This window comes from Leptonychotes weddellii, chromosome 1 (genome assembly GCF_054177405.1).
Source record: "Leptonychotes weddellii isolate Sample4059 chromosome 1, ASM5417740v2, whole genome shotgun sequence".
In the NCBI taxonomy this organism is placed as follows: Eukaryota; Metazoa; Chordata; class Mammalia; order Carnivora; family Phocidae; genus Leptonychotes; species Leptonychotes weddellii.
The window spans coordinates 18,131,565-18,193,957 of NC_138369.1; the positions used below are offsets into that span (position 1 = coordinate 18,131,565).

Genomic DNA, 62,393 nt, shown 5'->3' on the forward strand with positions numbered 1-62,393 from the left:
GGCTGATCTGGCTGGCTAGGCGGGTGTCCCCTTCCTCCCTCACCGCTCCATGTGCGTCCCTCCCGAAGCTGCGCGCTCGGTCGAAGAGGACGACCTTCCCCGATAGAGGAGGACCGTTCTTCGGTCAAGGGTATACGAGTAGCTGTGCTCCCCTGCTAGAACCTCCAAACAAGCTCTCTCTCTGTCAAATAAATAAATAAAATCTTTAAAAAAAAAAAAAGGGCATTAATCCCGTCCTGAGAGCCCCACCCTCATGACCTTATTGAGTTGTAATTACCTCTGAAATTCCCCACCTCCAAATACCGTCACCCTGGGGATTATCAGAGTTTCAACATACACATTTTGAGGGGACACAAACAACCGAATAATAAAAAGAAAAATGACCCACAAATGTTGGCGGTGAAGATGTAGACGAAGTGGGCCCCTCACGCGTTGCCAGCGGGAATGCAAAAGGGTGCAGCCACCAAACCGGTCCTCAAAAAGTTAAACAGAGGGTCACCGGCAATTCCACTCCTAAGTATATAGAATCTAGTTTATATATAAATCTACCGTTAGGGAAGTGAAAACCCCCCACCACAAATACTTACAGCAGCATTATTTATAACAGCCGGAAGGGGGAAGCAACTCACGCGTCCACTAACTGATGGATGGAGCAATAAAATCTGGCCTCGCCGACGACAGAGTAGTAGTTGGCAATAAAAACAAATGGAGCACCGACACACGGGGGGACGCCGGCGCGCACGCCAACCGAAAGAAGCCCGAGCAGAAGGCCACACGGCGTATTGTCGTGCTCACTGGCACATCCAGAACAGGCGGACGGATTAGCCACCGAGAGCCCACGACAGTGGCCGGGAATGGAGGAGGCCGGTGTGGAGCTGCCCGGTAAGGGCACGGAGTTTCTTTCGGGATGGACGTGTCCTGCAGTTCACCGTGGTGGTGGCCGCGCGACTCCGTCGATGTGCTGAGAGCCCCCGCACGGTGCCCGGAGGTGGGCGGCTTCTAGCCCGAGGCCCCAGCTCTGCAGGCAGAGCCTGTGCTCCCCGAGTCCGCGTCCGTGGCTTCGGAGCCCAGGGCCGACGGGGTTACTCCTGCGCTCCTTCCTGCGTCCTCGCGGCAGCCTTCCGAGGTGCCGCCGGCCCATTTCATAGATGAGGAAACTGAGGTTTGGGGAGATGAGCCCCGGGGGGGGCAGAACGCTGGCAGGGCTTCGGCCAGGCTTTGTCACCCTTGGTCAGGCTCTGCGAGTTGCAGCCTCCTTCGAGGTTGGGGACTGTGGAAAGGACCCCCCACGCCCCCTCCGGCCATGTCATGTGGTGACTGTGTGGTGTGAGGTAATGGGGTCCCCCGCCTCCGCCAGCTGGGTGGGGAGGACCTTTCACTGGGACCAGGAGTGTGTCCTGCGGCAGGTGTGGGGCCGGCTGACCTCAGCCGGTACCGGGCAGCGTCGTACCAGGCGGTGCGGTATCAGGCACGGCCACCAGGGGGCGCGCCCACCGCCGCTGTGCATTTCCTCATTCTATGGTTTTACTGCTCTCAGTTGGATTATACAAGAAGGGGTATTAGAATTGTGTCAGGACCCAGAGCTCTGGCTGTGAACCGTCCTCCCCTCTACCTCACTTTCCCACGCAAGAAGAGCGGGCTTGACAGCTGCCCCCCAGCCCCACGTGGGCCTTGTGCGGCGCCTGGCACCCTTGGCCCGCCTGGCGCTTGCCTCGACCTCCCCGCCTAGTGCTGGTCACCTCCAGCTAATGCTAGCAGGCTGGGGAGCCCTGGCCCCGAGGTGGACAACAGGCCAGCCCTGCTCTTGGCTCCTTCTGGAACTGGTGGTGGTGAAGGCGGGCACGGCCCCCAGTACAGCACACCAGGCTGAGGGGCTCTGTGAGGGGCTGTTCACCCTCTGTGGGTTTGACTGGTTCATACTGCTGGAGCGGATAGCTGGACGGGCAAGCGGACATGTCTACAAATGCGTCTCCTCCTCCCCAAGGGCGCTAATTTCCTGGGCCCCCCCCACCAGTGGCCGGGAGCATCCAGTCTTTCCCCAGCGTTGGTGTGTCCTGGGCCAGGTTCTGTGCGTCTGGCCGCAAGCGAGGCCTCCGGTGGCGGAGCGCGGCCAGCAGAGGGCGCTAGAATCCTGCGGTCACAGGAGTGAGACCCAGCGGCGTCCAGCCCCTCTCGGTGTGACAAGCTCCTGGGCCAGCTGTCAGGTGGGATCCCAGGCAGCAGAGGCAAGACCTGGGGACCTGCGCCTTAGCAAATCGAGGGGAGGCAGTTCTGCACACGGGATTGAGAACTTCTGGGTGGTGGTGCCGGGCGGGAGCCGGGCCTCCCGGTTCCCCTTGCCCCCCGCCGCTCTGCCACCCAACCTGAGGGTCCCCTTCCCCAGGACGGGGACTGCCGTTTCCCTCTGCTCCTCTGAGGTTACTGGTTCGGGAGGCTATGGGGAGGAGCTGGGCCTACAAGCAAATGCACTTCCCTTCCCCGGGGGGGGCCTCTGACCACAGGGCCGTGGGGCCTTGAGGAAGGGGAGGCGGGGGCCAGCTGGCTGAGGGTGAGGCCAGAGTGGGTTCCAGCCTCTGCAGCCGAAGGTCTCCCGGTGGTGCTTGGGGGGGAGCAGCAGGTCTGGTGGTTGAGGGCAGATGCTGGGCCCAGGGGAGGTGACCGCCCAAGACTCGGAAGTCTCACCTCCGCCTCTTCCAGCACCGGCTGCATTCTCCTCAAAGAAACACTTCCGGGCCAATTCATTTTTCTCAAAACATACATTTTATCACTCCTCTCCGTACATCTTTGAGCACCTTTGCCAGAATTTCAGGAATGTGGAGATTCCCCCCTCTCGATCCCCCTACCCTCCCTAGGCCTTGGCGACAAGGTCCCTCACAGCCTGTGCGATGGCGTCCCTGTCGATGCCAAACATCTTCAGCAGCTCGGCCGGCTTCCCGCTCCTCGGGACCTCGCCCACAGCGAGGCGGGAGACGGTGATGCCAGGCTCGCCCGCTAAGGCAGAGCACACCGCCTCCCCTATGCCGCCTGCGTAAAGGAAAGGAGACGAGTCAGGAGACGCGGCCTCAGGGTGGGCAGTGGGTGCGGCGTCCTCGGCCCTCTGCCAACCCGAGTTCCTTCCCTTGCCCAAGGAGGGCGGACACAGCACATCCACCACCCTCCGCCGTGCCCATAGCCAGAGCAGACATCATCAATCGATCGTGATACTTATGCGTCCTCCTAAGCCCAAATGTGGCCTCTGAATCATTCTGAACCCCAAGCTCTGGGAAGCTGTCCTGGATGAATGAGCATTTGTACCTGACCCCACGTCTGAGCCCATCTCTTTCCCCGGATCCTGCCCTGGAGGAGGGGCGGTGTGTGCTTGCGGAGGGCTGCTTTGCGAAGGACCCGTAGAAGACAGAAATTCTGCACAACGGACCGAACGCTCAACTATGTCAGGCACACAAGCGCCTTTCTCCTCTTAGCAGCAAAGTCACGATCCTTCTGGGCTCCCAGGGCAGCAGGGGCTCCAAGGAGCCATGCCAGCAGCCAAGTTTGCTGGGTCCCTGGCCAAGCCCGGGGCCAACAGGAGGCCAGGTGCCAGCTGCCGTCCTGGGGCAGGAGGGAGGAGGGACGTCCAGCCCTCTGCGGCCCTTTGCCTGTGGCCCTGTGCCCCCAGCCCTGCCCTGACCCGTCTGCCCCTGGCTCTCTGGCCCACGGCCTGTTACCTTCGTAGTAATGGTCCTCCACGGTGAGGATCTTGCCTTTGGTAGCATGGGCACTTTCAAGAATGAGATTCCTGTCCAGGGGCTTGATGGTGAAGGGGTCCAACACACGGATGCTGATCTTCTCTGTGAGAGGAGAAAACACAGGGGCGTGGCTGAGGGGGAGGCGCTGGGTGCCGTGGGGGTGTCCCAAGAGTTGTCACACAGTTAAAAGCCTGGGCCTATCCCTATCCTGGGGAGACCAGCTGTCGTTCTGTTCCCATCACCTGGCTGGTGGTGGGCGGCCCCCTCAGTGGCTTGCCCCCTCCCTCTGCTTATCCGTGATGCCCATGTCCTCTAGCATCCTGCACCCACTGATTCTGGAGCGTCTGGTCTCAAAGAGGAGAAATGCCCTTCTCTCTCCCCTCACATCCGGGGCCAGAGGATCTCAGCCTTTGGACCATCAAAGAACACTGCGTGGCCTGGCAGGGGCCCACACAGCTTCACTTCATCTTCCCAGACGCCTTTGAAGATGCAGGGGAAGCCGGAGGACAGTTCCCAGTGTCTGATGTGAGACAGGGCCAGGGGCTCGCCGGAGGAGGGGAGGGGAGCTGCGGCTGCAGGTACAGGGGCCAGGTCGGGCGAGGACCCAGCTGAACGGCCTCAGAAGGACGAGTCCGTCTCTGCCATGCCTCCTCAAGCCCTCCCCGGGGATCTCCGGCCCTGACAGGGCTGGGCCTCCCCTGGCTTCTCTCCAGCTCCCTGGAGCTCTGGACACATGGTTCCTTCTGCCCGGGCCTCTGCTTATCAGTTCCGACTCACATCTGAGGTCATTTTCCTAAGGACACCCCTGTCTGCCTTCTCCTTCCTGCTCAGCACGGCTACACCGTGGCGGCTGCTGTGACTCTCTGGAGCTCCTACATCCCCTACCGTGTCAGTAGCTGACATTTGTGAGCCTGCAATGCTGATGATAATAATAATAATGCTAGGTCACATGGATTAAATCCTCAGGACAGCCCTCCTGGGAAGGTGACATTATCTCCACTTTATGGATGGGGAAACTGAGGCATGGAGATGCTGAATAATCAGTTCAGGCCTACTGGCAGGCTCTAGGACCGCTGATCGGACCACCGTGCTGGGGCACCTCAACCCCAGGGCCATGGGGCAGGGGCAGGGGCAGGGGCAGGGCCTGTGGCCACCGCAGCCCCAGCTCTCCCCATCACACTGGCCGCACAGTCAAAAGTGCTCAAAAGGTGGCTTCAGTGGGGTGCCTGAGCGGCTCAGTCAGTTAAGCGTCCAACTCTTGATCTCAGAGTCGTGAGTTCAAGCCCTGTGTTGATACAAGGTGCCTTTTATTACGATCAGCATTTAATCGAATGAAATTCCTTCTCACTCCCAAGACCGTGTACGCCGTCGGCGCCTGATCTAAGACTGGCTGGGTTCCCCCTCACCTTTCTTCAGCAGGTCGGCAGCAGCCAAGGCCTCGTGCAGGGTCACTCCGGCCCCGATCACAGTCACCTGGTCATCCTTGCTCTTCAGGACCACCTGGGGAGGACACCGGGGCCAGTGAGGCTCAGGGACTGGTGGCCGGGGGCGGGCCCTGGCTTCAGACGTGCTTTGGGGTCTCACTGGGGCGTGCGCAGGACTGACCTTGGCTTGCTTGACTTGGAAGTCCTCGTTGTTGTTATAGATGATGGCGTTTTCTGGGCGGCTGGTCCGGATGAAGCAGATGCCCTAGAATGAAACACAGTGACAAAGGATGACAGGACGTGGCATGCACGGGCAGCCTTGGGGAGTGGATTCTTTCTAGAAAGGCCACTGCTTCTCACTCGCAAACGTCCACCACGCCAGCGTCCCCACCTCATGCCAGCTACCCCCCCACCCCCGGAAAAGGGACAGTCTTGTCCTCTGTAGCGTGCACCCCCTCCGGACACTCGTCCTGAGGGAGAGCAGCCCCGTGGCTTTGCCAGCCCCAAGCCCCACACGGAAAACGGCTTTTCTTTCAGGTAGGCTGGTCTCTCAGCGGGGCTCATAGTTCCCAGCTCATTCTCTGTCTTGGAGAACCCAACTCCGGGAGCAGATAGGCATCAACAGCCAGACAGACACGGGCTGCCAGGATCCTCATGGGCTCAGTGATCGGTCGGCAACGTCTGCCACGCAGCAGAAAGCGTGGCGTGTGTTTTGTGTTTCCTGGTCTAACTTCCACAAGCCACAGGCACCAGCGGCGAGGTCAGGAGACACCCTGTGGGGCAGTGAACGGCCAGTGCTGCGCCGGCAGGCTGACCCCCAGCCCCACGTCGCGTACGGCCACGTGACCAACCTTTGTATTGGCTGCTAATTCCACCGCCTTCTCTGTAGACACCCCGTCACTTGGGTAAAAGACCGTTGCAGTGGGGATTGACCGAAACATGGCCAGATCTTCCAGAGCCATCTGAGAGGGCCCATCTTCCCCTGGGGTACGGGACAGGACACAGCGGAAGTAAGCCCCTCACCCACGGAATGGAATCCGGCCCGCCCCCACCCACCCAACCTCCTGGTCCAGAAGCCTGGAGAAGTTACAGGTGCAAGCCTCCTGGCCCCGTTCAACTCACCGATGGACACACCGCAGTGCGAACCACAGAAGTTGACGTTGCTCCCAGAGATGGCCGCCATGCGAATCTGATCGAAGGTCCGTGTGAAGAAGGCCCCAAAAGTGCTGCAGAAGGGCACCGTCCTGTTGCGCGTGGCACAGCCCACCGCGACACTGACCTGGGGAGCAGACGGGGACGGCGTCAGCCCCAAAGAGGAGGGAGAGGGTGGCCGGGGAGCCCAGGAGCTCACGCCCCTCCTGAGGGTTGGGGGATTCAGTCATCCTAGGGACTAAATTCTCCTCTTCCCATGCAGGAGATTCCTGTGCATGCATGGATTCCACAGTCTGTCTGATATCAAACTCCTTTGATTTGAAATGACCACTTCAAAAATTCTTTAAAATTATATTCCTGGGGATCGTTTTTTTCCTAGCAAACAAGGAAGGCCTTTCAGAGAGTAGGCTAGGAGGCTCGGACATAGACGTTCCATCCTTCCCAGGCTTCTGCAAACCCTGTCCCCATCGTCCTCGCCAACCCCAGCCCTCTGTGGAGACCAGTCCTCCCTCTGCACTTCTATGCCTGAGGAAGCTCCAGACCCAAATCCCGGCAGGCCGTGGCTCCAAATCAGCTCTGGAACCTGCCACCTGACGTGAGCCACCTGCTGTGGCCTCCCCAGCCCACACACCGTGCCCATTTAGTCTGAACCCTCCAGCTGCCAAGACCAGAAGCCCCAGAGAGACAAGTTCAAGTACAGCTGGAGAAGGAACTCTGGATATGGTAGGGCCCGGCGGCCTTCAGAGAGAGGAAGCTCTAGGTGCTAGGGGCCTGCAGGCCAGGCTGGGCTCCTCGGCGAGACGACCATGGCTGCTGGGCCCATTATGTTCCAGCCTTGTGACTGGGGCTCCCCACCACCTGGAAGGCCTTTACCCCAAGAGACAGCCCACTGACCACCACACGTGGCCTACAGACAGCACTTCCGGTGTGCACCTGCAGCCCATTCAGCTCTCCTGTCTGTACACTCATCTAGTACGTCTGCTCCCGAGCATCACACATACATGCCTCTCCCTCGCCGCTGCAGTTACTTGAGGTCAGTGCCGGGTCCTAGCTGTTCCTGGGGTCTCCCCGGGCTCGCCTCCAGCACACACCTGGCATTGCCAACATAGCCCAGGGGAGCAGGAGGACTTCAGCCCTGCCCCACACCCATCGGACCTCAGCCCCAGGCTGTGGCTGGCCCTGTGCCCACCTGCCCACCCCTCGCACCCACCATGTTCTGTTCAGCAATGTAGCACTCAATGAAGCGGTCTGGGTGCTCCTTTCTGAAGATCTCTGAGAAGGTGGAATTCTTGGTGTCCCCATCGAGGGCGATGATGCGGTCGTGGGCACGGCCCAGCTTGGCCAGGGCCTGTCCATAGGCCTTGCGGGTGGCTATCTGTGGGGAGGAGAGCATGGGAAGTGCCCTGAGCACTGGGGTAGGCATGTGGCCTGAAGCCTGGGTCAGCCCCTGGAGGTCACAGCTTTTAGGGAGGAAAAGGATTAAAATAAGGGTAGAAAAGGGAAGTTCAACAACACACAGTCCCGGGGAAATGTAAGTTCTGTAAGGTTGCCAGTGGGAACTTCTACACTGGATGTCTCCGAAGTCCCTAGAGGCCCTGATTCCCAGCCCGGCTGTGAGCCACTGGAGCTGCAGAAGATGTTCTAACACCCCTGTGACAGAGGTCTGAGCTCACCCCACCCTGCACAGGAATACACAGAGGGCCAGGCAGTCCGGAAGCCTGGTGTGGGTTCATATGGGGGAGGGCCCTGGAGCAGGACAGGCCTGCCTAGGCTCTGCTAGGCCAGACACGGGGCAGTCCTGAGCTCAGGCCCAGGGACTCAGGCTACAGGGCCAGAGATAAGGGGATAAGATCAGGTGCTGTGGGCTTTGATCCCAGCGCTGCCAGTAGCTTGCTGTGTGACTGTGGGCCAGTCTCTTGCCCTCTCTGAGCCTCTGCAGGTAAATAATTTCACAGTTGGCTGTCCCCATGGAGGAGATGGCAGGATCAACACCTAGGATTCCTCCTCTCCCTGAACTAATCTCTCCTCTCTCCCTTTCCCAGCCCCCCAGAGACACATCTCGGCCCCAGCCTCAGGGAACCAGAGAATCATGGCCACCCCAGCCAGACCAGAAAAGCAAGGCCCAACTCCGTACCTTCTCCCCAACTTTGTAGCTGGGTGGGCTGGGCATGCGGATGTTGGTGATGTTCACTGAAGGGGCATCCTCTTGTGGAGGAGTCACGAGGATCTTCTTTTTGCTCTGGATCTGGTTGTGTATTTCCTGGACAATCTGATCAGCCATGTTTTTGGGGAGGGGCTTCCCATGCCAAGCCTCCTTATCCTCTATCCCTGCGGGTACAACAGAGGAGGGCAGAGGGCCTGGTAAGACCGTAGCTCCCGAGGACCAGGAAACTGCTCTGTGGGGCTGACTCTCCAACAGTTGAGGGCAAGCCAGGAGGCCTCGGCCAGGGCAGGAATGCTGTGAAGCAGAGCCCTGTGTTGGGTGACCCTGGTCGGGTGACCAGGAGTCTGTGTGCCCGGCACCCACCGAACAGCTGCCAGGTCTCCAGGAGCTGGCTCACAGCCAAGTGCGGGGGCGGGGAGGGGGGCATGCATGAGCCTCCGCACCACCTCCCCACCTGCAGGGAGGGATCTGCTGCAGAAATCCTGCTCGGTTTGTTGAATGGGTCGGTCAAGAGGGAGCCTGGCCGTTAGAGGGGAAGCTGAGGCCCAGAGCAGGGTGAGCACTATCCAGGTCCCCCAGTGCACTGGTGTGCAGCAGAATGGCATCCAGGGGCATCCCTCACCACGCTGCCTTGCTGTGTCGGGACCAGCAAGCCCCCTCCTCTGAGGTCACCTCAGCCCAGGCAGAGCCGAGGACTGACTCTCCCTCATAGCACCCAGCCCCCCTACAGGCCCCCAGGAGCCCCCAGAAGCTTTGAGGTTTCCAGACCCTACTTGGCACTAACACCTGAGGCATCCATGCCAGGTGGTGACAATACCCCAGAGTCCTCTCCTCGACGTGCGCCCCCTCCCTGGAAGGTTCCGGAGCCATATACCTTCCCCCACACAGCAGTGCATGTCCTCATTTGCCCCAAGTCCACGTGGGCAGGTGGGCCAGAGGGGGGCGTGTGGCACAGAGAAGCTGGGTCTGCAGTTAGGCCCCATGTGCCTGGGCACGTGCCTGACCCCTTCTAGCCATGTTCTCCCATGTGTAACGGGCTAGGGCTGTCTCCGCCCGAGGGGTTTGGAGTCCAAGGGGCCTGCGTGCTGGGCGGCAGCACCATTCTCGGGCCCAGCCAGGAACCACCCTCCAGACCCTTCAGGGCTCTCTCTGCCCAACAGGACCTTGGAAGCCCCTTACCACGGTGCGCAGGGTACCCCGCTTACCTCTTCGGGGAGAACCTGGTCTTCCCAGGTTCTCCGGACTCTGTGTCAGCCCTTCCGCTCAGGGCAGACAGCTGGATGCGGTGCAGATGACACCCGAGGAGGGTGTGGGGGACTGTGTCACACCTGTCCTTTCTCCTTACCCGCGGGTCCTCCCGCCCAACCTGGGCTCCAATCCTGGCTCAGCCACGCGGACTGCTGAGTTACCTCATGGGGCACAGCGTCCCCGGCTCCCCCTTCCCCAGCCCAGTGCACCTGGTGTAAGGTGCCAAAGGCCTGGCACTTCCCCAGACATGGGAACTCAGAGACGCACCCCCCAGGGGAAACCCCCACCACCTCGGTTGGCCACAGGGCCCAGTGGCAGGGGTCGGGTGGGGGAGGAAGGGCGTGAGGACGAACCTGGGAGCCCCCGGCCCTTGAAGGTCTTGGCAATGATGGCCGTTGGCTGGTGCTTGGCCTGGCCGAAGGCTTTGCACAGTTCCTCCACGCTGTGTCCGTCCACGATGACGGTGTGCCAGCTACGGACAGATGGGTGAGAGTGAGCGGCAGGGGCCGGGCCCCCGGGAAGGGCTGCCCTCGCTCTGCCACACGGCTGCGGCCTGGGAAACACTAAAGGGGTGCCTGGGGGGCTCAGTCGGTGAAGCATCTGCCTTCAGCTCAGGTCATGATCCCGGGGTCCTGGGATCGAGCCCCGCATCGGGCTCCCTGCTCAGCGGGAAGCCTGCCTCTCCCTCTCCCTCTGCTGCTCGCCCCACTTGTGCTCTCTGGCTCTCTCTGTCAAATCAATAAATAAAATCTTAAAAAAAAAAAAAAACCACTAAAGACTTTGTTTCCACTTTTGGTTTTATTTTTTCTTTATCCTTTTTAAATTATTTTACTTCCTCCTACTTGCCTCTGAACAGATTTTCTTTCTCTTTCTTAAGATTTTCTTCTCTTTCAAAGCTTGGTTCATTTATTTTCTCTTTCGCTCCTGATCTACTTGTGTTTCCTGAACGCTGCATTGGGGACAATGCCCTGGGTCTGGAATCTGTCTGCTGTTAGATTCTTCAAGAACGTTTTGGCCTGACTTTTGTTTAGGGAACGCATCTGGTCACTCCACAGATGCTGGATGTGAGGTGCTGGAAACATTTATCAAACGGGCCAGGGTGCCTGGGCGGCTCAGTCGGTTAGGCATCTGCCTTCGGCTCAGGTCATGATCCCAGGGTCCTGGGATTGAGCTCCGCATCGGGCTCCCTGCTTAGCAGGGAGTCTCCCTCTCCCTCTGCCTGCCGCTCCCCCTGCTTGTACTCTCACTCTCACTCACTCTCTCTCAAATAAATAAATAAAATCTTAAAAAAAAGAAAAGAAAAACAAGCCAGGCCACCAAACATGTAAGGGAAAGAGCCGGGGCAGGGCACACTTTCTCTTTAAGGCAGTCCTTTCTGGGCCTCGGTCACATCAAGAGTAATAAAGTAGCAGCTAACGTGTACTGAGCGCCCGCTCTGTGCAGGCCCCGGGCCAAGCGCCACACACACGAACCCACCGAAGCCTCAGTATGACCCCTGGGGTGCTGTGGCTGCCCCCATTTTATAGACACGTAAACGGAGACTGACACTGAGGTTGGGATAACCTGCCCAAGAACACAAGGCAAGCCGGTGACACAACCAGGACTTCAGGACACAGGTTACAGACCCAGGGACGCTGCCAGGGTTATGCTCCAGGTCCCCAACCGGTGTGGCCTGAGGAGGCTCCTGGGACACCTGGCGGCCCAGTTTCCTCCCCTGTCCGACAAGAGTATTTCCTCTCCTCGCTTTCTCTATCAGGTCAGTCATCAGAGATAACAAACCCGCGGCTGCTGTGTAACCAGGGACTGCAACCCCACCTCGACCTTCTCTAGGCAGACTCATCTACAAAGCGTGGCCCCGGAGGCCCAGCGTCTTTCAGACTCCTCAGCTGAGGCTGAGCATGGGGGCCCAGGTCCCCTGGAGCCCCAAGAGCAGCTAGGCTTTCATTTGGGGCAGGAGAGGGACACTGAGGTGAGGGCCCCTCTGGCTAACACCCACCCAGATGACCTCCCTGCTTTGTAACATGGAACTCTGAATTCTCAACCACTCACGCCCCACGGTGAAGGTCAGAAAACCCCGTGTCCCACTTAGAGAGGCGGCCTGTTCTGCCCCCTCAGGCTGGCACAGGAGGCGGCCCCCAGACGGAGGCTCAAACCCTCAAGAGCCACATGTCCCTTAGCCTCACGGAGCTGGCCTGGTTCACATTGGGCCCCTCGTCCCACCTCAGCCAAGGACCAAGCGAGGAAGGGTGCAGTCATGTTACGTGGATGTGGATGCTCTGAGGACTATCCTGTCCCACAGCCTCACCAGTAAAGGAACTCACTCACACTGGGCCTCAGCCCACAGCTCCAGGCTGGTGGCCTGGGTCGCCACTTTTAAGTCTGAAATTGTGAGCCAAACGCTGAAGAACAGACCCCTTCTTTAGATAGGGCGTGGCCTCCTGCTGACTCAGGCCCTGAACCTGAAAAGCTCCCAGCTCGGGCCACAGCCCCGGACTTACCCGAAGGCCTCGCAACGCTTCTGGTACACGTCCACCTGGTGCTGCAGGGGGGTGGGGTCGCTCTGGCCCAGGCGGTTGATGTCAAGAATGGCAATCAGGTTGTCCAGCTTGTAGATGCTGGCGAAGGCCATGGCCTCCCACACGGAGCCCTCGGACAGCTCCCCGTCTCCCAGCATGCAGTAGACGCGGTAGCTGTGGAGAGGCGGTGGGTCAGGGGCTAGCCCCCCTCACCGGGGGCACCGTGCTGCCAGACTACCCCTCCTGGAGAGCCTGTCCCCCTGGGGACGGGAGTAGCAGCCATATGTGACACGCAACAGTGCTGTCAGTCAGGTCCCTGCTGCCCACGCCGCGTCCACACCCAGGGTTCTGCTCGCTAAGATCCAGAGAACAGGGGTTATTAGGGCGCTAGTAAAATGAGCAAGAACTGGTGGCGGAAGGGGCGACTACTCTCACTGTGGGGACAGGGCTTGAGCCACCTGCATGGGGTGGGTCTGCTTCCCTCCACCCATGGAGGAACTAGGAGTACTGGGGAGCCCTGGGAACTTGATCCCAGGAGTGGGCTGGGGGGGCCAAGATGTGCCACCAGGGGCAACCCAGGGTAAGCTGTCAGGTGGGAGATGGGTCACTAACAAGGGCAGCTGAGGACCGGGATCATGGTGGGGACAGTGCCTCATAGGATGGGCTGTCCCCAAGGTTCCAAGGCTGGCTCTCACCCCAAGATTCATGCCCAGCCCTACTTCCACCCCAGGGGCCTTGTCCTGGGTCAACAAGGCAACCACGATGGCTTCAAAGGCAGTGGGACCTGGTAAAAAGAGCACTGAACTTGGGGCAAGTTACCCAGTGAACAGAGCCTGCTCTGACCCCAGGGAGGGTGTCAGACACGGCCCCATCATCCCCAGGCCGGTGCGTGGCACCCAGGGGCTCCCCGAGCCGAGCGGCCCTGTCCTTGAGGTAAGTACAGTTGTTACTCCCAAATCACACAGATGGGAAAAGAGGCTCAAAGGTCAAGGGACTTGTCTAAAGGTCACACAGCTGGGGAGGAGCCGAGCGGGGATTCAAACACAGGTCGGATCGCCTGGCCCGCGCGATCCACTCCTTGCTGTCCAGGAACGCACACAGCTGGGGCAGTGCAGGGCCTGGCCGTTCTCCCCCTCCCGGCCCAGCGTCCAGCTGTGTGGCCCCGCGGGGTGAGGCTCGTGCGGGGACAGGGACAGGCTCAGAGGGGACACAGCCGCCTTGCCGCTGCAGCAGGCAACAGCCCTGGAGCTGGGGAAGAGGCGGGAGGGACCGCCAGGGCACGCCGTCAGCATGACTCAGCACTTCTGCCAGCTGCCAGGTCAGGGAGGTTCCTGCATCCTCCCTCTGCCCTGCCTTCCCTTCTGTGGCCTTCAGCAGGCCAGGCCCCCGGGGCCTGGGCCGAGAGCAGGGGTCTCGGGGCCCGCACTCGCAGGGGCCTGTCCCCGCGGCTGGTCTCCTCTCCCCTCTGCACGCCGCACTGGGGGCCCAGGGATGCTGCAGGGGGTTGCGTCTGGCACAGCAGCTCCCCAGAGTGAGCAGCCTAACGGCACCAAGGCCAGAGAGACTGGAGGGAATCTGATTTACCTGGGAAGAGATTCCAGGGAAACACACGGCCGCCTTCCCAAGCCCGCACCCCCTGCTGTGGAAGGCAGACTGGGGCCAAGGGTGGACACAGCCTCAGGCTCCGGTCAGGAGGGCGTGCTAGGGTCCCCGAGGAGACGCCGGGGAGGCCTGCAGAAGCTGTGTATTAAAGCTGCTGGATTTGGAGCGGGGGCTGCCAAGGCCCACAGTCATGAACTACCCTGAAGACAAGGGACCCTAACGTGTGCCCCAGACGTGTTTGAAAAGCACCTCAAATGTCCCACCACAACAGGCCTGCCCAACGGGTTACAGCAGATCCATAAAACAGAAAGACCATTACGCAATCGTTAAAACCAGCTCTTGACAGTTAGGGGAGAAAATGTGCACCACGTTTAGAGTTTTCTATTTTTCTAAAAAGAAGAATGTACAACTGTATACATACTAAGCGCTTCGTCAGACAATGGGGCCATGGGGCCCAAGAGGAGGTACCTGGCGGCAATGTTAACGTTAAGGCTTGGCCACTGAGGAGTTCACGAGGTTACCAATCCGTAAGTTTCTTCTCACAATAACATGGAGGAAATAGGATATTTTAAGTGAGATTCAAATGGGAGGTAGTTGAGAATAGGAAAACGTTCATTTCCTTTTAATGCGTTTCCATATTTTTCACATGAGTTGGTATTCGATAATTCAAACAAAATTATTTCAAAGAGAAAAGAAAGAGAGCCAGCTTGACCTACGCTCCCTGGTAGGTGGACAGGAGAGACGTGACCAGAGGCCAGATCTAGTCTATCAGGCCCCCAGCTCCGGGAGCAGGGTAGTTCCCCGGACAGCCCCGCCCCCTCCTCCCTGCAAGGTACAGTCCAAGGGCCTGAGCCTTAGCCAACCCTGGCTGCTGGGAACCCAGCTAAACTTCTCCCTACACTGGCTTGTTCCATTATGTTAGGGTCAGGAAATGACCCTTCACAGGGAATTACTTCAAGCATCTGTAGGGAATAATTAACTCACATCTCTGGTTCTGTGCCAAATAAAATACTCTTAAACATACATCCCATTCTTTGTGCCTTTCTTCACTTCACGGTGAATCACTTCTGGTGGAGCTGAGCTTGGCCCCAAGAGGGTCTGGAAGGCCTCACAGCCTCAGCTCCACTCCTAGAGAGCGGTCTCAGGATTCCCCCCTCCCCCGCCCCCCGCCACCGCATAAAGTAGGTGCTCACTGCGGTCCCTCTCTTCTCTGGGCCCACGGTCACCACCACACCATCATGACTGCCCTGCCTACGGCCCTTCTCTTGCCAGTGGGGTGGACTGCAGAGCACTGGGGAAGCCCAGCTGCAGAGCTGGGCCCTTCCTGCCACCCGCAGGCCAGGCTTCACTAGCCCCTCCTCCAGGAATCCTCCTACTCACGGGTCCCTCAGAGCAACCTGGGGACTCTTAATATACTCTGGATAGACACCCTGGGTTCAAATCCTGCCTCCACCACGAGGCAAGCATTTTACCTCAGTTTCCCATCTGTGAGAGGGGTACGTGTACTCATGTCACCACCCAGCCCTCAGGGGGCTTATCGGGGTGAAACCCTATAAAACACTGAGTGCGGGGTCCCAGTCAGTAAAGGAATGAAGGAGCCATCTGACGCATGCTTTCCTTAAGAGTCTGCGGCCAACTCTTCTCCCCTCCTTACCAATAAAGATCCCTGTCTGCAGGCCAAATCTTGCCACACCACACAGCCTTGTGACTGAGATCTGCCACAACGGGGTTCTCTTCCAAACTGCCCCGTGCTGGACCAGGCTGCCTGCCCACCCTCTGCTGGTCCTTCTCCCCAATGTTTGTCTCTTCTCTGACTGACAGGTGGGGCTCGGGGATGCCCAGAACCCTGCAGAACACATAATCTCCTTCCCCAAGATAAAGGCAAGTGGCTCGAGCCTGGCATGTGGCGCTTCGTTAGACAATGGGGCCATGGGGCCCAAGAGGAGGTACCTGGGGGCAATGGTTAAGGCTTGGTCACTTGGTCACTGAGGACCCCTCCCAAAACTACTGAGGGTAGGGTTGGGGAGTGGAAGCCTTACCTGGCTTTGTCGAAGTATTTGCCCGTGTAGGCCATCCCACAAGCGGCCCCAAGGCCCTGGCCCAGGGAGCCAGTGGCCACGTCGGTGAAGGCTTGTTTCTGTCATAGCAAGAGGGCCACAGTTAGTCACAGCAAAGAGCAGGCAGGAGCATTAACCCACCCACCCTCCCAGGTGATCCAGGTGCAGGCTGGGTGTGCAGAAAGGCCCAGCCCCAGGGCAGCCTGCACCTGGAGTGTGAGCTCTCACCCTCCAGGAACGGTCACGGTGGGTGCGGTTCACATACCAGCAGTGCTCATAAGGGAGCTGGGCGACCTCAGGCTCCCACATCACCCACCTCACCCCCACCCATGACAAGACTCATGAAACATCTAGCCCCACCGGGTGCCCAGATGGAGGGTGAGTTTTCATGGTAACCTATGAACTCCAAACACTTGCAGGCGCCAGCACCTCAGGGAGTAAGCTGGGACCCTTCCCTGGGGTGTCCCCAGCACCTGCTGCGACCCCCTTATTGACCTCGCGGTGAACCTCTTCTCCCCAGCTGTGTTGACGAGGCCAGGGCGGCCCCGTGGGGGCAGGGAGGCTGGGCGTATGGGGCTGGGGAGAGGTCTTCTCTGCAGCTGACCCCTGGGCTGGGGCCTCCAAAGGCCTTGCCCTTAAGCACCTGCTTGGGGTGAAGAGTGTGCCCTGGAGACACCGACTTCCTTCCTTCTTCACCTCAACGCCCTCTTCTCCCACTTTCAACACCCTCAGTTTCTCAGCGGGCATCCCGCCTCCCTTCCCACATGCCCTGAAAAACAGGAAGTGGACACAGAGAGCTGTGCTGCTCCTGGTGGGGTGTGCTCACCGGGACGGGGTGCCCGTCCAAGTCAGAGGTGATCTTCCTCAGGTTCAGCAGCTCCTCCTCGGGCAGGAAGCCGGCCTCGGCCCAGACGGCGTACAGGATGGGAGCCGCGTGGCCCTGTCGAGGCGGGGGGGGGGGGGATGAGCGGCGGAGGGGGCGTCAGCTGGGGCGTCAATACTGGGGGGCACACTGAAAGTGGGGTCTGGATGAGCCCGTCAGCCCTTTCAGGGAGGTGGCAAGTGAAGGCCACATCCCCCTTCCATCCCTCTGCAGCCCGAAGCTAACCACAGCCAAGGCCGAATGGGCCCTGGGACAGGTGCAGGGGGCGCACAGCTGTGAGGCCCGCCGATGCCAAAACCCCAGCAGGCAGCCGGCCGCCCTAATCCCCGGTTTCTGGCATGGGAGCAGACTTGGACAGACTTCTAAGCTCTCATGCCTGCCCCTGGGAGCCCAGAGGCCACGGTGCCAGGCCTGGGCGCAGGTGGATTTCAGGGGTCCGTGGCATGGTTTTTGGCTGGGAGTCTCATGCATGAGTGGTGGGACCGGGCGCCTCGGCCCAAAGCCTGCTACAGTGCTCCCCCACTCCCCAGCCAGCAAGCGCGGGCCCTGGGGCGCCGGCCCGGCCCAGAAACACATGTGCACCAAGCCTCAAAGCTGTACCCCAGACCTGCACTTGAGTCCTGCCTATTCATATGAAACAGGGGCAGAAGATCTGGCAGATCATTCTCACAGTCCCCGAGGGATTCAGCTGTTTATTTCCTAAGTACAGCGGCTGGGTCAGCACAGAGTAAGGCACCAAGGAGTGGGGCCGGGCTGGGCCGGCAGACAGGGAGTGCGGGTGGAAAGGGAGGGCTGGGGCCAGGCTGACACCAGGGGGGAGGTCCCCTCAGAGATCCCTCGCTGCCAGCACCTTCTCACTGCTCCAGGCCCATGCGCCACCTGGCCCAGGTGAAGGGGGGCCGGCTGGGCTCCTACCTTGGAAAGCACAAAGCGGTCGTTGTGGGGGTTCCGGGGGTCCTGGGGCTTGTAGCGCATGGTGTGGAAAAAGAGGACAGCCATGATCTCCGCGGCACTGCAGCATGAAGTGGGGTGGCTGTGGGCCAGGAGAGAGACAAGACCCATGCATCACGGCCCCGAGCCTTGGGGAGACAGGGCTCACCCCAGGCCCACATACGGGGACCTAGGGGTACATATGCCAAGGAGCCACAGGCCTGGCTAATCAGAGAGCCACACACTCCTGCTCCTGGGACGGCTGCGTGGGGTCCTAAGGACATCACTATGGGTGGCATGGGGTCACCCTCTCCCAGAGCCCAGAACGGACCCCATGCAAGGCAGCGCGGAGGCTAGAGGTTAGGGCCTAGATCCTAGGCTTCTAGCAGCAGCCGAGGAGCGGGGGCCCCGCTGTGTCTGACCAGCAAGCTACGGCCCAGGGGCCCTGCTCAGGACGCTGCCCACTCGCAAGGGGCACCCTGCCTTCCTAGCCGCCAGAGGTGCTGGTTCTCTCAGGCCATGGGGAGGCGGCAAGGGGGAAGGCTCATGGAATGGCCACAAAGCTCCCAGCAGCCTCAGTACCTGGAGTTGGCAGCCGGGAAAGTGGGGCTTCGGACTCTCCGAGGCATCACTGAGCTACTTGGCCGTTTTTCAACTGGCATGGGAAAGGCTAGCCATTAGGAGCCAAGCTTTTGTGCAGAATTTAAAAGGCAACACATATTATCTCATCTTCCACAAAGGCTCCGATCATGGAAAAACAACAACCCTTTCTGCCTGTCACAGGGGCAGAGGGGCTGCTGACAAAAGCAAGAGGCTGCCCTTCCAGCCCTGGAGTGGTGGGGTCAAGGGGTCTCCTCCTTTTTTTTTTTTTTTTTTGCCTTTTGCTCTACTAAATGCAGTTCCCTGCAAGTAACAATTTGCATGAGCAACAGAAAATGCAAGGGTCACACCTTAGCGGAGACTCGATGAGGTCTCTTAGGACCCTTGTGAGTCAGCCAGTCGGGGGGCCAGGACATGCTGGAATTCCTGGTCCACAGTTCTGTGAACAGGTACAGCCTCAGGGCACGGGCCTCCCAGCCGCCCGCTCCATGCAGCTTAGTGCAGCCCTCGGCGCTGCTCAGGGGTCTGACACGGAAACATGCCCGATGCCAAACCCAAGGGCACATGCAGCACCTGGAGTTCACGCGCCTCCCTCCTCCCCTGCCAGTCGACCCCCCATACTGGGTTAGGGGGTGAGTCACTCCCCGCGCAGACACATTAGTAGAGAAATCCCAGAACTGTCCATGCTGGTTTAGTACCACGTTCCCAGCACACACTCAGCTTATACTTAGCCATCTCTATGAACTCCCGGTCATGGGGAAAAGACATTAGGCCTGAAAGAGGGAGGTGAGGAGACATAAATAGGAAACCTTGCTCTGCGGGGCTGGGACCCCTCCCCCTTGTCCCTCGTGCTGAACTTAGCTGGAGGACAGCCCAGTCAACACCAGTCAAGCTGACCTCCTGCCTCCCCGGCCTCCCAGGGCAGCCCAGGCTCTGAGGATCCTGTCTCAGAAATGTGCTGATCCCATGAGGAGAAGTTGGGGAAGGGGGTGGGTGGAGAGTGGGCCAACCTGCGCAGGGGAGAAGGTGGGCAGACAGACGGCAGACAGATGCAGGAGCTCCCCCTGCCCCGCCCACCCGGTGAGCCCAGGGCAACATTCCCCCACAGGGGCTTCAGGGATCGATGATGTGGCTCAAGCCCTTTCTACACGTGGTGGAAGCATGCCCAGACCTGGCCAGAGATGTGGTGGGAGGGAGAAGGTCAGGTAGGAAGAGACACCAGAAGCTGAAGAGTAACCCTTCCCTGCTAGGCCCATGAGGGGCGAGCCTACAAGGTTATTCCCTCCAGAGCCCGCATCCTGGCCTCACTGCTTGCCTGTCCTCGTACCCACAGAGACAAGACGTACAGACCAAGTGCTTCACCTCCCTGAGGCTCAGCTCCTTCATTTGTAAATGGGGATGCTAGGTGGGGGCGTGGGGAGGCCCTATAAGATAATGCATCTGAAGCCAGTTCATCACTGGCCACCACCATCTCCTGGAAGACCAGATGCCAAACCGCCCGGTGCTTCCAACTCTTCATGTGCTGGTGGGAACCGTGACGCCCTGAGGACAGGAGGGAGGGAAGAACCGAGCCAAAGACTGAGATGGTTACTTGTGAGCTCAACCTACTACAGGGCCTTCAGGGCCGAGAGCGTATGGAGCCTGTGGCTTCCCCTGCAACCCCAACTTGTCTGGGGGGGAGGGGGACATCTGTGGGTGGAGCCCCCCCCGGTGTTGTGACACACCCATGGATGCAAACTGGCTAGACAGCTGGGGGGGCGCAGCGTGGGGGACGGAGGACACTTTCTGTCCTACCCTTTGTGACGCACAGGGGGCTACAAGTTTGTCCCAAACCTGCACTGGCCTGAACAGTCACTCCCAGTCCCAGTTTCGCCAGTCTGTGAAGGGGGCACTGATGGGGAGGGCAAGGCCTAAGTGTCTCAAAGGTCCCACCTAGCGGAAGACACATTCTTCCAGGCATTCCCACTCTCCTCCCTTTAGCACACACTCCACCTGCTCACCAGCTTCCCTGCAGGAGTAGAGAGAAGGTCCCTCACCCCTTGGCGAGGCTGCTCTCCATTACCAGGACATATGGCTGCTAGCTCCATAAAATGACCCCTCTCCTGCCATACTCCAGCTGGGCCCACATCACAAGGAGCCAAAAGGCTCCTCGGCAAATGAACAAACCAGGGAGGCCAAGCACCTACAACAGCCTCACGGAGGCAAGCCTCAGTGTGTAGAAGTACAAAGAGAAATAATCTGCTGTGAAAAAGAATTATGTAGTACCCAATGAAGAAACTAAAAACCACAAGAATTGAAAACCCATAGCTAAGAAACAACTTAAAAAGACAGTAGAGAGATAATAAAGAATAGAAACTCATGGAATGGGAAGCAAATATACCAAAAAAAAAAAAAAAAAAAAAAAAGCTAAGAGTTAGCTCCTAAAAAAAAAAAAAAAAAGAGTATAAATTTAGTAAACTTCTGATAAGGCAGGATCTAGAAAAAGAAAGGGCAAGTCCCAAAAATGGAAGGACAGGCCTAACAGATGATAGGCTACTCCAAACAACCTGATGCAAATAAATTTCAAAACAGAAAAATGTCTAGGAAAAAATAACTTACCAAAAATAATAATAATAATAATAATAACTTACCAAAACTGACTCAAGAAGAAATAGAAAACCCAAGTCATCTTTTAACGGTTACAAAGAAACCAATCAGCAGGGGCAGATGCACATTCCCTAAGGCCCAGCAACTGCATCACAGAAACCCTCCCCCAGCCAAATGTGCACGTGCCTCGCTTCAGATGTGCTCCAGGAAGGACAAGGGCTGTCCTTGCATTGTCTGCAGTGGCCACACCGGGAGGCACCCACGTGTGTATCAGCACAATAGGGTAATCACACTCTGCTCACAGAACAGAATGCTCTGCAGGGCAGTGACAATGAGTGAACTACACAGATCCAACACCAGCCTTCTCTCACAACTATACCATGCGAGCAAAGTGCACTGCAGAAGATCTGCAGACCAGAGAAGACCATCCTATTTATGGAAATATACAAATGTTATAAAATGAGAAGGAAAACAATGGAATGAAAATGCACAGTTCAGGGTGTAGCTCTTTCTGAAGGAGGAGGGACACCCAGGAGTTTTAAAGCACTGCAATGTCCTAGTTCTTAAGCTTGGTGGTAGGCACATCCAGGTGTATTATTTATAACTTACGTGCATCATTTACACTCTTTTTGAGGTATATATTTATTTAAACGAAAATACTCAGAAGGGAATCCCAGCATGCAGGGTGGAAGTGACCCTTGGAAGCAGTCCTTGTTCTTCCTGTTCCCGGAACTGCCCTAGCTGGAAAGACTCTGCCTCCAGACCTCACAGCAATTCTTCTGAGGTTTAACCCCCATGCCACCTCCTCTGAGAAGCCCTCCCTGACCACACTATCTACAAAGACCTCTTCTTCCCCTCACTTACACCTGCCACCACCTGACATGACATGGCTATTTACTGCCTGTTTATCCTACTGCAACACAAGCCCCACAAAGGTAGGGACTTTGAGCCTTTCCATTGTTGTAGGCTTGGGCCTGAACAGCACCTGGCACAAAGTGCACAAATGAATAAATGATGTATCTTGGCTCTGAGATCCTAGGGATGTGACCTCTCTGAGCCTCAGTGAACTTGGGAATAGTAACAGAACCTTGCCGAATGAGGGAGTGTGTGTGTGTAAAGAGCTTGGCACAGTTCCCAGAAAAATGGCAGTTGTTCAGTATTTTTGTTTAACGTATCAGAGATTAAGTCTAACCTCTTCCTCATTTTGAAGATGGAACCTCTAAGGCCCACAGAAGGGAAGTGACTTGCCCAAGGTCACAAATTCTACCATTAGAAGAGCAAGGACACAAGCAAAATGCTAAGAGAAACTGATGAGCACATAAAATGAGGTACATCCACACGATGGAATATTCAGGAATAAAAATTAAGTACTGCCACATGACCATATGCAGGACCTTCCAAACATGCTAAGTGAAAAAAGTCAGACCCCAAAAATCCCATTCTGTATGATTCCACTGATACGAAATGTCTGGAAGAATTAGATTTACAAAAAGTAGATTAGTGGTTGCCTGGGAGCTGGGGATGGTACAAATGAGCACGAGGGACCTTTCAGGAGTGATGAAGTGTCCTAAAAATTGGATGTGGTAAATTCCCTAAAACTTATTGTAAATAACTGTTAATTTACTAAATTTATGGGGCACCTGGGTGGCTCAGTCAGTTAAGCATCTGCCTTCAGCTCAGGTCATGATCTCAAGGTCCTGGGATCGAGTCAGGTCTCCGCTCAGCAGGGAGCCTGCTTCTCCCTCTCCCTCTGCCCCTCCCCCTGCTCGCACTCGATCTCTCTTTCAAAAAAATAAAATCTTTAAAAAATTTACTAAGTTTACTAAAAGCCACTGAACTGTACACGTAAAATATTATGATTTGCATATTATACCTCAACAGAGCTGTTGCAGATTTGTTTTTCAAAGGAGGATAAAAGATGGGGAGCAGCCAGTAGAGGAAGTTCTCAAATGTCCACATTCCCCCGTCCAGTTGTGCAGCCCTCAGAGATTCATTCAGGCTCCAAGTGCAACTTCTGAGCAAGAAGCCCGAACGGTGCATGCCCTAGTCAGCCAGACCCACCTGCTGCTGGAGTCTATCACCTCGGCCCCCACAGGCCCCCCTCAACTCTGAGCAGACCCTGCCTCATCGTTCAGGACAAGAGCACAGAGACTGCCTAAGGACCCACCTCTGGGCAGGTACCAGCCCTCAGAGTGCCCCGGACATCCAGGGCAGATAGCGGTGGTCTGTGGCAACAAGAAAGTTCCGGGTTTTGTGGGACCAGGCTCTAGTGACCACAGGCCTGTCTAACAAAGTCCAGGGATCAGTGCTCTGACAGGGGCCACAATGCAGGCAGGGCTGATGAGAAACCATGAAAACATCTCAGCCAGACCCTAAGCAGATTTCCGGTTTCAAGAAACACGGACCACCAGCCCTGCTGAGTTCAGAGGTCACTCAGGCAAAGAACTGAGTCACTCTAGGACAGCCTCGTGTTTTCACACCGAGTTGGGAAATGCTGCTGCTGGGGCAATCTCAACGGGCTGTACTCTTGCCTCAGTCAGCACCAGGCTGGGGTAGAAAGCAGCCCCAAAGCAGGAGGCCCTGGCAGCAGCTTTCTGACCAGAAAGACAGGGCTTCCATGGGGCCAGAGACTCAAAGGGGCCTGGGCCATGAAGGGGCCCTCTGAGCACTCAGCCAAAGCATCCCCAAAAGCCAGAGCTGGGGAGTAGGTGCTTCCAGTCCCTTCAAAGTCACATGGGCCTCCAGGATGTGAAGCCCGTAAGAGCAGGTGGCAGGACCCCAGAGCTTGCTCATTCCACTCCCCCAGTCCCACTCCTGAGGGATCCACTTGGAAAAATCACCTATCTATGGACTTCTTTAAAGATAGAGAAACTTCCCTGGGATGGGAAGGGCCTTCCTGACAAGGGCACAGCCGCTCAGAACAGAGCTGGGGTTAGGTTCCTGTCTCCTGGTGCCCACCAGCCAGGTCTGGCCAGAAATGACAGCCCCGGGCAGCCCTCCCAACACTGGGTCAGAGCCCTGGGGACTCCTTAAAGGCACGGCCCCCACCGCCATTCAGGCCTAACTCTGAAGGGGTCCACAGACAACACTTAGCGCTGTTTGGACAACGCCACAGCCGAGCCCGGGAGGATGAGAACTAGAAAAGCTTCATCACCAGCCTCAGCAGCCGGGCCACTTCTGACAAGGCCACCAGGTTTCACTTTTGTGAAGCCTGGACGAGCTGGCTCCTGCCACCGTTCCCGCAGCATGTGGAGGAACAGGACCCCGGAGCAGCTCCGGCCATTGTCAGTGCTGCCCCCACAAAGGGCTCTCTGTGAGGGCTTTGTCCCTCAGCTCCTCCGACACAGAGGCCGGTGTCCTCACTGCCGAGGGCCTGCGGAGCTCCACGGACATCGGGTCAGTGATGGCACAGGAATGGGAAAGCTACCAAAAAATCGGGACCTCCCCGCATCCTGAACCTGGAATGTGTGAGCGCAGCCCCTGGGGGGGACCACGGAAAGACCCCAGGGCGTCAGCTCCCCACAAAAGGGGCATCCTAGGGGAGGCTCACTTGGGCTGTGGCTACTGCCCAGACTGGGCCAGGGCCTCAAGGTGAACATCTAGGGACCGGAAGAGCGCCCTGCCCCCAAGTCCTCTGTGGCCATCTTGGGCGCGCACACACCGCTCAGCACACACCCCTAACCACCCCTCTTGTGACCGTGGTTGTGTAGCAGCATTACTTCCTACTGGAAAAACAAAGTCGTTCTCTAAGTCTCTCCTGCGTCTTTACACACTGGCAAACACACAGGAATCAGTCTCAGACACTCTCTTTGTTTTGGCGACTGGACACTTTTGAGCTCAGGGAGCTCCTCCAAAGGCATTACAATGTAAACCTGCATGTAACTCTCAGCCAATACAAACTGTATCTTTTGCCTGTAGGTTTTTTTTTTTTTTTTTTTTGCCTGTAGGTTTTTAACTACCTAACAAAGTCCCAGGAGACCCACCCCACACCCCTTTCTTTGGGAGCCTCCCCACAGCTGTAATGTTGCGTTATTTCTCTCCGAGTGCCCCCAGACTGACTGACATCTGCTATTGCTGCACCTGGTCGTCCCCTCTCCAACTTCCCTTTGGGAGCCCCCTAAGGTTGTAATGTTAGGTCATTTCTCCGAGTGCCTTCAAGCTGACCCGACTGATACCCTCCATCACTGCACCTGTCTTCTCCTTTCCAACTTCTGTTGTCCAGCCTGGCCCTGCCTGGCCAGCCCCAGAAGTCTTACAATCAAGACAAGCCCCTCGCTGGGCAGCGCGGAACAGAGAGCCACCAAAGGCCAGCTTGGGCAACTCGCCGAACACCCTGGTCTCAGGAAATGTAAGAGCATCTCCCTCAAACAGTTATTCTCAAATTGCACAAGGCAAGATTAGCAATAAAGGATGCTCTGTATCACGCCAGGGATACCTATTTGGGTGCTTGGTGACCCTGTAATTGTCTGCAGGTCATGTCTAGCCCTGCAAGATGCTCAGATATGTAACACTACTTAATCAGGTAACTGCTATCTCTCCAGCTAGATCCCCAAGAGCCTGGCTAGACAGTTCCTAGCACACAGTAGGGCTCAATAAAGCCCTTCGGGGTGAGTGACCCCCTGAAATGGTCAAGGGAAGGGGACCCAGTAGTACCCAGCAAGCAATACAAGGTATGCGGACCTACTGTGTGCCAGGCTATGGAGAGGGCACCGCGAGTAAGCCAAATCCCTGCCTAAGCAAGCGACACCACAAAGAATGGGTAAGTTTGACATAAACCCAATGGAGATAATGGATCCAAAGCATTCATGGGGTTGGGGTGGGAGAGAAGCCGCCTGCCAGGAGAGGTCTAATCCCTTCTGAGAACTGGATGTCTTAAAGGCACAAATGGTGAGTGAGTACCCATCCTGAAAGTCAAAAGAGATTTACTCATTAATAATATATCCTGTATGACACTGGCCAGAAGCTAGAATTTTGTCATTGTTCCCAGGACACAGCTTGGTTGGAAGGGTTCCTGGAAATCACCCCCTACCCCCTATCACTTCAGTCCCACACAGTGCAGTCTCCCAGGCCTCATGCCAGGGCCCAAGGGTGGCGCTGGAACCCTTGAAACCATCCAGTGCATGGGAGCTACTATTGTTCCCATTTTACAGAGTGGGAAACAGCCTCTGAAGTAACTCACTGGCTCACCCTCCCAACCACCTCCCCAACACCTCCAGCTGCAAGGTGGCCTGTTATTATCAGCGTCCCTGCTACCTTCAGAGGAGGCTCCTTGGGATCAGCAGCTGCCTTTCTGCACCTTCTGAGCCAGAAAGGCTGGCGGGAAAGCATGTTGGGGGATGGGCCTCCTGTCCCTCCTTTGGGGAAAGTGCATCTGGCAGCGGGCCCGGCCCTGGAACTCGGTCCTCGGTTCTCTTAGCCTTGCAAGTCTCCCCTCCCACTCCTCCCGCCTCCAGTCGCAGGTCACATCTTCGACCTCCCCTGCACGCCGCGTGCCCGGGTTCTGCACCCACATGGCCACCTTCCTCCCCACTCCCCAAGCCTGGCATCTCAGCAGAGGCCCTGCTCCAGACTCGGACCCCAAACCAAGGCTGGCAGGAACGTGAAGCGGCGAAGGGGCGGAGTCGTGTGAGGTGGGGAGAGGACCGGGCCCCAGTCTCCCTGCAAAATGAGGGATTAAAACAGGCGCTCTCGCGTCGAGCAGCTTGCATTTCAATTCCAGCTCTCGCTGTGTGTCACACTGGGCAACTGACTCAAACTCAGGGCCACGGTTTCCCTCCCCATCCGCAAGGTGGAACGTTGGCAGTGGCGCCCACACAGGGCCGCGCGTGCAGAGCGCACCGCGCAGGGCCGGGCTCTCGGCGACAGCGCAGTCACGGTGGGCCTCCCCGCCCGGGATTCCCGAGCCCCGTCCCCGCGCCGCGGAGCAGTTGGGGAGCCGGCGCCCGGCGAGGGGCAGGGCCGGCCCGAGGCGCAGCGGGAGCCCCGCGGCCCTGCGGACGGAAGCCCGGGCGAGAGCGCGCGCCTCAGCGGAAGGCGCCTCCGGCCCGGGCCAGGCGAGGCGCGCGTCCCCGCCACCTGACCGCGCCCCGGCCGCCTCCCTCGAGGAGGCTTCGTGCAGCGCGACACGGAGCCGGCGCGCCCGCAGTGACCGCGGCCTCCGGAACAGCGCCCTCCCGGGCTCCGCGGCGGGCACTCACCCCGAGCCGGCCGCCGTGGTGGCCTGGATGGAGCCGATGCGCAGGCGGTTGGCCATGTCCTTCAGGGCCTGCAGCTTCTGCTGGTCAGGCTTGTGGTAGCCCTCCATGGCGCGACCGGGCGGGCACGAGAATGGGGAGGACGAGGACGCGGAGACGGACAAGCGGCGCGGCGGCTCCGGGGGCGATTGGCGGCGGCCGAGGCCGGGCACCGCGCGGGGGCGCGTTAAGACTCCCCGGGCCCGCCCACGGGGGGCGGGGCGCCGGCATCACCCCAGGCCTCCGAGCCGCGGCGGGCCGACCTCGGCCCGCCCCCGCCCCGCCCCGGCCCCGCCTCCGCCCCCGCCCCGCCTCGCCCCGCCCCCCGGCCGCCCGAGCTGCGCCAGAGCCTTCCGGCGCCGTTCCGGGAAGCCCAGGCCCGGGCGCGCCTAGGGACCCAGCCCGAGTCTACCCACTTGCCTAACTTTCCCTTCCCCCGGCCCGTCCCCCGGCATTTGCTGGGCCCGTCCCCCGGGCTGCCAGGCTCTTGAAGCAGAACTGCCCTGCTGGAATTGACTACACATACAAGTAATAATAGTCACTCCAGGTTCTAGGCTGGGCTCAGAGTTTGCCTGACTCGCATCTTCACCGCCTTCTTCCCCTCCACGCAGCCCTGGGTGGAATTGAGAGGGAGAAACTCTCATTGGTAACCCATTTTACAGATGAGCAAATTGAGACCTGCAGGATCAATCAAGGTCACAGAGCTGGTGGATGCGGGGCTCTGTCCTAGCAGAATGGCTCCATCTACAAGCCCCAGCCCCAAGAGAGCAAGCCCAGGGCTTTAGGGGCCTGTGAGAGGGATGGGGATTATGAAAATGAGAATCACAGCAGTAGTAATGATACTACCAGTTGACGTTAACTGAGAAATTACAAGTGGTAGGCCTTTCACAGATTATTAGAGCCTAATAACACTGATGACCCTTAGGGAGACTACTGGGTTTGGATCCAAGTCTGTAGGGACAGGTGCACCCACCTCTGCTCTTACCAGACCCTTTGACCCCCAGGGCAATGGGGCTCCCCATAGTGGCGGGTAGGGAGGGGACTGCCATCACAGACACTGTTTATGCCCAACACCCATGCCCCATGAGGTTGATACCTTTTAGGGTGGATGCCTCACACAGAAGGAAGCTCCATTTTACAGAGAGATAAAGAGGGGCCCCTCAAATTGGTGGCTGGGCAGGGGCGTGCAAGGGAGGTACCAGTGGACACGCCCTGCCTGTGTCCCCTCTGTGGCCTTTGCCTAGTCCACATTCAGAGCTCTGGGTCATGGGGGACAATGAGTCCCCCACCCCACCCCCAGATGCTCGTTGGCTGCTCCTCGACTGGTCTGGTTCCCAGATGCCTGGTCAGACCCCAAGAGGGGCATGTCACGGCAGCTAGCCTGCACAGGTCCACCCACCCAAGGCTGGCCCCATAGCTGGTGAGGGCTGCAGAATCAGGGTGAGGTATCTGTACCATGGTCAGAGGCCTGGAAGGGGCCACCTTTGCCCTCAGGCTGCTCACAGTTTGTTAAAAGAAGACACAGCGGGGACCTGGGTGGCTCAGTTGGTTAAGCGGCTGCCTTCGGCTCAGGTCATGATCCTGGAGTCCTGGGATTGAGTCCCACATCAGGCTCCCTGCTTGGTGGGGAGTCTGCTTCTCCCTCTGACCCTCCCCTCCTCATGCTCTCTCTCTCTCATTCTCTCTCTCTCTCTCTCAAATAAATAAATAAAATCTTTAAAAAAAGAAAAAGAAGACACAGCTTTGAAACCACTTGAGAGGGCTGTGTCTTCTAATTCTATTTTCCGTAGAGCACTGATTTCCAATCCCAAACCTCAGTTTCCCCATCTGGCTGAGGGGGACTAATCCTTGCCAATCTGCACCCACCCTGGTCTCTGATGGTGGCAGGAAACTCAAAGTGGCTCTGGAGACCCAGGAGTGATGGAGCCCCCCACCCCCACCCCGGGGACAGCTTCTTCTCATCCTGGGTCCAGGTGAATGAGACCCATTCATCCTGGCTTCAACCATATTTCAGGGGCTCTGGGCCCTCCCCAGGGTCCACTTCAGAACCAGAATCCTAGGCCGACTGGAGGTGTTTCCAACACTCTGCATCTCCAAGGTGGTACTCCTGACCCCAGGTCCCGAGTCATTATTCAGCCGCAAGCACCTCATAAATCACATGGCACTCCGGAGGAAAACCTTGGGTCCTGCTGGTCACAGCTTTCTGCCTGGCTTTAAGCTGCCATTTTGCTCTTCTGCCTCCTTCCCACCCACCTCGTCCTCCTTCAGTCCCAGGTTTGTGCTCCCTGTGGCTACTGGAGAGAACTGCTGCTTCCCAGCTAAGCCCCCATTGCTTTCCTTCCAGCCTTAGAATGAATTTCGGGCCCCTGTGATATGCATGCTATGCCCCCCTCACCTCTCTCCCATTTCCTCCAGCCATACCCCCGCCCCCACTCCATTCCAGCCACACTAGCCTTCTTGCTTTCCTTAAAAACACTCAGCTCACTCCACTGAGAGTCTTTTGCATGTGTTATTTCCTGAGCTGGTAATGCCATTCCTGAATGCTTCACATGGCCTGGGTCCAGAGCAGTCCTCCTTCCCATCTGCCTTGTCCTCTGCCACCTCCAGGAAATCTCTATCCCAGAGACTATGACCGTGTCTCCTACAGTAGGTGCTCAGTAAATGCGGGATGGAAATATAATGTTGCAGCATTTGCCCAAGGTCACACAGCCAGCAACTGCCTGAGCTACACCCAGGGAGAGAGCAGCAGGGAGACCGCAGGGGAGGGAATCTGGCTGCTGAGGCCCATGCCCTCTATCCAGCCTTTTCAGGAGTTGAGACACAAAGGGGCTCTGTTGGAGGCCAGAAGGTGGCACAGACATCCTGCTGTCAGCATCAGGTGTCAGCAAAAGGCCATAGTGACCTGAAAGCAGAGCCCTATACAGGAGGCTGGGCCATCATCCCCAGGACCCACACAGCGCCCAGCGAGAAGGCACCCTCGGGGCAGCCAGGGCAGAGCAAGTCCTCATAGGAGTCCCCACAGCCGGCTCCCCAGGGACCTCCAGGATCACCGGAAGGGGCTTGAGAGGGAAACTGGCGTGCTGAGGGATAACGTACAGCCTAGCACTATCATTGAGGCTAGTAGCTTTTGGTCACGGTGACAGTGCTGATGGATTGTAACGGCTGCCTGAGGCTGAATGCTGACCACAGAGTTCTGAGCTGCATTTCAGAAGGAAATCCCAGGACCCATCAGCAATGCTGGGCAGAGGCGCTTGGTATGGAAGCCTCGCCGTGTGGGGCCAAGCATTTCCCACCTCGGCTGGGTACTGCGGGAGCCGGGCCAGGCATGAGGGAGCTGTAGTTGCCAGAACCATGTGACTCACACACACACACACACACACACACACTGAGCTCCCTCACACTCTTTCCCTCCTATCTTGCCTGCCCTGGAGCGTGCGGGCAGCATCACCGTAGCACCTTCGTGGACCCCTGTAAAGCCTGTGTGCCTTGGCTAAGGCACAGGACAGAGCCAAGGTCCAGGTCCTCCGGCTGCTCAGCCCGTGGTACGCAGCAGGACCTTCCAGGACAAAGACCCCCCCACAATGCTCATGCCCTTAGACTTTGAACTCCGTGCCTGGAAGGTGATCCTGAGGGAAACCCCGGCTGCAAACAGGTCTGGAGGCAGAGGGCAGGGGTTGACAGGGGCCCGAGTGGTCATTTTCCCAGATCAGTGAAGACTGGACCTCCTGAGCAATGGGCTCACTCATTTACTCAAACTATATTGACTGGGGGCCGAAATTGGCAGCACCTTGTGGGGAAATGTAGCTCCTTAATGGCCCCAACGACTGGACACTACAGTCCCCCAGCTAGCGAGGTCATCTGAGTCGCCTGACGTAGTTATTCCGAACGCAGATCCCCTGGGTACCACATCTCACCTTCTGAATCAGAGGCTCTGGGGTGGGGCCTGCAATTCTAAGACTCTCAGGCAATGCTGTTTGGGGGTTCTAAGACTCTCAGAGGCAAACATGGGGAAGACCATTAGGACTTGGGTTCCGGAGCTGGACAGACCTGGGGTCCATGCCTTGCTGGGTGCCCTCCCCCCTGGCCCCGCGCTGGGTGTGTTACAGCCGGCCAAACACTGAAAGTTCGGCACGGGGTGGGAAGATGTGATGCTGAGGAGAAGCAAGGTAGAGAACAGCAGGTAGAGCGTGATCCTATTTCCGTCAAAGATAAATAAAAAGCATGCCCATGCACGTGTTTGTGGGTGCATGCATGCCCCTGTCCGTGTGTGTTTGTAGGTTTGTGTGGGTGAAGCGAAGAGCCTATAAGGACAGACCCGTCGGGGATTTTGCGGCGTGGAACTGAGGAAGACTCTCAGTTTCTACTTTACAGATTTCTCTTCTGTTGGAATTTAGTGCCAGTGAACATGGTCGACTCTTACAAACCAAAGAAGGCAAAACAAAATTCCATCTTGAAAAAAATACCGTCGAGGTGGGGGGGATGCATTTTTAGGAAGGCGCTTTTTCTCATGATTTCCCATGATTATGTAAAGCTGCCCCCGTGTTTCATAAGCCTGGCTGCCACCCTGGGATGTTTTTAGGTTGGGAGCGAACCCCCAGGCGTTGGGTGCTCCCCCTCGTGTCCTAGCTTTGCTCTCCGTGTGACGTTGAGGGCAGAGCTCCCCTGAGGTGCTCCTGCACATCCCCTGAGCGGGCACTGATGAGGCGTGAACGGCCGCGAGCAGTTGTGTTCCTGAGTGACAGCGCTGGGCATCGCTTTGGCAGGGCCAGGCCTGCGGGTGTCTCCTGGGGCACGCCTGGCCCGGGCATGGAGGGCCACAGGCCAGCACTGGGCTTGCAGTGGAACCGGCATCCCAGTCTGGGTCCGCGGGACACATTCCTTGACTGCAGTCCAGGGCTGTGGCCTGCAGGGACCTGGGGTAATTCCTGTGTGAGTTTGAGTCCAGCCTTACGCCCCCCAATGTCAAGTAGAGGGCCCACTCGTAGGCACTCTCTACAGGCTTGGACCTTTTTTTTTTTTAAGACTTTATCTATTCATTTGAGGTAGAGAGCAAGAGCGAGAGTGAGAGGTGGGGAGGGGCAGAGGGAGAAGCAGACTCTCCCCTGAGCATCAGGGAGCCCGACTTGGGACTCGATCCCAGGACCCCGGGATTATGACCTGAAGGCAGACGCTTAACCAACTGAGCCACCCAGGCGCCCCTACAGGCTTATAAATTGATTAAGTTTTAATAAATCCATCTCTTCTCTCAATGCCCAAAATTTCCTTCGGCATTTTTGGGAAAATGCTTCTTTCAATAATGTTGCCCCCCAGGAAGGTTCAACTCACTCACGAGAACTCTGAGGTTTTTTTTTAGTTGACTTTTGGTTTTGCTTTTGCTTTTAAAAACAGTTTTTTCCCCTCCTAAATATAAAAGTAAAAAACATGCTTTACCTGGAAGGTATAGAAAATTTAAAAGTAAACTAAAATCATGTGTAATCCCACCCAAAGAGGACCACTGTTGGAGTGGTTCGTTCCTTTGACAAATACTGACTTATGAGGATTGTTATGAAGAAAATAAAACAGGGTCAAGGGTCAAGGTCTGGAGAGGGGCTGGAAAATGGGAGCAGGGCACATCTGGACCTCAGGTATCAGGTGAGGTTGAAAATAGGTAGTCATTGCTCAATATATGTTTGCCCTTGTGGGTTCTTTTTAAAACATTATTATTTTTAACACATTGTCAGGATCATATACAATTTGCCATTTTCTCCGACATTTTCCCACTAGCATTCTAAAATTCTTCCAAGACATCATTTTTACTAGCTGTGTATTGTCCTATCATAGAGCTATGTCCCCATTTACTAGCCATCCCTCAATGATGGATGTTTGGAGTGTCTCCATTTTTCACCATTATGTATTATCCTGCAGGAAACATTTTGGCACCTAACCTTTGCCCTCCTGGCAGGTTGTCTCCAGAACCAGAGTTGTAAATGGGAAAGTGCTGGGTCAGACGGTGGTAACTCTTCTAGAGCTCTTGATACATATTTGGCAAAGAGCTCTCTAGGAAGTGGTTCTGTGACTCAAGTCACCTTTGTCTCTCACTGGAGAGGTCCCAGGGTGTGATCAGGGGAGAGAGTGGAGGAGGGAATCGGAGACCTTCATGGCCTTGGGTGGATCCCCGCCCTTCTCAGGCCTGTGGTTTCCAAATATCTAGAAAATGGGCTCATTCTTGCAACACAGAGGTTGAGTTCTCCCTTTGTGCCAGGCTCTGAGAGCTGGGTCAGAGCCCCGTGGGGCTACTCTCTGCCTGGAGGACGCCAATTCGACTGAGTTGAGCAGGGCTGGACAGCTACTGTCATTTTCACAGGCTTGTGAGCTCCTCCTGGCAATGTTGTGCTGGCGCTGAGAGGTGTTGGACCCTCGTGGCCTGGATGCCAAGGGAAGATCGATGAGAAGAGAGGATTCTGAATTGAGTTTTGCAGATGGCTTTCTCCAGGACATCTGCAGAGCCTGGGGTCCTGGGCACTGGGGGAGAGCACCACGTGAGGGAGGCACCTGTGGGGAAGGGAACTTGGAGACAGGAGGCAACTCACCCAGCACATGTGGCTCCTTCCTTTCTCATGTATGTAATGCTTCTTTTTAAAAAATCATACCTTCCCTGAGATATAGTTAACACATCACAAAATTCGCCCTTTTAAAGTGTACAGGTTTGTGATTTTTGGAACTGTGCAATCACAGAATTCTAGAATTGTGCAATCATTACCACCATCTAGTTTTAGGACATTTTTTATCACCGCAAATAGAAGCCCACACCTATTAGTAGTTGCTGCCTACGTTCCCCTCCCCGCCAGGCCAGGGCTACCTCTAAGCTACTTTCTGAACCCATGAACTGGCCTATTCTGGACATTTCAGATAGATGGACTCCTACAATATGTGGTGTGGGGAGACTGACTCCTTTCACTTAATGTGATCAAGGCTCATCCGTGTTGTAGTCCATAGTGGTGCTTTATCCCCATTTTATTGAGGAGTCATTTTCCATTGTAGGGATCCACCACGTTTGGTTTATCCATTTATGGGTTGATGGACATTTGGGTTGCTTCCACATTTTTGCTGTTATGAATAACGCTGTTTTGAATGGTGATGTAAAAACGTCTGTGGATATGGGTTTTCAATTCTCTGGGGTTTACACCTAGGAGTAGGTTATATAGCAATTCTGTGCTTACCTGTGTTAAAAAACAAAATTCACCTGAGTAAATTCGAAGATCTAATTGGCTGTATTCAACGAGTCAGGAGTTGGGCCGCATCCCACCCAGCAAGTAGAAAAGAGCAGAAGGCTCTTATAGGCAGATGGGGACAGAGACAAGGAAGTCATAAACAAAACAAAGGATTATTTCAGGCAAGGTCACCTTTTTGGTGGAAGGGGGTGAAGGAGTTTATTTTACAGACTACCTCACTAGTGCTGATCAGGAAATTCCAGACGGATTGGTTTAAAATTCCACTCGCGAGGGAGGCTGACTCTGCAATTAAGTTAGGTGTCAAGTTTTGGTTTGCTTATATGGGGTTTAGCACAAATGACTCCTTTTTGAGTCTATTGTGTCTTTTTTAAACAAATATTTGAGGAACCACCAGACTGTTTTCCAAAGTGGTTACACCATTTTGTGGCGGATGAGGGTGGATGAGGGTTCCAATGTCCCCATATCCTTGTCAACATTCGTTATCATCTGTCTTTTTTTATTTTAACCATCTGGTAGATGCCAAGTGGTATCTTGTGGTAGTTTAGTGATTTATCGCTTAAAAAAATTATATAAGTAACACATGTTCTGTATAGAAAATTAGGAAATTTAACAGAAATACTGTGATGGTTGGGGCGCCTGGGTGGCTCAATCGTTAAGCATCTGCCTTCGGCTCAGGTCACGATCCCGGGGTCCTGGGATCGAGCCCCGCATCGGGCTCCCTGCTCCGCGGGAAGCCTGCTTCTCCCCCTCCCACTCCCCCTGCTTGTGTTCCCTCTCTCGCTGTGTCTCTCTCTGTCAAATAAATAAATAAAATCTTAAAAAAAAAAATACGGTGATGGTCCGTTTTATGTTCAGTTTGGCTAGGCTACCGTCTCCCACTTATTCAAACAGTAACCTAGGTATTGCTGTGAAGGTGTTTTATAGATGTGATTAAAGTCTGTGATCAGTTGACTCTCAGTAAAGGAGATTATTCTAGATATAACCTGGGGTGGATCTGATGCAGTCAGTTGAAAGGCTGAAGAAAACAAGTGGGGCACTTGGCTGGCTCAGTCAGTAGAGCATAAGACTCTTGATCTCAGGATTGAGTTTGAGCCCCACAGTGGGAGTAGAGATTACTTAAAAATAAAATCTTAAGGGGCACCTGGGTGGCTCAGTTGGTTAAGTGTCCCACTTTCATTTCGGCTCAGGTCATGGTCTCAGGGTTGTGAGATTGAACCTTGTCCACGCTGAGCATGGAGCCTGCTTAAGATTCTCTCTCTCTCTCGGGGCGCCTGGGTGGCTCAGTCGTTAAGCGTCTGCCTTTGGCTCAGGTCATGATCCCAGGGTCCTGGGATCGAGCCCCGCATCGGGCTCCCTGCTCGGCGGAAAGCCTGCTCCTCCCTCTCCCACCCCCCCTGCTTGTGTTCCCTCTCTCGCTGTGTCGCTCTCTGTCAAATAAATAAAATCTTAAAAAAAAAAAAAAAAAGATTCTCTCTCTTTCTCTCGCTCTCTGCCCCTCCCCCACCCCACTCTTACGCACTGGCATGCTCTCTCTCTCTCTCTCTAAAAAATAATTACATAAAATAGGGGTGCCTGGGTGGCTCAGTCGTTGAGCGTCTGCCTTCGGCTCAGGTCATGATCCCGGGGTCCTGGGATCGAGTTCCGCATCCGGCTCCTTGCTCAGCGGGGAGCCTGCTTCTCTCTCTGCCTGCAGCTTCCCCTGCTTGTACTCACTCTCTCTCTCTCTGACAAATAAATAAAATCTTAAAAAAAAAAAACATAAAAATAAAATAAAATCTTAAAAAAAAGTGGTTGCACCTGGAGAGCAAAGCCTCCGGTGCCTGAGAGCCCAGCTGCCCTTCTGGATGCCTGCCTGCATGTTTCCTACCTGCCTAGCCAGCGCCCAGAATGGATGAGCCAGTCCCTTGCAACAAAGCCCTTAATATAGGTCTCCTTCGAGTTCTGCTTCTCTGGACCCTGACTGATACACACACAGAAGGAAACCTCAGGCCCCCATAATCTCACCATCCAGAGATCACCACAATCTACATATTCTGTTTATTTCCTTCCAGTCTTCCCCCACCCACCTCTTTTCTACCCATGAACATAAATATTTAAAATAAGGTCTCGGGCTGCCTGGCTGGCTCAGTCAGTGGAACATGCGACTCTTGATCTTGGGGTTGTGAGTTCGAGCCCCACGTTGGGGATAGAGATTACTTAATAAAAAAACACAATTAAAAAAAATGAAATAAGGGGGGCGCCTGGGTAGCTCAGTCGGTTAAGCGTCTGCCTTCGGCTCAGGTCATGATCCCAGGGTCCTGGGATTGAGTCCCGCATCGGGCTCCCGGCTCAGGGGGCAGTCTGCTTCTCCCTCTTCCTCTCCGCCTGCTTGTGCTCTCTCTCTCTCAAAAATAAATATAACCTTTAAAAAAAATTAAATAAGGTCTCAAATCCTTCATACATCTTGCTTTTGTTTTCATCACTGTGCATCTTAAATCTTCCCCCACAGAGTTTGTGTGCTTTCCTCCCTGGTGCGGAGGAAGGTCAGCTGCTGTCCCCTTTGGGTGGACACTTGCATTGCTCCTGGGTTTACACTGGAACAGGCCATACTGGTGCTTTTGCTTCAGCCAGCACTGTGCTTCTGGGAGAGAGGCCTTTGTTTGGGCTGCCACTGCAGACGGGATCCTGGGTCTCCTTGGCCAATCCCAGGACCAAACTGGTGGTGGGGGGGGGGTGGGGGGGCTGGCCCTCGGCATCACCCCAGAAGGCTGGAGAGACCTGGCACTAATGAAAGGTGAGCTCTGGTGTGGCGCCCGGCCAAGTGCCGCCAGGCCTGCTTTCCTTGTGCACAAAGAAAAGGTGCCTCGTCATTGCAGCTTGCGGTCTGAGCAGCAGGGCCCGGGCACCTCCCTGGGTGGGGAGCAGGGAGCTGCCTCGACAGCCCTGTCAGCTCCTTCCCAGGGGTGCCATGCCAGGCCGGGCTCGGGCGGCGTTGTGAGCGCTCAGGGCAAGTTTAGGGCAGCTGGGCCCCGCCTTGCATGGTCTGCAGGGTGGAGTGGGGAGAACCTTGTCCTTTTCTGGGCCAGCCCCTGGTTTCCCTGAGCAAGCCAGGCTGGTGGAGGCACCGTATTGTTCCCGTGGATATTCAAGATGAACGTTTTTGTTTAACGGTGGAGAGATTAAGTGGATTTTCCCCTGGGCGGTTGGGGAATAGCTGAAGTGAATGGCTACTTAGGGCAGGACTAAAGCTCTCTGGAGAAATGCATGGAGAGCTATAGCTTTCCATCCTGAACCACAGCTCCTCCTGGGACACGGGACACCCTAACAGTGCCTCCCTCGGAGTGGGGGGCAGGAGGGAAGATTCGTGAGGAGATACATAAAGCCCCAAGCCCCCCAAACACAAAGGCTTTTACCATGCTGATCCTCACCCCGCCCCCAGGATCAGCAGTGGCACCCAGTTAGCTGCCCTGTTCTGGTGACTTAGGTGAGACCTCGGGAAGGCATGTGCTCTGTACAAAACACGAGTGCTGCTGCAGCCGGTCACCCAGTCGGGACAGGGAAGTGTTGTGTCATCCCTCGCCCTCGATTCACTCACCAATTCATTCCCTCATTCCATTTACCCAGGCCTGTGTGCAGGTGCTGTGCGAGATGCTCGGGGAAGGAAGGCAATCCTGTCTCTGTTCTTGGCTCTGAGGATGTCACGAGTCAGCGGGGGCCATGCGCGCACCTTGCACTGTGTCGTGATCTGGACAAAGAGTTGCCTGCTGAGGCTGCAGATCAAGGAAGGCTCCAAGGAAGAGATGAGCATGGAGAGCAAGTTTTGAAATAGCAGCTTTCCCTGCAACAAAACTGTACCTGTGTCAAGCTGGTGTGGGTTAAGGGGGTTTGAGACAATTATGTTAAAAAACAAAATTCAGCTAAATTTGGAGATCTAATTGGCTTTATTCAATGAGTCAGGAATCAGGCCGCTTCCCATCTAGCAAGTCATAAGGAGCTCCAAAGAGCTGTACAAAGTGGAAGGCTTTGGTAGGCCGAAGGTCGCAGGGACAAGGAAGTCACGGACAAAAGCAAGGATTATTTCAGGAAAGGTACTTTCCTTTGCAGGAAGGGGAAGGCTAGGGGCCTGTCATTACGGTGACCTCCCTAATGCTGGTCAGAAAATTCCAGGCTGCTTTAAAATGCCACTCCTGCGAGAGGCTGGATCTGCAGTGAGGTTAGGTGCTCAGCTGGGGTTTGCTCATGGGAAGCTTCGTACAGATGACTCCATCTGGGGCCTGTTCTTTCTTTTCTTAACAATTCCCTCCTCCTTTTGATCCGAACCTCAGCCTGAGGGAGATGTGATCCAAATTTATGGCTTTAGAGCTGATCTCGGCTACTGCTCAGCCATTCTGACAGCGTTTACTGATCCTGAGGGGCGACATTCATCGGTCACGACGTGTCTGTCTGCCTGTTTGCTGGATCTTCGTAGTGTTCACAGGTTACAAACTTAAGCTCACCAGTTTTTAGTCCATTATTCTCTTTAGTCCTTTCATGACATTCCAGTTTTAGGGGAGGTCGTTGGCTTGGTGGTTAGCAGCTGCGGACACGTGTTTAAAGTTTTCGAGAGACTACAGTATGCCAGGGTGATAACTATGACTACTCTAAACAGATAATTCCCAATGAGTGGACTTAGGTGCCAAGACCCAAACCAATCAAAATAAGATATGTCAGCTCCCTTGAAGGAGTTATTTTTAAATTTTTATTTATTATTATTATTTTTTAAAAGATTTTATTTATTTATTTGTCAGAGAGAGAGAGAGAGCCCAAGCAGGGGGAGCGGCAGAGGGAGAAGCCGGCTCCCCGCTGAGCAGGGAGCCCCGACACAGGACTCCATCCCAGGACCCCAGGATCACGATCCGAGCCAAAGGCAGTCGCCTAACGGGCTGAGCCACCTGGGCATCCCAGGAGTTACCTTTTTTAAACTGAGTGGCTCGCTAAGTGATCTTATGTAACTGAGTTTCAACTTCCCCGGAAGTGTGAATCCATGTGCAGGAGGTGGGGCTGGCCCCCACATAGACACCTCCTTGCTCAGCTGAAAGATAATCAAGGGCTCTCCTGTAATCAAGAACAACTTTGGCCAGAGTGTCTAAGGATTTTTGTCGGCCAGCTGTTGCCCTAGCAGCGGATTCTGCAATATTTTCAAGAATGAAGGGGAGCTGATGATAGCCTCATTTATGTTGACTCCTGACTAGGGAAGCAGGGCTCTGCCAAAGGAAGCGAAAGCGGACTCATGAATGCCTCCTGGCAATTCCCATTTGACTCTGTGGGTCAGGACTAGAAAGGTGATGGCCATGGAGCCCAGTATAATTTAAAGTGTCAGTAGACTACACAGGCAGTTTTATTTCGGTTATCCTTGCCTTGTCTCCTTTTTTTTTTTGCATAGAGCCTGGACACAGTGCTCCCCAAGTTTGCGGTGGTTAACCAGAGATAGGGAAACAGACCAGGGGGTCTCTAACATCATGGACAGATCAGAATTTTTGATGACAAATCCAGCAGTCTGAAAGGTGACCTCCTCCTAAGCCATGACCTGGAAGATATAGGGTTCGTACAGGACCAGGAGTCAGGTGGAGCTCCTTCAGCTGTGAGAAGTGTGCCCGAGGTGGGGCGCCTGGCTGGCTTAGTCAGTGGAGGGTGTAACTGTTGATCTCGGGGTTATGAGTTCGAGCCCCACGTTAGGTGTAGAGATTACTTAAAAATTTTTTTTAAATCTTAAAAAAAAAAAAAGTCCCGGAAGTTTGGCTACCATCTGGGTGGTGAGGAGAACCTGAAAGACTCCGTGCTAAGGAGCTCTAAGGGCAGTTTTTGTTTTTAGTGATTCCAAATTCGAAGGATGGGAGAAAACTAATAGCAACATTAGTTTGGGACTTGGAACCAGATAGAAGAAATTAGAAGCGTTCAGGACTCAGTCTAATTATAGGCGTGTCATAACAACTGTAACCATGCCCACCAGTTCAGTCAGTCTCATGTTATTAACTCTTGTTCTGCTTGGATCCAGGCATTCCATCCCTTCTGGAAATTCTTTTTTTTTTTTTAAAGATTTTATTTATTTATTTATTTGAGAGAGAGAGAGAGAGAGAGAGCGCAAGAGGGGGTAGGGTTAGAGGGAGAAGCAGACTCCCCGCCGAGCAGGGAGCCCGATGTGGGACTCGATCCCGGGACTCCGGGATCATGACCTGAGCCGAAGGCAGTCGCTTAACCAACTGAGCCACCCAGGCGCCCCCTTCTGAAAATTCTTACCAGTTCAGTTTTACGATCTGCAAGTTACCAGAACCTGTATTCTAGAGCATGTTCCATGAGTCTCCCTGAAGAGGGAGCACTTCCGCAGGCACACTTTAGTAAAAGCATCAGAGTAAATGACAAAGACTTAAAAATGTCCGTTGTTAAAGATCTGATGAGAATTCATTCTCACAGAGTTGAGAAAGAAATTTCTGTGACACACAATATTTTAAAATAACTGAAATTATGATAGTAACATTATGCCAGGATATATCAGACTTGAGGAATTTCATGGAACACTTGCAACATATACCAATACAAAGACAACATCTGACCTTTAGTAAACTTAGGTAGAAAAAAAGTATATTTAATGCTGATAACTCTAGACATGCCTGTTTTAATTAAACCAATGAATTTAAACTAGCTTTAATACCAAATATTTCCCCAGATCATGTGAACCAGAAATTCACTTGGATTATGTTTCTCTTATATTTATTTTTTTAAATTAAAAAAAATTTTTAAAAATTTTTTGGAGAGGGAGAGAACGAGAGCAAAAGTGAGAGCATATGTAGGGCTGGGGAGAGAGAGAATCTTCAGCAGGCTCCACACCCAGCGTGGAGCCCCACGTGGGGCTCGATCTCATGACCCTGAGATCATGAACTGAGCTGAAATCAAGAGTCAGACACTCAACCGACTGAGCCACCCAGGCACCCCTCTCTTATGTTTCTGAGAGTTGAATTTATATAAACCCTTAATTTTCTTTGAGCCAATTAAATAGAGCTCTTTTACAAATTAATTTTGGCAATACTATCTGGAGGTATAAAATTCCACACATCTCCAACACATTTGTGTTGGACACACATGAACATAGATGGAGAAGACCAAGTAGGACATTTACATCTCAAAGGCACAGGGGGACAAGCCTTTTGAGATAAACAGGTGAAGTTTCAGGACTGCTCTAAAGGATTGGTGGACTCTGACTTTGTTTCTGGAGCCACACCTCTGGTCCTGTAAATGCTAGATTGATAAAACAATTATTGCTGCTTTTACTTCCTCAAAAAATTGTGTTACTGTCTTCATGGTATCACAGGACTGACGCACCCACCCACCTACATTGGGATGTTTTTATACCCCCCTCAGATACATTTAGCTTAGGGGAGAATGCCTACTTAAAAGAGTTATTATCAGACTCTGAATATCAGCTCCCCACCTGGCTAACCTCTGACCACAGAGCTACTTAAAAATTCTTTTAAATATCTTGTCAGTATTTAGCTGGGACAAACAGTGACAGGGAGAAACTTAGCATGTCTGACTCCATGTTGCTTCGATTCCCCTTGTTGCTGTGACCTATCGTTTAGAAACCTCTGCTTAGTCCCGCACACGGGCATGTTAATCATCAAAGGAATTTTGCTTACAGCTGAGATTTACAAAAAGTGCTTTTTACCAGAAATCAGTCTCATTCCAGGAAATAAGGAAGTACAGAAATGATTATGCTATGTTTAATATTTACAGGAGTGATACCACCAGATTCCTGTACACAAAGATCAAATGAACAGGCATGGAGAAGTTATAGGACCTTCTTTGGATGTCTACAGACATCATTCACCTTTTGACTCCAGCGCCCTCCTGCTCCCTCCTTTTGCTAACATAACAGAAGCTCAGAATTCACGCCCAAGGGAGATGGTCTTTGGGACAGTAGTCTGCCATCTCCTTGTTTGGTTGGGTTTGGGAACCTAGTTGCTTTCCTTACCCCGGTATCTCGCCTCTTGACTTCCTGGCCTGTCGTGGGATGAGCATAATGAGGCTGGACTCGGTTACAAAACAGCAAGTATTTTTGGCCGTATTAAACAGGGCCATGGGCCCAAGAGGCAGCCTCAAAGAGGGTTTGAGGTTTGTGGAGAGAGCTATGAAGATATCATCTTCATGAGCTCTAGAGTCACTCCCCAAGATCAATAACCAGTGGCCTGGATCTGGAAAGGAAGGGACAACGTAACTATGGCCCTTAGGTTGGCCTTTGAGGAGTGAAAGATGCCTCAGAGCATTGCCTGTAGCATCCGGTGGTCTAATTTCAGAAGATAACTGTTGAATAGACTCTTTGGAGTGGAAAGGCCCTTCAGAAAGAGGATTACTAGACTGAGCACTCAAAGGAGGACAGAGCGGAACAGTAGGAGTTATGTCACCTTGAACCAGCAGACCCCAACAACAGGGGATGATGGGTCAGGAGCTGTGCATGGATGGGTGAAATAGTTCCTGTGTGGATCTTTGGACAGAACTACCACCTGGGATTCTTCCACTCAGAAACCTGGGAGTTTGGGTCTGAAAGGCTAGGGGTTTGGTTCCAGGCAGAACCGTCTGCAGTTCCAGCTGACCTGCTCTGTACTGGAAAGCCAGTTAGATCAAGTGCTCAATGCGAAGAGAGCAGAGCTCAGGACCAAGAGGAACTTACCCACGGCCCTCGGAAACGGCAAGAAAGACCAAGAATGCACAATGGGGTTTGTGTTTCTCATCCCCCAAATGCCGATGGAAGCACACTCCAGATCCCACTGCTGCCACCAAATCTGTTTAAAAAACAAACAAACAGCAGAATTCAATGGAGTACATTTGAAGACCTAATTGGTTTTATTCAATGAGTTATGAATGGCGCAGCAACCCACCTAGCAAGTAGAAGGTGCTCTGAGGAGAGGTACAAAGTGGAAGGCTTTTATAGGCAGAAATGGGCAGGGACAAGAAGGTCACTAACAAAACAAAGGATTATTTCAGGCAAGGTCACCTTCCTTTGGGGGAAGGGCCGGGTCTCTCATGAAGATTACTTCACTAGTGTTGGTCAGGAAATTCCAGACTGATTGGTTTAAAATTCCACTCCTGGGAGAAGCTAAATCTGCAGGTAGGTTGGGTACTAAATCCTGGTTTGCTGACTTGGGGCTTGTTCTAAACAAGTAACTCTGTTTTGGGCCTGTTTTCTTTTGTTCCTTTTCTCTTCCTTCCTTCCTTCCTTCCTCCCTCCCTCCTTCCCTCCCTCCCTCCCTCTCTTCCTTCCTTCCCACAATAAACCCATTTCAAATTCTAAAACACTGAACTGGAAAGCAGCAATGTCTGTGAAGGGGAAAAGCAGGCCGGGTCTACACCTGCCTCCTGCCCTGGACCTCAGTTTCCCCGCTCGGCTCGGGCAGTATCCCGACAAGATGCCTCTGAGCCTCCCCTGTCCCCTTCTGGCCTAGAGCTGAGAAAGCCCTCTGAGAGCCACGTCTGTGAGGGTAACTGGCAATAATCACCGTAGGTGAAGCAGTCCTTTAACTGATTCATGGCCCCGTCAGGGGGAGCAATGCTACTGTCATTTCAAAACGCTCTTCAGAATGCTCCAGGAACCCACAGGCTCTCTCCACAAACCTCAAACCCGGAGGGAGGTGGCATGAACAATCCCAGTTCAGCTCTTGCTTCTGCTGCCCTCTATCTGGGTGAACTTGGGCGGATTCCCTGAGGCACATTCCTCAATCACCAGTTCCCTCGTCTGACAAATAAGGTAACAACCTGTATCTCCCAGGTGGTCCTGAGGGTACAGTTCACTTTATCCCACAAAGAGGGACGTGGGCACAGAGGGGCTCGAGCAATCCCAGCTCCCAGGGAGCACAGTGTAAGGGCACAGACATGCGTGGGTGTGCGCGCTACACGTGTGTGTGTCAAGCACGGCGTCTGGGACGCACAGGCGATGCCCCCCGCCCCCCCCAGGTCAGATGAAGACTAACGAGTAGCGTCTGTGTCTCTCCTCCCAACTTTCCGACTCCCGTCCCTGGGAGGGAGATGCTGCTTGATTGGGAGAGCACCAGCCAGGCACCGACCCATCATTTAAGGACCGCTGAGTCCTGGGGGGGAGTGGGGGCTGCTCATCAATGACCTCGCTCTCTCCAGCTGGAAGAGAAACGGCTCTCCGGCCTCTTCTTGGGCAGAAGCACAGTGAGTCAGGGCACTGCGGGTGATGGAGGGGTGGAGGAGGCTGGCTCCTGGCGTGCCGGGCCCTGGACAGGCCCTTTGCTCTCCCTTTGTGGGAGGGCGGCCATCGTTCAGAGCGGCAGGCAAGAATTCTACCACTGAACCACCAATGCCCATCGTTCAGAGTGGGGTGCGGCGGGGCGAAGCGTCAGAGTGAAGCCCGGGCTTCTCTACAAACTTTGAGGATTTGTGTCGTTGTGCCCAAACATTTACATATTTAATAGGGAGCATTTCATTGCAAATTAAGATTCCTCCTTTCTATCACAATTAGGATTTTTTTAATAAAGATTTTATTTATTTGACAGAGAGCGACATGACTAGAGAGGGAACACAAGCAGGGGGAGCGGGAGAGGGAGCAGCAAGCTTCCCGCAGAGCAGGGAGCCCGATGCGGGGCTCGATCCCAGGACCCCGGGATCAGGACCTGAGCCCAAGGCAGATGCTTAACGACTGAGCCACCCAGGCGCCCCACAATTAGGATATTTTTAAAAATTGTGTGTGCGGGCCGAGGTCACATTCTCTGTGAATTCTAGGTCAGGAGAGTCAAGGAGTTACAAAATATTTGTTGAAAAACGGGGCGAGCTGCCTGCTGAGGTGGAGGCCCTGGGGCAGACACACATTAAAGGGGGGCGATGGCCGCCCACCGCTGCTGACTCCGCCCCCCCCAGAGGCCCGCTGCGGGGGGCGGGGGGTCCGACCTCCATCTGGAGGTCTCTCACGAGTCGGGGCCAGTAGGACAGAGAGGCTGTCAGGCAGCTCTGCTCAGGGGGCGAGCCCTGCCTGGGGGAGGTCTGGCGGGGGGCAGTCTCTGGGGGCAGGGACACCTCAGAGACGCCAGAACAAAGCACGGCTTGGGTAGGAAGATGTTTTGGGGTACAGGTTTTGCACCTGTTTCGGAAGCCAGGGTGCCTTCCCGGGCTTTGCCAGGGCCCCGGCAGCGCCACTCATTTTTCTGGAATGACAGAGACCAGGTAGGAAAACAGTTCCTGTGGACTGCGGCGGCCTTCTGGGCTCTGCCTTCTGGCGCCTGTTTCAGAGCGATGGACTGACGTCAGGGTCACCACACCCCCTGCCCGGGGCGACAGGGAGTCCCCGGGGTCACCGTGGGGCTGCGCGCTGACCCAGCTGCGGCGCTTGGGCTGGGGAGAGGCTCACGTGTGCGGACAGAGCACACGGCAGGGACACACTCGTGGAGTCCCAGAGAGACGCCGCTCGAGCTTGAGGCCTGTCACGCTGACTTCGTGTCGGCTCCTTTGAGCCCATTCCACCTCTGCGGCTGCAGGAGCCCTTACCCGGAGCTGCCAGCTGATGTCGCCTGGCGAACCCAGAGGAGCCGCGGAGGGCTGGCCGGCGGCTGGTGTGTGGCCGGCCCAGGTTCACCGCAGGCCCGGGCTGAGGGAGCCTGGCAACTGCCCTCTCGCCTAACTCTGTCTCGCAAGCTCGAAGAGGTCGAGGATCTTGGAACCTGCCAGGCCTCCTCACATTGCCTGTAATAGACAGCCCAGGAGGCACTGTCTGAAAGGTGACAGGGAGGGTGAGCTTCAGGGCGTGAGCCAGTCCTTCGCGGCCCTTCCCTTCCGCCCTCCAAGGACCCGGCTTCATGGAAAGGTGGGCTTCCCTTGCAGGGACAGCACAGCTGCTGGATTTCTAGCTTCTCCTCCTCGGGCTGGTTCCAGAGAGCTCTCCGAGACAAACTGCTTCCCGGAAGCCTCAGGATGCTTATTCACACAACCCTTTCTCAAAGATCGGGTTTTTAGCGACCCGATCCTTGAGATGGGACCAGGATCTACAGAACCAGGTTCCATAAACAGTGAGTGAAAACGTCGTTAGAGACAACCGAGAAACCTAAAGCCCATCGGCTACAGCTCTTATTCAGGACCCACTGACTTTCATTCTCCATGAAACTCCAGTGAACCCACTTACCTGGTTTCTTAGGTGCCGGCACACGCAAACCAGCAGGTGAGCAGACCCTGCTAGCTTTTAATAAGCAGTGGTAACTTAAGAAACTACAAAAAAGCAATCCAGGACCATCCGTCATGGAGACAGCAGAATCAAGAACGGAATTCTAGACCAGCTCTCTGGCCTGCTTGGCTTCAGGTCTGTGACCCCACGCTGGCTTAAGAAGCAACCTTTGGCACAGACCTCAGTCACTCTCCGCTTCAACTTCTTCTCCCTAAAATGGCTTGCTGCAAAGATCAAAAAAGTAATGGGACAGCACCCCTTCAAGTACTGAATGAGCATGCAGCTGTAATGACGACTGTCCTAAAGCCTGGGTTAGTTTAAGCTCTGCCCTAAGGAAGCAGGCAGATATAACAAACATGTCGAATTTTGTTTGGATTACTAACATGTCAACAGTTGTTAGGGAGAGAGATGATTAACCATTTTTTTCCCCTTGAAACTTTTCTCTATTTCCCATAATGATCAGATTTTAGTTTCCTCCTTCTTTCTTTTCTTCCTTGTCATCCTAGATGCCTGGCCCGTGATAGCCCGATACACATGAATTGCGAGACTGTGGGAACTGGCCCAGACTGTAGTCTCCTATAGAACAGTGTTTTTGGCCATGATTAGACGTGCACCGTCTGTCTGGGGAAACCACAGAAGAGTCAATGAAGCTCTTTAGCTGTCCACTCACAGCAGTTACACACTCGATGCTTAGCTACCGGGGAAGGAAGTGCTCAGTCATTCACAGACGCCAGGCCTCAGGGGCTTCAGACCCGGGAATCCGCGTGGCCTGTGGCCCAGGCCCAGGCTGGAAACAGGCAGACAAGGGCCTTCTCCAGCAGCTTTGTTCTCTCACCTCACCCCATCTCACCAGTGTGAGGTTCTGGCAAAGCGCAGCTACGCATTTAGAAGTTCCGTTTCTCTAAATTAAATAAAAACACAATTAAAATTTAGTAGGTGCTAAAACTTGGTTTTGAACTTTTATTAAAAAAATATATTTGCAAACATATAAAATTTAGGATGAAAAATGCTCATTTGAAAACATGTAATAACTTAATATTTGCAAACATACACAGATGGTATAAAATCCATACCATTAAAAATGTTAATGATGCAGTATTGCGCTCATGGAACAAAAATCTTGCGGTAATTCCAGAGCTTCTCAGCCCCACACTTCAGGGAGCTGAGAATCCAGTACACTGAAAGTCATGAGAGCCGCACGGCCAAAGCAGTAATACAGAATAAAAAACCACTGAGAACACATACTGTAAAAACACGTTTCTTAAGGAATCACACAGATAAAAGGGAAACACAATTTTGCATTTTCCCCATTCAAAGTGAACGATATTGCATCTTAGCATTTCAAATGAAGATGTCAAATAGAAAACCGAGTGAAACATTGCACACCTCTCTCCTGCTGAATTTGCTGGAAAACAGGCTCCTTGAGGCCCCGGCCCACTCAGGGAAATGTTCTCAAACACAGCTTTTAAAAAGCCCAGTGTAAGTTGCCTTCCTTGATTTAGATCTTAACATTTTACACACCTGAAAATGCAGGGCACTATTGGTTCCAGAAGGTACTTTGAACACAACCGAAGAAAACCAAAGATAGGTAAGAACGAAACACGTGCTCAGCAGCAAATACGCAGCAAGAAGGCAGGACCCTTGTCCCTGTGATCCCTTGTCCTCACTCCCGTGGACTGGGCCCCCTTGTGCCTGTTGCCCCCTCTCATTCCTCTGTTTCTACGTTTTGCCCAGTTACTGTGTGATGGCTGATTTTGTTTTTTAAGCAGTTAGGCACCTTCAAATTCATGTTGCATTATTAGTTAACACAATGGCGGTTATGGCCTCTACTACCCGAATGAGAAAACTTCAAACTACATTCTTGGTGGAGGGGTGGGGAGAGAAATAAAGCTGCATGGTTTAAACATATTACCTAGTACAGGATTCGATAGGGTTTCCGATTTTTACAAGGAGAGCTAGGCAGAAAAAGAACAGATGCTTGACATGCAAAATTGGGCCAGACACATTCTAAATGAGGCCTGTGTGGCCTTCAGCAGAGAAGGATCCATCAATTTGGGCTCTTTGAAAAACCCCACTCTGTGATGGCCACCCCAAAGGCTCGCACGGTGAGCTGAGGACACTCCCATGCACACAGTATGAAATGCTTCTTCTAACACTGACAGTCGCTTGAAAACTTAAGGATTCAAAGTCCCACTTTACAAATCTCTGGAAGAATGCCCTTGTTTCTGCAGGAACGAGACTGTCTGGGAGGTGCGGGAGTCTATCCAAAGACGTCACGTTAACTGCAACAAAAGAGCAGTGCTACCCACTGCGGTTGGGGGTGGGCCCACGGACACACACGGTGGTCTAACTGCAAAACCTGGCAAGAACCATCTGCGTCTTGGTGTCCACTTTGATTTAACTAAGATTGAAACAAAGGTTCCAGTAAAAGTCATGGCAGCTATGGACACATGCAACCTAAGCTAGCGTGAGGTTCTGGATAGGAAGTCTGACCGAGGAATAAGGCAACTGAACTGTGACTTTCGGGCCAGGGTCATCCGACTGCGACGAGTCAGGCTTGGCCTGACTTTTCAGGGACTCATTCTGGCCCAAACCTCCTGGAAATCATGATGGTGAACTTCTGGCTTCTGAATTTTAAGTAAATCCCTTGAATACATAAATTTGGGAGTTGAAACAGGTTGACCCTTTTCAAATCTCCATGACTTGGGCACTTCAAAGTTTATTTTCCCACTAAAAAAAACTTATCATAGATTCTCTTTCCTGTCTATCATATTCATTCCTTGGATGAAAGGGCGAAAATTAACAGATTTGATTACAGACCCTCTTTAGGATATTCTCTCTTAACTCTCTCATAATATTACACATACTCAAATCATTTCAAGTCAAATGTCTATTACAACAAGAATCCCTTGATTCTTCCATGTACCAAAGCCCACCGAAACAACACTGGGGGTGCGATCAAACCTGTTTTCTGAGAACAGTCACGTGGCTCCCCCAACACCATCTCCTGGTGTAAGCAACACTCTGGATCTTACTTCAACATTCTCCTTCCTGGGTGATGTACGAGCAATTCATTTTTGGTTGCTGGATTTACACACTACCTTTGAAAACAAACTCTTCCCCATCAAGTATGAGAACTTATAAGCTTCCCTGACTGCTGCACAATTCACAAATAACTACATAGACAGCAAGAGAAAACTGCCCAGGAAGCATGTTTAGATTAACAAAAGCCAATCAAAGTATTCTTTATGCTAAAAAAACTAAGGCCAAACTAAAACAAGCATGTAATTCACAAGTAATTTTCTAAAATCTCAGCTAGAAAAAAAAAAATCTATGGATTTATGATTGAGTTACCATTAAAGCTTAAATGATTGTTCCCGAGGAACCACCACATCCATCAGCATTATTCACAGCTAATCCTTATGCTAGCTGGTTGAGCCAACTGGGTTTTTACCCCATCATTAAATAGTGCTCAGAAAAGTAAGCAGTGCATCTTAATTGGTTAAATACTACAAAATGATCTGTATCATAGAAACGAAGACACTTTCATTCAAAGAGTATCTTAAAATTACTATTGCTGAAATAAATCAAAATCTACATTAAAATATTACTAATCACCATTACATGCCATAAAAGAATAAATATAAATCATGGCAGGTCAATAGCAGCATAACAAAGCATCTTTACATATTTTCACACTTTGGGCTGCAAAAGTACTCACAGCCTAGGAATACATTGGTAAAGTTCTGATTTTCACACTTTGTTTTAAACTCCATATTCTATAATAAAGTAAGGGCAGTGTGAATAACAGCTCCCTTTTCTGCATAGCTTTAAAACTACTCTCAGTAGACTCGAGGAATGGAACCAGAATGGCTTTGTTAGATTGGTCCACCGGTCCTTTTGTCAAAGTGTTAAGGAAAACAATCAACAAGGACTTCTGTGTTTAGACAGAAAAGGAAAGTAAGGCTATACTTCACACAAAACATTTTCAAAGCCACTCAAGAGTTTAACTTAAAGTGAAGGTTTCTGATGGAATTCAGTCTTCACCAGCCCCAGCCTTTGCTTCAAAGATGCTACTCCCATACCATCACAGAGCCTGGCGGGGCCCTAGTCACATGGTACCACTGCCCTGGGAGCCTGCTGCGTGGCAGCACTGGGGACACTTAAGAACAAGACACAACTGAGAAATTTCAGAACTCTTAAGGCCCAAATGGGGCATTCATAAAAATACACCTCACTTGAACAAATCAGTCCTAATTTGCCAACTGAAACTCTGATCCTTAAAACTCAAAGCTACTTTGCGCAGAGCTGACTTCTGCTCTGTTCAGAACTTGACTATCAGCCTAAGGCTCAAATTTCTAGGAGGGAGGAGCAAGGGAAGGGTTGCGGGCTGGGCTGAACTCTGCTGCAAGGCTGGTGACCTCTCCTCCCTAAGACCTTGAGGGTGAAAGCAAGCTGAAAACCAGACTCCTTATTTCACATCCTTTCTTAGAGCTGATGAAAACACCCACACAACTTAACACAATGGTTTTTTTTTTTTTTTTTTCCTTGTCAAAACAAAGGTCTGCTGGTGATGCTTCACAGTGAAACCTCCATTATCACTGAGAACGTCACTTGGAAAACATTCTTAAGGAATGAGTCTATTTCTCATAGGCTCAATTTCAGGATTCTCAAAACTCAATGTTCTGTTTAGAAGTTTCCATGATGAGGCCTATTTGTTTCTGAGGTCGACATTCTGCCTTCGGATTTATTCTGCTCCAGTCATAAGTTGTGGTTGTCTTTGTTCTTGGTCAGAACCTGCAAGTAGACTTCGTGAAGTGTACTGAGGAAGCTGGAATCATTCTGAAAGAGATGGTAATGTTTCATTTACCTCAGCAGAACTTACTTCCTTGACAAAAGCTTAGGAAAAAAGCTGTATAAGTGATCTGTGTAACTAATTAGCCAAAGAATCCCACCACCCAGAGACAACTGCAATCAATACTTTGGAATTCACTCAGATACTTTTCCATTGGGAGTGTATGCTCAGAAAGAGAGAAACATTAGTCCCGGCTAGTCTTGAATTCACTTTATGAACTGATTTTCTAAGAACTCATACGTTCCTTAAAACTAAAGAACAAAAGTTTATAGACTCAACTGCTGGGATGGCCTGCATACCTTTATTAGATGTATTAATGTATCCTGGAGCTGAGACTTGCTGAGAATAATGGAAGGCTTTCTCTGATTTTCTGATGTTCCAACAGTCAGTGGAGAAGGGGCGCTTGCTTTCCTCTCGAGGTCTGCGGACCTTGTAACTGTCTGCTGGAAAACACTTGGGGACAACAGGACTGAAGACACTGCCATGGTCGTTGCAGTAACCAGTGTGGGGCCTGCGACCTGCAGGGGAACAATGGTCATGAATGAAGCTTGTTAGGTGAAGGATGGAGGGCCCATTTATTGGGAAGCCAAGTCTGGTCATCACAGAAAGGAAGTATCACAGCAGGGTATACACAATAAGAACAATCCTATGATAAATTAAAAATGTAAAGTTTTATATGGAGAGCAGGGAAATGACTGGAAGAGGGCACGAGGGAACTTTCTGGGGTGACAGAAATGTTACATATCTTGACTGTTACCCAAGGGATGTTATGTATGTTAAAACTCATGAAACACCTGCATTTTATTATATTTATTTCACTTCAATAAAATTTTACTTAAAAAAAAAAAAGAGAAGGGGTGCCTGAGTGGCTCAGTCTTTTACACATCCAACTCTTGGTTTTGGCTCAGGTCATGATTTTGGGGTCGTGAGATCGAACCCTGTCTCAGGCTCCACGCTCAGCACAGAGTCTGCTTGGGATTCTCTCTCCTTCTCCCTCTGCCCCCACCCCACCCCCGCTCTCTCTCAAATAAATAAAATCTTAAAAGAATTAAAAAATCCAGTCACATGAAGCATTAGTTTCTTTTGTAGTGTTCAATATATTTATTATACCACTACAGGTATCAAAGGCACAACTTCTTACAAATAGAACTAACACCTACCTCCTTCCCCCATTGAGTTGTGCTTCTCCGCTAACAACGGCTAACCATCAGAATGCACGAAACCAGAAATATTAGCATTTTTAAAAATTCCCACATTTGATACAATCAACAGACATCTTGATTTCTTTCTCCTGGCACCCTCTTCATTTACAAACAGCCACGGCGTTGAGGGTGTGGCTTCTGGGGTCGGAGCCTTCCAGTCGGCTTTTGGTGCTGGCACCGTGCCAGGCTGAGCTACAGGGGAGACCAGTTACCACCACCAGGCGGGAGATGGCTGCAGGCTCAGTTCTGAGACTTGAGGAGAGGCATGAAGGCTCAAAGGTAAATGGGCAGGTGAAAGTTCAGGAACTGAAAAAAATAAGTGTGCACTTCAAGGCTGGTAGGTAATGGAGGGTGGGGACAACTCTGAAAAAAGTGAGGCCGGGGAGAACAAGCAAGGAGCAGAGTGCAGGCCCGGAGCCCGAGCACCGCAGTGATTCTTAACCAGGCATCACAGCTCTTGCAGGGCAAAGAGTATTTCCTCCTCACGGAAACCAGGCTGACACGCTCTCAGCTGACAAACACTGAGCGAGCACCCAGCCCTCGGTACGGTCAGGGAAGGCGTTGTTCCAGAGAGGATGACCGGAAGCCCACAGGGGCCGCAGCAACGAACTCTGCCGGGGGAGCAGGCAGCCTGGCCTAGGAGGGGCATCTGCGAGGGCTCTGGGCTTGGAAGCTCCAACTTTCCACTCAAGCGACAATGTTTTACTTCACACCCAGCGGTGTGAAGAGAATGTGTTCTTCAGAAAAAGGGAGTCCTTACCGGGATTGCACTGGATAACACCTTAGGCTGGGCAAAGACTTCAGGATCCTGGTTTTGCTGCATAGACTGCAATGTTTAAAAAGGAAAGATGAACAGACCTAGCAAGTTTCAATGAAGATTTCCTAGCTACCAGGGTAAATCCACTTTAGCAGTAAGGAATAGTTTAGACACTAACTAGTTCTGCCTCAACTGCAGGGTGAAGGCCCTGGGACAGCCTCTGACCCCCTCAGTCTCCCCAAGAACAGGGCTGTGTGCAGAACCTTTAAGGCATCTCTAAGGATAGAGCAGGGACAGCCCACACACAGTTTTGCTGTTGAATCCGTAGAGACGCCATATCCTGGCAGCACGACACCTCAATAAGGTGGTGTGAACTCCGGACAGGTAGCGTTAAACTATCTTCATCTAGGCTCACACCTCCACATGCTAAATTTTGTCCTTATTCATTGGGAGACAAAGAACTTCTTGTTGTGGAGCAAATATATTTCATTTGAAATTCAGTGAAGCCCCAAATCCTAAAGGAAATGGAATGTAAATAAAAATGCACATGTACATAAGTGTCCCCTGGAAGGAGGCACAGTGGAGAGCAGAGGGCGGCGCTGGGGAAGTTCAGACTGCTGGCTGGGGTGTGATACTCATCTGTTAGAACCTTCTCTCTCCTTATACTGCAGAAAACCTCAACAGAAATGGCCCCAAATGACAATTTCATGATATAACCAAAATACTAAGTTTTCTGTCTTTCTGTACAGAATTTTAAAGGAACAGAACAAAACTGTCCATTAATTATGAAATCACATACAATTATTATGATGGACTCTTCTGTACGATATTATTTGGTGAAATGTTAAGATTGCGGATTATTATTAAACGGCATGGGGCTGAAATCCTGGAAGGCAAACAACACTGTTGTTGTGATCAGCTGTGTGATCTTGCAAACATCATTGCAATCTGAGCTGACTCATCTGTAAACTCGCCAGCCTCATCCATCATTGAGGGACAAGCCTCTTCTTCACGCCTCACCCCCAATTGACCAGTAGGTCCCACCGCTCGCACTTGTTAACAAACCCACTTGTCCATACTCCCAAAGTCAGGCCCCCACCAGCTCAAGAATGGGTAACTGCCTGGCCTCCTTCCTGAGGGTGATCCTGCTTCCATTTTCTCCTTGCCCTGCTCACCACCTCAGCTCAAAGCCCTTAAAAGACAAGCACCACGCCCGCCCCCCCCCGCCCCGCCACCGCCCCAGGACTCTGAGAACAAGCCTCAGACTCCTTCACACAGTTTTCAAAGCCCTGCTCATTGGCCAGTACCTTTGCCTCCAAGCACCTTCCACAGGAGATCTAGCCACACTACAGGTCTTTACGTTTAGCAAATGCCACTCATCTCCAGGCCTCTGCACACAGTACTTTCCTTGTCTCAAACACTTTTCTCTACCTCTAGGAAAGGTCTGGCTAACTTCTGCCGAGTCTTCAGATCTCAGCTGAACATGAGATCCACCAGGAAGCTTTACTTGACCCATATCTCCAAATCTGGGATGCTGTTACGGTACCCCAAGTGTGCCTGGCCCAAGGTGGGCCCCAAGGGAGCTGGGGATGGGACAAAGCTGGGGATAATGTGGATCTGTGGTCCTGGTCAAATGAGGACTCCTGGATTTGTCAGGCAGAAACAAACAAAAACCCCTACAATGCATGCCCTGATAGGAAAATACTGGTATTGTTTCTTGGCTTGTATCCAGTTGAGATACCTGGGGCAGTGGAACTGAGTAACAACACCACGTACCAATGATCTGGCTGTTCACTACAGGGCTTCTTACCTCCTGTCTTCTGGCCCTGGATGTGCCTAACAGCTGTCCCTTTGAAGGGACTGCCTCCTGGCAGTCACCATCAAGGCCTCTGAAGCTTCACCCCACCCAGTTAGAGCCACCCAGCCTCCTGCCAGTACCTGAAGGGGAGCAAGCACCATGTTGCTCAGGGATGCTGAGACTCGAGCTGCTGCGGTCTTAGAGGGGGGCTCTATGAAGCTCTCGGGCGTGGCCAGCTGGCCAGCTGCTGGGGAAAAGCTGGGTGCCACGGCACCTTTCCCAAGTGACTGTGTCTGTATTTGGTCATGCTGTGGGGTCAACCTGAGTTTCTGGAGAAGATCCACGCTTGGGAGGGATGTACCAGCTGTGTTTGTCACGCTCAGGGGGGCCCTGAAGGGGCTCTGGGTGGCAGTCAGATTGGCGTGGCTCAGCTCAGGGACTGGCTGGCTCAGCAGTGGAGACCTCTGTCTCGGCGTGGTCTTCACCGCCTGCATCATGGTGGGGTTTCGGGGTAAGCTGGGGGCAACCTGTGCTGTAGGAGCTTCTGCTGGTAGAGTGGGACTGAGCACAGGGCGCAGTGGGATGGCATAGCCTGGGGCCTGTTTGTCACCGGACTGTGTGATGGAGGCAGGAGTGATCAGCACCGGGGTGGGGGCTTCAGGTGGGACTGAGTGGTGGGCAGCGGGATGGACACCCAGGTTTTCCGACTGAGGGGCTCCTCCTGACTGCTCGAAGGAAAATGGTAGGAATGAGCTGGACTCTTTCTGGGAGGCATCTCCTGGCAGCTTCTCCACTTCTTCTGAATCCAGACCCACAACAGCTGGCTGTTCCTTTGGCAAAGAGGTTCCAAATAATTCTTCCACTGTCAGATGTTTGTGTCCAGATGGAGTAGACTGAAAAAACAGATCAAACCACCCAATGAAAGAAATCTCTTGCAAACCAGAGTAACCAAACTTCTTTCCCATCAACCAAAACAGTTTGCAGAAGCAGGGATGGATGGAGTCTGAAAATAAGGAACCAACAAACTGAAGACGTGCTAGGGACTAGGTAGAAATCTGTATTCGTAATAAAATTCAAGTTTTAGGGAATCCCAGTATAGTGTCAGAATTCACCTTTTTCCTTGGCAAACGGATATAAGGTAAAGGGGCGCGTATCTTATTACAAAGTTAATAGTGCTTAATTGCCCTATGTCAGTAACGCGTATAAGGAAATAATACTCAAGAGGACAGAGGGACCAAATGCTGAGTAAGCAATCCTACCTTCGTTTTCATATTTCATAGTTCTTGATAAAAAGCTAGGCATTGCACCTTAGGGACTAAGTTCCGGAAAACAAAATTAACCATTTTGTAAATTGCAGGCCATTCCTTCCTACTCCCAAATCACAGAATCCTTAAGAAAAAGCAAAGCACTTAAGTCTGAAAATGTTAAAGTCCCATCTACGATAGTGATCTGGCTTACTGCTACCACTGCAATGATCTGAAGGAGAAATACTGATGCTTGTCCCTCCTGAGCTTTCCCGTGTCTGTACTTCAAGCAGCATGGCCACACTCACTCACTCGTTACTTTCTGAGCACCTACGGGGTGCCAGGGCCTGCGCTGACCTGGGCCCAAAAGACACCGCAGGATAACAAAAATAGTCTAACCCCCAAAAGGACTTGTGTTCTAGTGGCACATTAACTTAAGTACTTTGAAAACACAAGCAACCTCAAAATATGGGTTTTGTTTTTGTTTTTGTTTTGCAGTAAGCTCCACGCCCAGTGTGGAGCCCAATGCAGGGCTTGAACTCACAACCCTGAGAGCAAGACCTGCACTGAGATCAAGGGTCAGATGTTTAACCAACTGAGCCACCCAGGTGCCCCTTGATATATGGTTTTATTTCTAAAGTGTGTGGACTGCTTAGTTGCTTGGATATATGTTTATGTGGAAAAAGACAATTCACTGAAACACATGGCTTTCAGTACCTCAGAAGGCCTATAAAGACCTGAAACTACACTGCATCTGAAGCACAAGCACGAGAGCAGTATGGTATGACATTTCTATGGGAAAAGAGCGCAGTTTTCCTCAGGCAAATGTTTGTTTCACTCGTGTGATCAACAATTACAGGTTTCCGGGGAAAGGGGCAGAGGGAGAGGGAAAGAATCTCAAACAGACTCCTCCTCGCTGAGCATGGAGCCTGACATGGCTTGATCCCATGACCCTGAGCTGAAACCAAGAGTTGGACAATCAACTGACTGAGCACCCAGGTGCCCCTCTCTTCGGCTTTTCTGATACTTTAGCACACATCTTGCTAACAGATGCAGAGAATAAACAGAGACAAAGCGCAGGTGCTCACAGACCAAGGGACGCTGACTGCGGTTCCTGGGACAGGGGCTCGGCGGGCCATCCTCTCTGTGCAGGCTGCTGCTGCCACACAAACGACCAAATGCTATTTTTGCTTTTTACCTTCTTTCATAAAAGCAAAAATCCTCTTTGGATTTCTTTCGGTCAGCAAGATAGGTACTGATACAGGTTTTCCCTAAAAGCAAAAGTGGCTTCATGAGAACTTTTGAAAAGGGTGGAGGGGGGTGGGGACACCTGTATGGGGTTTAGCAAGTGCCCCAGGTACTGTGCTGGGATGGGCAGGGTGGAGAAAGAAGGCCAGCACCCAGGACTGAGGATGCAGGGGAGCTTACTTGTGAGGGACGGAAAGGTAAGGGAGTGCCCCTGTGTAGTCTCTCTCGAATCACCTGCTGGGTAGGCGGGGCCAGTGGGGCTGGGGAGAACGTAGGAGGGGCAAAGTTAACAGTGGGGAAGAGGCGGAAGCCTCCTCCAGTTGTAAAAAATTGTAATTTCATACCAAACCATTTCTTCTTAGAAAATATTCAATAAAGAGAATTAATGTAATATATCTTGGCAAGTTAATGTGACAAGAGGCTTTATTTAAGTGAGGGAATTCTCAAATGGCAGATTCAGACCCCCCATTAACAATGCTGTAGTGAGACTAGTAAGACTACCTTGTCACAACACTTCCTAGCACCTGAAGGGATTTTCCGGATTCAGGATCTTGCTTCAAATACAAGGCAGCACTAAACTCTATTATAAACTGTGGCGGTAAAAAAGTGTGAAAGAATGTATATGGTTTAATTTCTTTACGTTTTTACTTCTGAAAAAGTTGTAGAGCTTTGGATCTGAAATCAAAGATACCTAGGTTCAATTCCCAACTGTTAATTGGGGAAATGACAGTCTCTCTATTGAGTGCCCTTATCTGAAAAATGGGGACAATTGTGGCAATTACCTCACAGAGCTGCTGTGAAAATGAAATTCTCAACATGATGTCTGGTGCCCAATAAGCATTAAATAAGTGGAAGTTGGCTGTTATCATCATTACATGAACACCATATAGTCTTAATAGCAATTATGATAAAGCTGTTTGCATATGTTTTAGGAAACATCAAATAATACGTTGGGATATTAAAAATTCATCAAATCCGGGACACCTGGGTGGCTCAGTCGGTTAAGCGGCTGTCTTCGGCTCAGGTCATGATCCCAGGGTCCTGGGATCGAGTCCCACATCAGGCTCCTTGCTCAGCGAGAGCCTGCTTCTCCCTCTCCTTCTGCTTGCCTGCCCCTCCCCCTACTTGTGCTCTCATCTCTATGTCAAATAAATAAAGTCTTTAAAAAAATTTCATCAAATCCTTCCGGAATATCATAGCCCCATAATGTAAAATAATAACACAGTATCACCTGATGGGCTATCAAGGCCATCAGGTATTATAAATCACCCTGTCATTCCCTGATGCAAAGAGTCACTGAAGACACAGTTGTTTAACATTTCAAATCCATTCCGTGTAACTCAAAATAGACAGTGAATTCTTATTTGGGACACACTTCTCTGTCCAGGCCACATAACTAGAGTAATATGCATGGGTTTCATCTCCCCAGCCGAACACTATGTTTTATTCACTTCTGGATCTCTGGCATCATGAAGGTCTACTGATGAGCACAAACATAATTCCTTCCCCCCGCCCCCCGATTTCTAAAAGTTATGATAGGGGTGCCTAGGTGGCTCAGCCAGTTAAGAGTCCAACTCTTGATTTTGGCTTGGGTTAGGATTTCAGGGTCGTGAGACAGAGCTCTCTGTCGAGCTCTGCACTCAGCAGAGAGTCTGCTTAAGATTCTCTCTCTCCCTCTGCCCCTCCCCCCACTCGAGGGTATGTTCTCTCAAATAAATAAATCTTAAAAAAAAAAAGGTTATGGTAAATCATATGTACCAAAATTTAGCACTGTAACCACATGGAAGTGTAGAACTCAGCGGCATTCAGGACACTCACAATGCTGTGTAACCACCATGTTCTTTCCCTTACCCACAACCTTGGTAATCTCCATTCGACTTTCCGTTCCAGTGAATCTGCCTACTCTAGGCACCCCATGCAAGTGCAATCATATCATATCTGTCCTTTTGTGACTGGCTTCCTTCACCCAGCATCATGTCCTTGAGGTTCATCAATGCTACAGCAGGTGTCAGAGTCTCCTTCCTTTTACAAATGCTGACTGGTACTCCATCATGTGCACACCCCACATATTGTTTATCCATTCATCTGAGGATTGATACTTGGGTTGTTCCCACCTTCTGGCTATTGTGAATAATGCTGCTGTGAATATTAGAGTAAAAGTATTTGTCTTCACCTTGTTTTCAATTCTTTTGGGTATATACCCAGGAATGGAACTGCTGGGTCATATGGTAATTCCATGTTTAACTTTTTGAGGAACTGCCAGACTGTTTTCCAAAGCTGCTGCTGCACCACTTTACATTCTCACCAGTGATGCAAGAGGGTTCTGGTTTCTCCACATTCTGCCATTTCTAGATCTTTTTTGAGAAGATGACTATTCAAGTCCTTTGCCCATTTTTGAGTTGGGTTAACTCTTTTATACACATTATGTTTAGAACAAAATGGTCAAGATTGTCTGAAAACTACGCTGTTATTCATTAATACAAATTATGTAGATCTTTACCACCACATTCTATTTCATATAGATGTATATACACACAAAAAACATTTGGATAGACGTACTTTGAAAAATATGGACCATATTGAGGCTATTTTGCAGAAACTTCAGTCTTTCCCAGGTAAGAATACAAATATTTTTATGTTTTAAGAAAAGGATGGGGGCACCTGAGTGGCTCAGTCGGTTAAATGTCCGACTTTTGATTTTGGCTCAGGTTGTGAACTTGAGGTAGTGGGATCCAGAGCCCCAAATTGGGCTCTGTGCTGAGCGTGGAGCCTGCTTGGGATTCTCCCTCGCCCTCTGCCCTTCAATTCCCCCCATTCCCTGCTCAAGCGCACATGCGTGCTCTCCCTCAAAAAAAAAGAAGAGTAAACAACGGGACATGGAGAAAATTCAGTATGAAATATACCTTAGGCTTCAAAAAATGGCAATGATTCAAGTAGCAATTTTTACCTGCCCAGTGGAACATAAATCGACTTTTGAACAATTAAAATTACCTACGTGTACACTTAGAATGTTTTTACACTTAAAAAAAGGTTCTTTTTTTTTTAAAGATTTTATTTATTATTTGACAGAGAGAGACATGGTGAGAGAGGGAACACAAGCAGGGGGAGTAGGAGAGGGAGAAGCAGGCTTCCCTGTGGTGCAGGGAGCCCGATGTGGGGCTCGATCCCAGGACCCTGGGATCACGACCTGAGCCGAAGGCAGACGCTTAACGACTGAGCCACCCAGGCGCCCCTAAAAAAAGGTTATTTCTAATGGTTTAAAATTGACCTCACATTAAAAAATGAATCCATATGGTAGAGCCCTGAACCCTGATTGCAAAAGCAGCAGAAAGTTTCCAGATTTCTCCCATGGGGCCTCCCTACAACTTCTGCCAGGCCAGAAATATTCTCAGACCTTCTCTGGAATAGGATGCGTGGTAAGGCATTAGGATTTCAGGGGAATCTCACATAAGAAGGGATAAATGAAGTTACGATGGCAAGCAGAGTGACCAGAGACAGAACACTCACCATGTGGGAAGCCCTGTGCTAAGCACCTCACACGCATTACTCTATTAATCAGTGAGGGCTGTATTATTATCACTGCCATCTTGTAGGTGACACTCAAGTATAACAGAACCAGACTCAACCTAGTCCTAACGGTCAGTCCACGTTCTTAACCATTACGCCCCTGTACTGACATGTCAAGTAAATATATTCTAGGTTACCTAATGAACTGGATGGTGATAATGGCTTCTGGAAAACAGAGATGTGTACATCTATGGCTTGAATAACCAAGAGGCAGCGATAGGTCAAAATGTACCCACTTTTGGAAATATGTATAACTGGCTGAATCAGTCACTAGACGGAAGTGAACAGAGCATGCTTCTCCACATAAAAGCTTTAGTCTCTGCATTTGAGAGGACCCTCTCTCCCTTCTCTACCCACGACAAAAAAAATGCCACACTGCTCTAGTAGTTGGCCTTATTTATTCATGGATTCATCTTCCCTCATCCATAGAAAAGGTGAATTTTATTCTTCCTTCATGTCTGAATTCTATGTTTTGCAATGCCCCACTTACATCAAGTGTTAGTCTCACCATTCCCCTTGTGGAATGGAATTCGGGGAGCAACAGTTATGTATGGTGCACAACAAAATTCTAATACACTCTATCAGGCTTCACACTGCTCCTTCTTCACCCCACAGCACTTGCCATTTAGGGAATTTCCTATTTCTGTCTGGATCTATGGTGTCCATGTCAGATTTCCTACCTGGTCAGTGTACCAGGCACACCAGGAGCTATGTATTCTTCTTTTCTTTTCTTTTTTTAAGAATTTATTTATTTATTTGAGAGACAGAGAACATGAGCAGGGGAAGGGCAAAGGGAGAGGGAGAAGAAGACTCTCTGCTGAGCAGGGAGCCCAACATGGGGCTCAATTTCAGGACCCCAAGATGATGACCTGAGCCAAAGTCAGACACTTAACCACCTGAGCCACCCAGGCGCCCGTATTATTATTCTTAACCTCAGGAACAAAAACAAAAACAAAAACAAAAACAAACCCCACAACAAACCACATACTAGGGAAATAGTCCCAAGGGAATTTTAGCAAGTGAATTATGACACTGAAATGGGATTTAATACTACGAAGACTTGACAGCATTACTCGCTCCTCAGCACCAGATGGCAGTGTTGCCAAACAAGTGTACTATCTGTGCATGGGGCTGTTACGGATTTCAGCTAATTTTAGTCAATCACAGGACTTCTGACAATATCCAGATCTCAATATTCTACAAAATTCTG

General features: G+C 52.5%; 2 protein-coding genes across 3 annotated transcripts in view; both read right to left on the reverse strand.

Moving 5' to 3' along the window:
• Positions 1–2,737: 2,737 nt before the first annotated feature.
• TKT (transketolase) lies at positions 2,738–27,297 on the reverse strand. Its single transcript, XM_081819158.1, has 14 exons — positions 27,085–27,297; positions 17,687–17,804; positions 16,715–16,828; positions 15,871–15,968; positions 12,212–12,403; positions 10,067–10,185; positions 8,436–8,629; positions 7,512–7,676; positions 6,272–6,428; positions 6,001–6,131; positions 5,331–5,414; positions 5,132–5,225; positions 3,705–3,827; positions 2,738–3,024 (listed from the first exon to the last, which is right to left on the reverse strand). The coding sequence occupies exons 1-14, from the start codon at positions 27,189–27,191 to the stop codon at positions 2,849–2,851; spliced, it is 1,872 nt and encodes a 623-aa protein (XP_081675284.1). The 5' UTR covers positions 27,192–27,297; the 3' UTR covers positions 2,738–2,848.
• Positions 27,298–47,458: 20,161 nt separating this feature from the next.
• Positions 47,459–62,393, reverse strand: part of DCP1A (decapping mRNA 1A) — a 56,965-nt gene continuing 42,030 nt past the window's right edge. For both annotated transcript variants that reach the window (XM_006747059.3, XM_081819160.1), the window contains 4 exons: positions 55,265–56,017; positions 53,330–53,395; positions 51,667–51,885; positions 47,459–51,354 (listed from right to left, as the gene is read on the reverse strand). In XM_006747059.3, coding sequence (XP_006747122.2) covers positions 51,274–51,354; positions 51,667–51,885; positions 53,330–53,395; positions 55,265–56,017 — 1,119 coding nt within the window. In that variant the 3' untranslated portion in view covers positions 47,459–51,273. The remainder of the gene's footprint in view (positions 51,355–51,666; positions 51,886–53,329; positions 53,396–55,264; positions 56,018–62,393) is intronic.

What these genes read in the sequence shown, in the direction of transcription:
- TKT (XM_081819158.1), bottom strand. Translation starts at nt 27,191, where the DNA reads ATGGAGGGCTACCACAAGCCTGACCAGCAGAAGCTGCAGGCCCTGAAG. An exon ending in AATTAGCAGCCAATACAAAG is followed by an intron (nt 5,415 to 6,000) that starts GTTGGTCACGTG and finishes GTTTCATTCTAG; the next exon opens with GGCATCTGCTTCATCCGGAC. An exon ending in GGAGGACCATTACTACGAAG is followed by an intron (nt 3,025 to 3,704) that starts GTAACAGGCCGT and finishes TCCTTTACGCAG; the next exon opens with GCGGCATAGGGGAGGCGGTG.